Genomic DNA, 69,890 nt, shown 5'->3' with positions numbered 1-69,890 from the left:
TGTGCCCAGGGCAGAGCTGTGGGAAGGAGCTCTTTGCTCACAGCAATCCTGCCTCCAGGCTGCTGCTGCAGCCCTGCCTCTGCTCAGGGACTGGTCCAAATCACTGCAGTGCAGTTCACCTCTTGGGGAGCTGGGAAGGGATGGCAGGAGCTGTTTGTGCCTTTGGATGACCTTTGACGTGCCCAGAGCTGTGGTGCATCTTGCAGATTACAGAGTGCATGGTCGGGGCCAGATGGTGGCATTAGCAGGGACCGACTCTGCTGACGCCCCAGGGTTTGCCCTTTGGAGGTCTTTTGGCTGTGTGAGGATGTGGAAAGTTGACCTGAATTAACATTAAAAAAAAAACCAGACCGTTTAAATTGGTCAAACCCTGCTGTGGAATTGGATTTCAAATAGTGTTGCTTTGCTATCAGGTACTTCAGATTAATTATATCTGAAAGTAAGGACCACTAACTCAGAATCGAAGCAACTTAATGCAGATTAACCAATTAACTTTAAATCCACACCCCGAAGTTAACTCCAGTCGATTTCCCTGCGTCCCTGTGCAGGCAGGTCCAGGGCCCCAGTGCTCTCCAGAGTGGTTCTTCTCTCCAAAGCAGAAGCAGCTTTTAAGTAAAGGAATTTGATGGCCCAAAATTGCCTCATCATTCCTCTTTCCCTCCTTGGAAACAGCCTCTCTCTCTGCTGAGGAGCAGACATTGTAACGTTACAATTAATGCCACCTTTGTAACTAAGAACTGCCTGGAAGACACTCTGCTCCACTTCTAACTGGAAAATCTGGTGGAAGGACCTGGAAAAGCTCTCAGTCTCTGTTACCTCAGTGACAGATTTCTCTGGCAGTCCCCACACTGCTGCTAAAACAGTGTTTTTATGTTTAAATCACAACTGATAACTTACACTTTTTGCAAGAGAAGGAGTTCACACTTAGCTGAGTGTTGCCTTCCAGCCTTCTGGCAAAGTAAAGCCAGTAACACATTCAAAAGTTAAATTACATGCAAGCACATGTATGATGATCTAGAGCTGGAGAATTGGATGCTGCCTCCTCTCTCCTGCTAAGAAAAGGTGCTCAAAGGCCTTCTGCAAGAAAACCTATGGGGGGAAATGAAAGGTGCTCTGCAAAAGTTGTTCACAGACTGCAAGTTCACCCGGCCCCACCAGCAGGACTTGCTGGTGCTCAGCGAAAACAAGAAAACCAAGGCATCAGGTAAAGGAAAGGGGCTGCCTGGTATTAATCTCTCTACTTGGGTTGCCAAAACATCATGAAAGTGTTGCACAATCCGTTGTGGGCTGCTGGAAGTACTGGTGGCATTCTGGTGTAATTAGTTCATCTGTTATTGAACTTGCGTATAGTTTGATGGAAAACCCAAGAAACACGAACGCGCTTTCTGGGGGCTGGATGTTGTTTCAGTTGTCAGCGGTGTGACTGGTGTTGCCCACTTTTTTGGGCAATATTTTCTAAGGCTGAGGGGAGAAAAAAACCCATCTAGCCTATGTAGAAGACAAATAAAATCAGTCACTATAGCAGCTGCAGTGAATGTTAATCACACTCGGTTTAGTTCTCCCCTGCCAGCTGCCTACCTGGGGGGTTGTCCTGGCCACAGACCTGACAGAAACTCTGCAGGGTAACTCCAGAATGAGTGCTGGCTGTCCCCACAGGGGCAGTAATCCCAAATTTCCTTGGGATTGAGCTCCCAGCAGCTCCAGCAGGTGTTCCTCCTTCTCCTGTAGGACTTGTGCTTGTTCTGCTTCTAATCTGGGACCTTGGCCTTTTACAGCTAAGCTGGTATTTATATTCAATTCAAGGTGAGGCAGAGGGGCACTGAGAACTGATTTGCTTTAAATTAAGTTTCAGACTGTGGGCCTGAAGCTCTCTTTTCTCTCTTAGTGAGAAAACTCCCATTGCCTGAAGAGACTTTTCCTCAGGCACCGTTTCCTCCTGGAACGGGGCCACCACAATCCAGACAGAAAAGGAAAGAGCTCTTGAAAGCTTTTTCTCTGCTCAGTACAAGGGGGTCTGTGCCTCTGGAGGTGACATCTGATGACATCTCACATCTTGATGTGTCCCAAGGGGCACTGCAAGGCTCCCTCCTGCCTGTGAGCGTGATGCTTGTGCCCTGATCATCCTTTGTTCCTCCTGCCCCATGCTAAGGGAGAGCTCTAAAGGAAATGGGGATGCTTGGAACTGCTTAATGTTAATTTCATTACTGGTATCAGTTTTGTTTGACTCTAAGCCCAGTTCTTGTGTTTGTATCTGAAAACTCAGCAAAGTCTCTCTTGGGGTATCCCAGGGATTCTCTGGGGATTGGGTCTGCATGCAGTGAAATGCATTCATTCAAAGCCAAACAGCTTTTCCTTATCACAAAAAAAAAAAAAGGATGCAAAGTAGTGCTAGGGGTGAATTTTGGTCATTTAGCTAATTTTTTATATATTGAAGGTGCTGAAAAATAGGTAAGGGAAGGCTTGACTGCTTGCTGAACACCCTGTGGTACTGCTGGTTACACAGCCACAGTGCTTTGTTTAAAGAAGAATCCAGGTAAATGGTTATGACATGATCATCTCTTTCAATGGCAGCAAACCTACCCGCTGACGTGAAATTACAAGCTGCTCATAAATCTCAGAAATTACAGACCTGTACACTCATTGAAAAAAGGGCAGCTGTACCTCCTTTTCAAGTAAAAGTGTAAATTGAAATCTGGGGGTTTTGGTGCTGTTTTGCTCGTGCTGGTGTGTGTGTATGGCCTTTTCTGTGTGTTTGCAATAAAATTGGTGTCACCTAGATGGTATTATCCAGCAAATTGGCCAGAGTACCCCAGAGGAGCTGCTGGGCAGCACAGGTCAGGTGCAGCTGCTGTCTCTTTGGTGCCAAATGTGGGAATTGTGTGAGGGCTGTGGTAGTGAGCTGCTCAGGAGATGAGGCTGGTGAGGTACCACAGGAGAATATTTTTATTTACAGCTGCAACATCCTGCATGTTTCCAAGCAGGGCAGTTACAAGCTGCTCTCAGGTGGTGTTTGCAGCAGGTTACAGGGTTCATGGAGCAGAAACCAACGATTTCTGTTGAAAACACACATTTGTATCACAAACCATGAACTATTTAAAGCCTCCAAGACACCTACCAATGCCAGATTTGTATGCTCTAAGAACAAATCCTTGCATGTACAAAAACCACCAGTCACAGAGCTGCGATGCTGTTATTAATGTAGGAATTCATACTGGAATTTAACAATCCACCTAGAGACAATACCGAGGGAAAAGAAGAACTGAAAATTTCCTGGCATGCTTTCTAATCTGAAAATAGCAAGCTACTCTTTAAAAATATGTGCTTGGGAATAAATAATTTATTAGTATTGCTTAGCAGTAAGTGCATCTATTGCTTTGATTTCATCCACTAATACAACCTCAGTAAAAAACCTCAATTCATGGCTTCTGCTTCTGTATTTTAAAACATTTGGTGTTATTTAGGTTATTAGTACAATTGTGATTAAGGGATAATAAAAGAAATAGGTTGTGACTACAAGGAAGCTTTTGTTCATATTGCAAAGAAACAATAAATCCACATCCCGGGAGAAAAAGACAGCTTTGATCATCTGAAAAATCAAAAATATCCTTTTGGAACAAGTACCCTGGTAATGATATGCACGGAGTGTTCACTCACCCAGACCCCTGTGTTGGCTAATTCTGGTAATTACAGCACTGTGGTACCAGTTTTTGACAGCTGTGCTGGCAGGGCTGTGGATTTGCCTCTGTGTGAAACTCCTCTGAAAGAAGGCATTCCCATGGAGTTTGGGATTTGAAGAGTAATTCTCCGCAGAATGGTGCTATTTCATGTTTTCCTTCCAATTTAGGATGAAAATATTGTCAAAATACTGCGATTGTGCTCACAATTGACGAGGGAGAAGGTTGTTCCCTCTTTGTTTCTTTGTTTGTTTGTTTATAATTCTTCCTCCAGCTGCACTTCTGAAGCTTTCCAATGCTTTTGGGTTTGTAGGAGGCACACCTGTCCCTTCCCTCCCAAAGATCCCCAGGAGGAAGGTCCTGTGGAAGGTCCCCAGCCTCCCTGCTGGGGCCACGGGCACGCTTCTGGTGAAACCAACCTGTCCCCACTGCTGCCCAGGGCTGCTCTGCACTGCTCACAGCCTTCCCTGGCTGGCTGGCCCCACAGACGCCCTCAGACCCGCCCTTCACAAAGGGCTGGAGTCGCTCTGGTTTGTTCCTAATGCTCACAGACTGGCATTTTCCAGAGATTTCCAGAGACAGGGGCTTGACCCAGCTGAGTGCTGTGCATTCACAGTTGCTTCTTCATTGAGTGCTGGGGGGAAGTTATCTTTTGGTGCAGTAACTCTGTAAGGTGATAATTAAAAAGAAAAGTCCCCAAAAGACTTATTCTCCTAAGCTTCAGCTGCAATTTCTAAAGTTTGAAACATAACCAATGCATGCACTTGAAATTTTAGTAGAGCTCTGTAACTGCATAGTTCATCAGGATCTATCCAGGTTTGTGTTGAAAAGCCACGTGAGACTTTTTGGAGGAGCAGAATCCAGAGCAGGGAGAGAGAGCCCATCTGCAGCTGCCCACGCCCTGCTGGAGAGCCCTTTGCCTCCTCTCCTCACATGCAAGTTGTTTCTTGGAGCCCTCCTACAGCACCACGCTCTGGATCCCTCTTTGAGGCTTGGTTGGGCTTTGGCAGAAGCTCTTCAGAACCTGGGTGGTGTTGTTGCTTTTTTAGCCTGGGCAAGGAACTCTGGGGGGATTTGTTGCACCTCAGGAGCGCCACAAAGCACCTGTAAAACTGTCACACAAAGAGAACAGCAAGTTAGCAGGAGTTTAATTCAGCTCAGGTTTTGTAAGACAAGCTTTATCTCATGATTTGGTATCAATTAAGTTCCTGGGATAGCTCTGGAACAACATGGGTGTGATCATATTTTGTATTTGAGGTTGAAATGTTTTGTCGAATAAAATATGCCACTGTGCCAAGAGATCTTGACCTCAACAGAGTAGCACAGAGGGGAGAGAGCCATGAGCAAAATTCTGGGACAGGTTGCAGGCCTCTAACAGTCGTCCTGTGCTTTTATTGATTACAAATATTACTGATTTCGTGGCAATGCAGAGAATAGAAGGGACTAAACGTTCTCCAGCCTGTAGGACCTGTCACTGAGCTGAGCTGAGGCAGACACTGCTGGGGGGTTTGGGGGAGCTGCCAGTCACTGCTGCCGGCCGGCACTCGCGCTGCGGACACATCCCACTGCTCAGAGTGTGGTATGGATTGAACCAGCTGAATTGCCAACGAAACTGATGCTGGCTGCTTTCATTTGGGTTTGACCAGGGGCAAGATGAAAGCTTGGTTTCAGCTCTCAGAGGGGTTGGTTCAATATCCATAACTGCAGGGATTTTTTCAGGTGCATGGCAAAACATTCTGTGTATCTGAGAGCAGAGGGAAAGTGCTAAGCATGAAGGTAAGGGAACTGCCTGTAGCTGAAAAAATAGGTATTGTAGGTGGTGTGGATGGTGTGCATGGCCTCCCTAAAGCTGCAGGGTCAAAGGCTGGTAAGTGATCTCTGCACTCAAGAGTCCAAAACAACATTACTGGTAATTCCTCGTACAACACAGCTGCTAGCAACGAGCTCTGACAGCTCTTGTTATCAACAGCCAAGTGAAAAATCACGCTGGTTTTTCATCAGCAGCCTTGCTTGCTGGGGAAAATGGCTTTTTTAAAGTTTTACACAATTTTTGCATCAGCTGAGGTTCCTTTTTCTCAATGAGAAACTGCATTTTCTCAGGATTAAAAACTTTGTAATAATCATAAATTTTTCATCAGCCTCTCACCACTGAGCATTGAAATATGAAGCAGCTTCAGAACCCGTGGGGAGTACTGTCTATTTCCTGGGTTTTGCTTTGCCCCCTCCCCTCATGCTCAAGCTCACATGGCTCTTCCCAGGCACCTTTCTGCAGCTGTTTAATCCCCAGGGAATTTCTGTTACACTGGGAGTCTCCTCAGTCTGTTTAACCTTCACCTGGTCCTTGCCTGGATGCCTTTTCTGCCTGTGAATGTTATTTTATCTGGCCTGTTCTCAGATTTTATCCAGCCTGATTAGAGATTTCTGAGCATTTACCAGACTGGTGGGGGGAGCCTGGACATAGACTTGTGTTAGGAATAGCCCAGAATTGGAGGGCAGTGTCAGCTGTGTGAGCTGTCAAGGCTTCTCCTGCAGATTTCCACAGCCTCAGGAACGCTGTTGGTGTTGAATGTGGTTTTCTGGGGGACCAACACCTCCTGCTTTCCCATGCCTGGCACTTCTGGGTGGCTGCAGCTGTGGCTGCAGCATCCTCTGCTCTGAGGTTCTCTCCTGGGTGCAGAGAAACCCAGACTAGTGACTTCTTGTTCTGCACTGAGTATAGAACCCTGAGCACTGATTGCTGCTCAAATACTAACTGAGCAATGGAAACCAAGTGGAATTGAAGAAAAATCCCAAACCAAAAACACCACAAAAAACCCTCCACAAGCAAAATGAAATGTGTATGGAGCACTAGTAGTAAAAGTTTATGGTGAACCTCAGGAATCTGACATGGATAAACCCAGTTTAATTTGTGTCTAGCTGCTGTTTGTGTCAGCAAGCTATTTAGCAAAAGGATTAATTTAGAATTGTCTGTAGAAGACTCCTCTGCACAGTCTGTGCTGTTTTGGAGTGCTCTTTCCAGCCATGCACATGTTCAGATCAGCTGGGATTTCTGAACTGCCTCTCTGGATGTAGCCAGGGCTGGATGTGTTTGGAGTGAGTCAGAGTTACCCTGTGTGTGCCTGGGGCTTGTCCCTGGTGGGGATGGCAACAGCTCCCCAGCCTTGCAGGAGGTTTCATCAGAGAGTTTATTCAAAAGCTAAATAAGAGAGGAGAAGGGAAAGAAGGGCTCCTATCCCAGGGAGGATGCCAGGGAATCCTGCAGAGAAGGGACTGCACCCCTGAGCTGTTTGTGGCAGTGAGTGCAGCTGATGGATGCTGAGGAGATGATGGATGGTGTCATGGAAACTTTCACTCCCTGGCAATTTCTCATGTCCCAATAAAAACACCCACAGCTAATTTAAGCCAGACTGAAATCAATCTTTTACCATCATCATTTGTTTCCATGAGAGAATGAGCAATTTACTATCTGTGCTTCCTAACAGCTTCCAAAAATCATTTCAAGTGGAGGATTTGCTGGACTCAGAAGCAAATGCTCAAATCACCTGCTCAAATCCCAGCAATGCAAAGATCAGAGAAATGTGCTTGAGCACACGGGCTGCTGGGGCTGGACCTGGCTGAGGGACTGGAGGAGCTCTGGTGCTCTGTTTGTAGATCTCTGCTCATCCTCACTTTTATTGTCAGTCCCTGTGCCAGGGGCTACCCCAGCTCCTGCCTGCTGTGTGCTTCCCCTGCTCCAGCTCCTCTGGCACTGCTTTCTGGCAGATCCTCACTGCTCATGGCACCCAGCAGCTCTCAGGAGGGGAGAGCAGGACCAAAGAGTGACTGAAGGATTTGAGCGGGGCTAAAAGAGTAAATCAGAGAGCTGGTGGTGTGAGGAGGAGGAGCTGCTGTGGGCAATGTCTGTGCTGGGGCTCGGCATGGGGCAGCAAGAGCTCACATCCTCACAACACTTCAAGTATCTGAGTCACCTCAGACAATTTCTGGTGCTTGCACTCTTGCCAGAACACGGATTTCTTCTCTTTTTGTCAAATTGTGCAATGGAGAGGAAGGACCTATCATTTGCTATTTGCACATCTGGGCAGCTGGTTGTCCAACAGCCAAAAGTGCAGATTTGTCAAATAAATGGGCTCCTCTGAGCCCTTTTTCAGAGCTTCCCTCTCATGGATTTGAGTGATGTCACTGATGCTCTCTTTATCTCCCCTGGCTATTCTTTCACTCCTTGCATACATGGAATCCAGATGAAGGAAGGAGAGCACTTCACTGACCTGTTTGTTCAGAAACACGTAGATGATGGGGTTGTAGACAGTGCTGCTCTTGGCAAGGATGGCTGGGATGATGCTGGCTGCAGGGGTGATGAGGCCAGGCTGCCCAAAGGTGGCCAGGAGTGCCACAGCTGCATAGGGCAGCCAGCAGAGGAGGAAGCACACCACCATCACCACCACCATGAGCAGGATGCGCTGCTCCCGGCTCCGGCCCGGCCCCCTGTGCATGCTGCTCACCTGGGAGGACAGAGGCACAGGGAGGCATCAGCACTGCTGCACTGGGGACAGCGAGGGTGCCTGGTGTGTTGGTGTGGTTATTTCATGAGAAGGACAGCACTGCTGGCATACATTCCTTGAGCTTTATTAGCAGCATCAGCCCCATGACAGGGTTGAGACAACGGGAAGATGGCAAAGCTCAGGTACAGCCAGCAGCAGCCAAAGATTTCTTTGTTACAGAGCATCTTAAAAACTTTTTAGCCAATAGCACATCGCTAAAGCTTACAGGCATTTGTTTTAGCCAATTACTAAAAGCACACATACACCTGCTTCATAGAATGCTGGATTGTTTGCTTTCTATTAACAATACACAATACTCCAGTATTAAACTTAAAACCTTCTGCTATCTTGCTAAGCACATTTTTCTGCAGTCTTAAGGTCTGTCTTAGATAAGCCTAAGACTCAAGCTGTTGTTTCATGTCCTTGCTTGCTGTGCTATTGTAACTTTTATACTTTCAGACTTAGCAGCTGCACCTGATTCTAAGTTTCTCTGCTCTTTCTGTTTCTAAGGTTTGCTTTCCCAGCTTTCTGAAAATCTTCTTACCTTTACTATTTCCCACACCTGGGAGCTCCTGGGGTGGCTGCACTAGGGGCAGGGCTGGCAGTGTCACCTGAACCGTTCTGGCCGGAGAGGAGCTGGGCAGGGCTGGTGTGCTGTGTGGAGTGTCCCTGACAGCTGGGCCAGTGGTGCCTTTTGGGGCTACCTAAAAACAGAGGCCAGACAGAATTAAGGGAATCAAAAGCAGTTCTATTTATTGAAGAGCCTTCAGGGCAGACAAAGGCCCCCAGGGGCTGCACCCAAAAATGGACCACGGGTCACAGGTTTTCACACTTTTATAAGTTTGGGCCATTTGCACACTGGGGGTTAATCTTCCAATTCCAGCTTCAGGTCATGAAGTCATTGACCCCAGGTTTGCTCCCCCCAACTCACTTTTGTTCCCATCTCTGGGGCCTGAGGCAGTGAGGTGTCCTTGACTGCCAGGTCTGGAGAGGAATTGCTGTGTCTGCCCAAAATGGGAAAGCAGCAGCTCACACTGTGTGTGGAGTTTGAAGACTAAAGAATTACAGGATTACAAAAATATGAAATATATACAAGCTAAAATCCCAAGGCATCAGCAGGACCAGCAAAAGTGCTCTGCATCTACAACAGCCTCCTCCAGCTTGCTGCAAAGCCCAGTTTTTAACGGGAGTACCCTGGGCAGGAGGCAAGGAGGGGGAATGTGCCCTGGTGTGACCAGAGGGCAGCAGCTCCCAGAGCTCCCAGGGCCACTGCCCCAGTCCTGCCAGGAGAGATCACACAGCAATGTGCCTGTACCCAGAGGCACGGGGGCGATGGATGGCAGCGGGCTGAGAGAACTGCCTTCCCTGAGTCCATGCCAAAGGCAGCACTTGAATGAAAGTGATTTACAACAGCCTCCTCCTCTGGACTCCGGGCTCACGCACTCTCGAAAGTAAATCACACTGCATAGAAACACTGCTGCCCGTGCCTCAGCCTGGTTTGCTAGGTCTCAGTGTGTTTTGAAAACCAGACCTTTCCGTGACTGCTGTGTAATGCCTGTGCTGAGAAGTGCTGCAGTAAGCACGAGGAACTAATTATTACAAGCAGTTTTATGGGGAATCCGTGGGGATGTATCTGAGTGTTGGAAGTCACCTTGAGACTAATTAAAAACCTAACCAAAACTGTTCAAAATCTAGAACATATCTGTAATTGCCTGCTGAGGGAACTCAAATACCAAGTACTTTATAAATATCTTGTTAATGTGCAAATGAAATCTTTTATGACACTCGTCTGTGATTTAAAAGGAAAAAAGTGGTATTTGCCACTAGGCAAATAAAGTTGTTAATCAAAATATTTCCATTAGTGAGAAGTGAATATTTCACTCAGAGCCACCCACAGACATCAGTAGCTCAGATTTATTCACAGCCATCTCAGACAGAAAGTTCACATTTATCTTCTTCCATTGTATCTCATGGAGCTGATAAGAATTTTGTACAGCACGTTCCCTGGGTGTGCATTTTTTGAGAGTCTGCCATGCCTTGGTATAAAACTTCACTCGGGCTGTGTGATGAAGTCCAAACAGCTGCACTGGGGTGGAAGCAAGGCTGGAGACAAGAGAGGGGCTGAATTTTGCATCATGTGTATTGTAAATGCAGATGAACCCAGTGGGAAGAAATGCTGATGTGTGACTCCAGTTCAGAAGGCTGAATGATTTCTTTATTAGAACTATGCTATAATACATTAATATTCTATTTAAAGGAGATACTAAAGCTACAAACCTACTTGTTCTCACGACCATATCTAACTCACAACTCCTGGCCCTCTCTGAGAGTGCAGCCACAGGTGGGTTGGATTGGCCACCAGCTCAAACAATCCTCACCAGAATCCAACCAGGCAATCACCCCAGGTAAACAATTCTCCAAACACATTCCACCTGGGAAAAACAAGGAGCAGCAATAGAAATTGTTTTCTCTTTCTTTCCTCTGTGCTCCTCCATGAAAAAAATCCTGAGAGAGAGAAGAATGTGCCTGCCCCACATGTGCACTTGTTTTTGAGGCTCCTGACAAGAGGCACTGAAAGGCATCAGCACCAGCTGCCAGGGCTGTGTATCCCCACACAAATCCCAGTTCCTTTGTGCCTTCCTGAGGTCCTCCTGTCCACCCTCCATGCCAGGAAACACCTGGGGAGGTGGTGGGTGATGCTTGCATGTGGAGCACCTCAAGGAAAACCAAAAGCTCCCTTTGGTTCTGTTGATTTCCTTCAATTCCAGAAAAGGAAACCCAACAACCTCTGAGGCCAGAGAGGACAAATGTTTTACTGATGTCTTCTAGCTGGAAGTCAGGCTGGTGTGAGGCTGGGCGTGGGAGGAGGGCCCTGAGCAGGGCTGGGGTCCCAGGGAGCTGTGCAATGCTTGCCCTCCACACCTGCAAACCCTGCAGCACGGGGAGGAGCAGCTGCTTTTGGCCACTGCTTCAACTCAGAGCCACTGGGGACTTGTGCTGCTGCATGTTCCACCTGGGCAGTGCTCCCTGCTCAGGTAAACTCCACCAAGGTATCACTCTCTTGACTTCTGAAGTGTTTTATGCTTTCCTAAAAAAAAGAGAAGAGCTTGCAGTTTTCAGACTGCTGATGCCAGGGAATGGCTTCACGGGTAGGCAAGGAAAGGTTTCAATTTCCTTGCCAGCAGCAAGAAATTATTCTTTTCATCCTACAAGGCCAGAAATTTTGAATATCCTCCCACTTCTGTAACTCTCCTTGAAGCATTTTTTGCTTTCAACTACAAGGCTCCTCTGGTCAGTCAAGAAAAACTGAGATATTTATATTTGGCACCCATGCAGAAAACTTCTGCAAAACTAAATCACACCCATCAGCCTTGAAATGTTGCTGCACCCCATCAGCAGATGGTGACTTGGCTACACCGAGTAACTGTGGGCAGTGCCTGGCAGCAGATCACCCTCTGGAGGTGGGCACAGCAAAGAGCTGTGTAAAAATGATGTTGGTGAATGGTGCTGTGGGCTTTAGTTTAATTTTGTCTTTATTGTTATCACTGCATTAAATAAAGGGATGGGACTATTTTGGGGCTAAGAACGATTTATTGCTCAGATAAACATCAGGCTCAGAGGCTGTGAGATTTTAGGGGAGCAGGCATTCAGCCACAGCTCAAAGTGGTCACAAGTTCTTCATTACAAGGGAGTATAGAACTTTCTGGTCCAATGGACCACAGGGTTCATTTTGCTTTTGTAACCTATCACCTTTACTTAATTTTGCTGCACTGCAGGTACTTTTACCCAGTGGGCTCCTGTCTCACAAATACACAAATGCTTCTGTTATAACTTCTGAACTCTTAGCTACTCTATCCAATTACACCCCTACACTAGAAACCCTTCACCATTTATCAATGCAGTTTCTCACTTTCTTGAGGCAAATTCTTACTTACCACTGTAGAAACATAAGTTTATGCTTTTTCTGCTTAATGTCTGTGTACTTTACTTTTACATCAATCCAAGCTTCCCCCAAGGCTGCAAAGCAAACCCTCCGGTGTCCGGGGAAGATTCTATGTTTCCATTTCCCACAGTCTTGATAACTCCCAGGAAAGCTAAGAGCACAAGTGTGGCCCATGCTTGCCTTTGTTGCTGGCCATGGAGGCTGGAAGGTCAGTCCAGGCTGCTCCTGGCTCAGGGTGAGCAGCAGCAGGAGTTTGGCACAGGGGTACCCTGGCCGTGCACTGACCTGCTGTGCACTGTCCTCTGCCTCTGGCTCGGTCAAAAGTCTAAACTTCAATCTGCTGTGCAAGAAATTTGGTTTTGAAATCTCACTGTTTCTGTAGGTTTTGGTACAGAAAACAGCCATGAAAAATGTGCTTTTATAGCCCTCATATTTTCTTCACTGGAAATTGAGTCTCTGTTTCTTCCAAAATGATCTTTTCAGTTTCCTAAAATTTATTTTGCCTCTGTATCACACCTTCTATATGCTGAATGTGTGTGCCAGTGTACTGAGTCAGCAGGACTGGGGAGCTGGAAGCCCTGGCCCCATGTTGCTCTTACAATGTTCTTTTCTCTCGCTTCCCATGGCTGTTGATTTTTTACTGGCTAAGTTTCTTTGTGTTTTCTCCTGCAGAGAAGCACCTCAAGGTGGTAATTCAGCCAGCAGAAGTGATTAATTTGCCTTTTTAAAAATCTCACTGACCATAATTGGGATTGCACCCAGCCATCCTCCCAGTGCAGGAGCAGAAATGCTCACAAATAGTGTTGGCGTGGTGTGGCGTGGGGTGGGGTGTCACAGACAGAAGGCTGTGGCTGAGTGACTAATGCAACAAACAATAAGGACAGGTTTAAACAGAGGTCACTGTGGACACAGCAAATCCCTGGTTGGTGTTGCTGACACTGTGCAGAAAGAACAGAGTCATCACTTCACCAGGAAAGCAAAATCTGTGTTTTCAGCACCGGGTATGGAAATTGCCCAGCCACCTCCAGGCCTGCAGAGCACAGCTCTGCCCCCTGTGAAGAACTCCTGGCTCTCCAGGGTCATCTGAGAATCCCAGCTGAGTGCCTGACTGTGTTTTCTCTTGCCTTTTTGTGAAACCACCACACTCTTTAGAGCTTGGAGAATTGACAGCAACACTCATGGGACTAAGAGGATGGTCCTTGAGAAATGTCAGAATAAGGGAGGTAAAGGGGAAAAAACCTCAACCAAAGTGGGCATGTGCTGTCCTGAAGATGCCAGCTGAGCCCTGTGGGCAAAGCAGAGACACAAGGGGCAGCACAGGCACCCCTGGGCTGTGGCAGCAGCTGAGCACCTTCAGGCATCACTGCCAGCTCGTCAGAAGGAGCCCAAGAGCTGTGAAAACAAATACACTCTGCCCTGGAGAAGTCATGGCTGGGGTTGCTTGAACATGTACTGAGGAACCAGACCGTAACCCACTGGAGATGGAATTAAACTGCACAGCCTGGGCATTGAAGGTCAGTCTGATTTCTTCTGAAGAGGATGTGAGAATTCCTGGTGGTCTCTGCCCATCAGCACGTGCCCTGCTCCTAAGAATTGATAAATGTAGGTAGCTAAATTGGACGCTTCAGGGGAAACCCTCCACCCTTTGGGGTTAGGATTAGATGGTCTTTAAGGTCCCTTCAAACCCAACACAACCCATTCACTGATTCTATGATTATGGAGAATTTCCTTGAAGTTCTGAAGCAGTAGGCAGCCATTCAGTGCTGGTTTAACAATATCTCATTATCTGTCCTAATGCTAATTAAAAAAATTTTTGCTTGGAGAAGAAATAAATGGCTGACACTCCCATGCAGAAATGTTGCAAGATCAAGTTAGATTTTTTTTCTAAGGAAATTTTTTCTGTCATTGCTAACATTCAAACCTTTGAATTATGCTTAAAAGCCTCTAAGTACAATCAGAAAAGCCAGCAACTCGTTACCTGCACTCCCAGAGAAGCGCTGGCTTTCTCAAAGCCCCATCCATTCAGTGCCTTGCCAGGAAAATGAGAAGTGTGCCAGCTGTGTTCCATGTCTGTTCTAATGCTTGTCTGTGAGAGGAGAGCTCTGCTCCTGACAGACCTGGGGCTTTTACCCCACAAAATAGTGCTGGAGCAGCCTTGAGCCCAGCAGAGCGCTCAAGGACAGCACAGGGACAGATGGGGAAGAGCAAAGCTGGAGACCCAAGATGACATGAGGCAAAAAGCAGCTGCACTGCTGGTTTGTCACTGGGGAACTTCTGCCTCCCAGATCTCCAGAGTGCTGATTACCTGCACTAGGTCTGGTAAATTGACATATCATGAAGCTAAGCTTCATCATTGATGACAAAACCCTGAATTCCTTGGTCTGAGTGAAAGACAAACCTATTGTAGTGCCCTTTGTGCAGCACCAGCTAAGCCCTGTCCCTGCTGGTTGGGGCCCAGGCCTTTCCTCTATGAAAGAGGACAGTTAGAAGCTCCTCTGATTTAATTTTATATATATATATATATATATTTGTGTGTGTGTGTATATACATATATGTATGTATGTGTATATATACGTGTGTGTATATATATATATATACTATGTATATATTTCTGCATGCTTTGGGGCAAATGGGGGAATGTGAGGTGGGGGTGTGTTTTGTAAAAGATGTGAAATGGAAAGGGTTTATCAGTCCTCTGAAAGTCACAGAAAATGCAGCACCTTTTTCTGCAGGGGCAGCGGAGCTTCCTGCTCTGCCTTGGCTGAGGCTGGGGAGCTGTGCCAGCCCCAGCTGCACACCCAACAAAGCTGAGCTGGCAGGGGAGAGTGGGGGTGGAAACTGATTTAAAACAGTGGGAATTAGTGTCAAGGGCAACCCCCCACAATTATTGTCAGGGCTGTGGAGAGCCTTGCACCTTCCTTCCACAACCACAGCATTCTTGACTCTTGCTTTCTTGCCCAGGACTAAGTGTATTTTTATGGATAATGGAACACCTTATGCACAGGAAGGAATAAAACATCTGTAAGAAACTGCCTATTCAGCAGCTATCCAGCTGCTGAATATTTTCAACCAGAATTCCATCCTTCTTTTGCAGAGAGGTGTTGGGCTGGGGGAGCTGAGCCTGGAGTTTGGCTGCGCTCAGGAGGTGCTCTGCCTCCCCTTTTGCTGTGCCTCCCCTTTTGCTCTGCCTCCCCTTTTGCTGTGCCTCCCCTTTTGCTCTGCCTCCCCTTTTGCTCTGCCTCCCCTTTTGCTCTGCTTCCCCTTTTGCTCTGCCTCCCCTTTTGCTCTGCTTCCCCTTTTGCTCTGCCTCCCCTTTTGCTGTGCCTCCCCTTTTGCTGTGCCTCCCCTTTTGCTCTGCCTCCCCTTTTGCTCTGCCTCCCCTTTTGCTGTGCCTCCCCTTTTGCTCTGCCTCCCCTTTTGCTCTGCTTCCCCTTTTGCTCTGCTTTCCCTGCTGGAGGTTTCTGGGCTCCCCTGCCCTGCCCCGTGCCCAAGCAGAGATTCAAGAGCAGATGTTTGTGACTGCACAGCTGAGGTGGCCCCCTCTCTTCTGTGGAAAGGCAGAGGAATCCTCAGCCACATCAGGACATTCGTATCACTCAGGCTTGACAACAATCCACATAAATTACTGACTTTTCTAGTCACACATTTCCTTTGCCCCTGCCTTTTTCCTGTGCTGTTTTACCTTTGTCTCCCTCAGTTACTGACACACACTTTGGGCTGCCCTAGCATCTCCTTGCTTTTGGAAGGCTGTGGAGACTTCCACCTCCCTTGGCTGTGCTAGGGAAAGGGAACCAGATGACAAATGTGTCCATTCATGGTGTACAAAATGTGCTCCAAATCCCACTGATGCTTCTGCCTCAGCTTCAAACCTAAATGCAGAGTGTGTTCATGTGCCTTAATGAGCTGGGTTTGCACCAAAACATCCCAGCTTTGCCTGCTCATACCAAGAAGACACCCACCAGTGTGGTGGGTCCAAACAAAACTTCTGACCCTGGGGCTGTGCTCCTGGTGCTGCCCAGCACTGAGAGCTGGGGGAAGATTTGCCTCTGCAAATCATCTTTTCTTTTCCTGTAAATGAAGGCTGTGGAAAATCTCCTGTGGTAAGTGAATTAACAAGATTGGTGCTGTGGAAATTTGGCCAAAAGCACTTAAAGCTGGCTCTAAGCAAAGGAAGGTGGTTTCAGGCTGGCAGGGGATCACGCAGCCCAGGCAGGGACCATCCACTACGGATGGCTCTCTGGCAGCTGCTGTTCCCAGTATTAACACACACCTCTGCCAGAGCTTGTAGGGAGGAGAGAGGAGACAGAGAAGAAATCCTTTTCCATCTGCTGTGCTGATGTCTTTCACCTCTGCAGCAGTAACTTTTCTCATTTCTAAGAGGGCTTGGAAGGTGCTAGAGGAGTCAGTGAGGGCCTTGTGGCATGCAAGGGAGGAGCTCTCTGGCTCAGACATCCTTTGAAGTGCTCGCAGCATCCTCTCAGACCCACCTCTGTCCACTCAAGGGTGAACCACATGATTTAAGATCAAAATTTAAATCTCAATTCAGTCCCTCACTTCCTGTTACAGACATAGAGGGCTGTAAGGAGAGGTCTTGTAGTCACTAAATGGGGTTAATGTTTAATTTCAAATGTCGGAATGTTAAAATAATTCATCCTGGTTGTTTTTTGCAAAGGCTGGAGCACTGAGTGCAGGCACAATGCAGCACTGCTGGGGGTAGCTGGGTTCTAGGTGTGGCCTCATTCTTCTCAGTCCCTGTGTCTGAGGTTGGAAAAGGCAAGATGTGGCTGGGGCTGTGTGTTCTGTCACCATCTGTCAGAGCTGGGGCAGTTCTCTGCTGCTCATGGGGCAGTTTTCTCTTGATCTCTCCCACAGCCAATCCTCCCTCCAGGAGATCTCTGCTGTTCATGGCCACTGAGTGTCCCTGCATGGCTGAGAAAATTCCATCATCCCATGGGGAGATGCTCTGCCCAGGGGAGGAGCCAAGCATTCCTACCTGGATACAATCTGACCTTGGGAACCCCACAGCAGCCTTTGCCCACTGCATTCCCAGAGGAGCAGCTTTCTTCCCCACTGCATTCCCAGAGGAGCAGCTTTCTTCCCCACTGCATTCCCAGAGGAGCAGCTTTCTTCCCCACTGCATTCCCAGAGGAGCAGCTTTCTTCCCCACTGCATTCCCAGAGGAGCAGCTTTCTTCCCCACTGCATTCCCAGAGGAAGCCCAGGCCCATCTCCACCAGCCCTGGAGCTTCAGAGGAAAACTCCAGCCTTGTCCAGGATCCCAGCTCCAGCAGAGCCACAGCTGGCACTGCAGGAGGGCTGAGCCACCATGGGATGGGATGGGATGGGACTGCTGCCACACCCTGACACACAGGCTGCCAGGGCCTGCTCTCACTCTGGCAGTGGAGTTTTGTATTACTGCATTTTTATTTTTATATTTTCTTTTTTTTTTTTCCTTAATAAAGAACTGTTATTCCTATTCCCATACCTTTGCCTGAGAGCCTCTTAATTTCAAAATTATAATAATTCAGAAGGAGGGGGTTTGCATTTTCCATTTCAGGGGAGGCTCCTGCCTTCCTTAGCAGACACCTGTCCTTTCAAACCAAGACACCCTGAGTTCTCTGTAACACAGCCAGGGTGCTCCCACGCTTGGGGGCTCCCTGAGCAGGGATGTCCTTTGGAATTCGGAATCTGCACAGCCCATCTGTCAGTGAGAATGGTTATTACAACATCTCAGCACCACTGATGTTCACACTGGCTGGGTTGCCCTCCTTGCGCACCTTGCACTGATTCTTTAATCAGTAGTGACTGTGGTGAGAGTGTGCTCTTCCCACTGAGAGTGGAGTTCTCAGTTATTGTTATCTGGGACACACAGCAGAGGGAGAGCCATGGGAGGAGGGCAGTGGAGCTCAGCCTGCAGGGCATGGCTGCTCCCTGCTGTCCCTACCAGGCTCTGCTTCCCTCATTGCCTGTGCTCGGACACTTCTGAGGTTTGGAAGCAGCTGCAGAAAAAATTTGCACTACAGGAGAAAAAAAAAAATCACAGCTGCCTTGTTTTCAACTAGAAAAATCCTTAATGTGCTCATCAGGTCGGTGAGTGCTGTTGGACAAATCATGCTCTGGCACACCCAGCACGAGGTTATCTCCCCTGCAGCTCTCTGGACAGGCAGTGCTCCTCTTTAAGCAAATCCTCCAGGGAATCCCAGTATCCCAAAGGAGGGGAAGTGTTGCCCGTTGTTCCAGAGCCAGCACCTGGGCTCTGGCCCTCCTTGCACATGTGCTTTGTATTCACGTGATGCCTTGGGATTTCAGGATTTGTACATTCTTCATGTCTGTAATCCTGCAGTTCTTTAATGTGTAACTCTGAACTCCACACACAGTGTGAGCTGCTGCTTTCCCATTTTGGGCACACACAGCAATTCCTCTCTAGGCCTGGCAGTCAAGGACACCTCACTGCCTCAGGCCCCAGAGATGGAAACAAAATTGAGCTGGGGGAGCAAATTTGGGGTCAATAACTTCCTTATCTGAAGCTGGAATTGGAAGATTAACCCCCAGTATGCAAATGGACCAAACTTATAAAAGTGTGAAACCCCTTGATCCATCATCCTTTTTTGGGTGTAGCCCCTGGGGGGCTTCATCTGCCTGAAATGAACCTGAAGGCTCTTCAACTGCTTTTTAGTCCTTTAGTTTTGTCTGGCCTCTGTTTTTAGGTAGTCCCCACAAGGCATCACACGTAGGTATCAGATCTTCCACTGCCCACGGGAGAAAGAGTCCTTCCTGCAGCTCCGAGCAGGGGAGGCTGCAGCACACACCAGATAACCACGAGCATCCTGAATGGGCAGAGCTCCTGCTGCTGTCCAAGAGGGGAAATACAGAAACATCCCCAGCTGCATTTTCACTGGCACTGAACTCAACTGAAGCCAGGAAAGACAATTCCTTGCTTTTCCTGTGTGTGGGTGGATTGACCCAAGGTGATTTCTGTGAAAAATGCACATTTTATGATTGGCTTTTTACATATATTAAATTGAATACTCTATGTATTACGTTATATTGATTAGAAGTGCTGTATTAACATTTTAATAGTATGGTATATGTAGTTTTGTAGTTAAAATAGAGCCTATGTATGTGGGGGTTTTTTACTGGCTCAAACAAGAGATGAGATAATGAAGAAACTCTTCACACAGAGATGGCAGTGATGGGGGCCCATAAAGAATTACTGCCTCCTCATCGGAAAAGACAAACATTCTTCCACCTTCTCTCTGTCTTTATGGAACCACCAGGATTAAGGGGAAGAAGTTGACAAAAAACAGAAAAGTTCTTAATTTGCAAGGAATTTATGCATCATGTATGAGATGTATGAATATGCAACAGGCTACTGCTTTTAAAGATTATTCCTTTGTTCACAAGGCATGCTTATTGGGCTTAAGTGCCCGAGAGCATCCGGACGTCCGTAATTCTTTGCTTTTCATTGTCTTGTAATTGTCCTAACTCTAAATTTTCATTACTCTAATTGCATTACTATTTTTATAACTACTTTATTATTATGAAACTTTTAAAATTTTAAAAACCAAGTGATTGGCGTTTTTCACAATTTCCCTCTTCAGTCTTCTGGGCTCAGCTGTCTCAAGACTGATTTTCTCTTCCCTGGTGTCTGAGGTGCTCCAGTGCTTAAGCTGTCATGATTCCTGCCTTTGGGAATGTGTCTGTCTCACATGCCCAGTTCAGCCTCAGTTTATGGTGGCTATCCAGGCTGTCCAGATTAATGCTGGAGGAGCAGGGTAATCACCCTTCCCCTTCCTGCCGGTGGAGGGGGATTGCTGGAACACAGAGCTGTTCTCCCCCAGTTTCTCCTGCCCGTGCTGGACAAAGCTGTTTCCTGCACTGGAAACTGCAGCACTTGCTAATTGATGTAATGAAATTAACATGGAACACATCAAAGGCCTCCTTGCTGCACTATTTTTTCTTTTCCATAACACATGAGGACCAAGGGGGCAGGGGGCTGGTGGAAACCATGCCAAGGTGTTGGCTTTTCCTTCCTTGCCTGTCATTACTGCTCAAGGTAGATTTACCCTGATATGACTCAACCCAGGGCAGGAGTCTGTGCAGAAAAGCAGAATATTGAGCCTTGCACTGATCAGGTTCATTTGTCAAGGAGATAATAGAAAGTAGGTTGTCTGTGAATTAAAGGGAAAAAAACCCCAACCACACTGTAATACAGTGACACAAAAGCTGGGACCCATTGTATTTGCACTGTGACAAGTCATGTGAGAGGACTCAGCCAGGCTTGTCAATGACTCCAGCTAATGACTTTCTAACCCCTGTGCTCACAAAACGATTTCTCTGTTTCCAGCAAGCATTTTAAATTGCACGTGCTGACTACAGCTGTTCCAAAACCTGGGAGCAGAATGGCTGTCTCCTGCAGGATTGATGAATTTTGCCTGTGTGCTTGCTGCTTTCAGTGAGCTGGCTATTTCCAGCTGGAATCTGGCACGCTGATCATGTTTGACCAGGTGATTTGCCCAGACAGGTACTGGGATGCACAGGACAGATGATGCACTTTGGGGCTGGTTAGCATAAGAGATTTGATACCAGGATGCCTTGGCAAGAGCAAACAGAACTTTGAGGATGAAATCAAGATTGTGAGAAGATTCAATCACATGGGTTTACTGGAAAAAGAAAATTACATCAGACTTCTGCAAGCAAGAGATGTTTAAAATGAATAAGTTAGTTGATGTTATTTTTAACCCAATCATTGTAGTAAAACATTACTAGCCTCCCTAAAATACTATATAAGCAGTTGTACTTCATAATAAATTCGGATTTTTTGACTATCACACCGAGTCCCTCTCTCTTCATTGCCAACAGACAGGTTTTTACTGGGCATCTTTGCACACCACACCCGGGGCTGTGCAAAGTGCTGATACACAGGAAGGGCCAGGGAGAGCCCTTCATTCCTCAGGACATCCCCGAGCTCGGGGTGAACCCAGTGCTGGCTACCAAGTCCTGGTACTAGAAGAAATTCTAAGCTACTGTTTCTTGGCAGCCCATTGATTGTTTGCATAGCCAAGGCTGTCTTTGAGGGTCCACACACACTGTTTCTGCTGGCTGGAGGGCTTTTGCAGAAGTTACAGACACGACCAAGCTTCTCAAAGCAGCCAGGAGGCTTTGGATGAGGATGAATCCAGACTCCCTGCACTGCCAGCTGCAGGTCCCAGAGGGTTTGCCCTGCTCCAAGCAGCACTGGAACAGGTTACCCCGACAGCTTCTGCCCTGCTCTGGCTGCCAGGCCCTCCAGGGGCACGGGGCTCTGCAGAGCAAGAGGCACATTTGCTGTTCTGCTCCTCACAGCTTGCTCAGCCTGGCCTCCCAGGCTCTGCTTCACTTCTGTCATTTCCAAACCTTCATAAATTCTGTCATTCTCCCAAAGTGATCTGAGCTGAGGCATTACAGCTTCTCTGCTGTGGCACGGAGCACGGGTGCTGTGAGCTGCTCTGGAGCTGCACACTCAGCTGTAGGAGCAGTAACAGGCTCTGCTGACAAAACCAAGGCCATCCTAAAGCATCCCTGCTCTCTGCAGATTGCTCCCTGCAGCAAACCCCAGCTGGCAGATTTCTGCCTTTCAAGAATGGGACTGGACATGGGGGGCACAGCCAGCTCCTGCCATCCCTGGGGCACTGTGGCAAAGCCAAGGAAGCAGAGATGAAGCCCCTCGCCCAGCTGTCTGCCAGGACACACCTGCATCCTGCCCTTGCTTCCCCAGGAAAGCTGCAGCCTTCTTTTTGCTTCCTCTGGGGCCCTGCACAGTCCTTCACAGGAGAGCTGTGAGACTTCTATCAAAGCAGAAAGACTTCTCAGAAATAAGATAATTAAGACTAGAGGTCAATGGCATTGGAAACCTAGAAAGCCCTCATTTTCTAATGGTTCTTTTCAGAATTCAGATTTATTGTTGGCAGTGTGCTGCAATACATCCCAGCTCCTGTAGAATTCATTTTAAATGGCTCAGAGCAAACCCTTCCCTCTGGCCATTCCCTGCCAGCCTCAAACAAGACACGGGAGAAAAGCAGATCTGCTCTTGGTGAAAATTCTCTTCAAATTTAAGGAAACTGACCTTGAAGCAATACAGTGGGAGCGGGAGCCTGGACCGATTTCCCAGGGTTTCAGCATCCCTGCAAATCTCCCGTGATGACATTCAGGCCAGAAATCAGAGCATGAAAATACAAATGTCAAGCGAAAGGATACAATTGTTCGTGCCTGGCTGAAAGCAAACACCCTGATCTCCCAGCACACTTGTACTCCTGTAAGTGGTGCAGATAATCTCACTTACAGGCAGATATGCATGGCAGGAGCTGAAAGCACCATTAAAGGCTTACACAGTGTTGCCTATAATTTAGGATCCACTAAAAGCACAAACGTCTGTTGTTCAGTTCCTTGAATGTTAAGCTGGCATGTGAAGCTTATTTTTGTTCATTGTTTTTCTCTCTCTCTCTTCCACACACCAGGGATTTTGCTGCTCCTGCACCTTGCTGCCCCTGGGGGATCCTGGGCAGCAGCACAAGCAGCTGGGAGCAGCCTGGGTCAGGAACAGGCATGGCACTGGGCATGGGAGGCAGCAGAGAGGCTCTGGGGCTTCTGCCTCTGCACCTCCCCCTCCTCTGGCTTCCCAAACGAGCCCAGGTGCATCCACAGGACCATCCAGTTCTGACTTTCCCTCTTTGTGGAAAATCCCCCTTCCTGAAAGGATCATTTCGATCCAGACAGAACAAATTTTGTATTATTTCCCCTTGTTTGGGGGTTTCTGCAGGACCAGGGAGCACAGGAAAGACAGCTCCTGACCTTTAGAGTGGTCACCCATCTGACAGGGAGGGTGACAGCCGCTGCCACCACACTGTCCCTCTTCCATGCCACTGTGGTCCCTGGTGGAGCAGTTCCCTTCACTGCAGAGATCCCACTGCAGTCACCGAGGGCTCTGCTGAGCTCTGCTGCTGCCTGAACTGCTGCTGTCACTCACCCTGCTCCATGTCCACAGCTGTCCTGAAGACACACAACTCTCCTGAGCCCAAATGCAACATTTCCTGTGATGGCTGCATCAGTGGGAAGAGTATTTAGTGTAAAAACTTCCACCCTGCAGTGCTGCTGCACAGGTGCAGCTGCAGCAGAAGCAAAGGTTGGCACTGGAGAGGGCAGAGGCAGCAGAGCTTGTCCCGGCTCTGGGGATCACTCTGACACATCAGACAGCACAACCTCGACAGGAAAGCAGGTTTGCTTGCTGTTTCTTGTCCTTGGAGGAACTTTGGAGAGGAAGAGCCTCTCTTGCAGGCAGGACCTGCTCCAGTCCCAGCTGCTGTGAATACCTTGCAACAAGCGGCACCTCTAAAAGTATTTTTAGCCTTAAGAGATAGAAAAAGGCTGAAGTCCTGTGAAAACCAGCCCTTGCCTGTGCTCAGGAGACTGGTCCATGGTGGTGCAGGAGAAGCAGCTGTTCCCAGCACAGGGTGACCAGAGAGGACTGAGCTGGCTTTCGTGGGGAATGAAAGGTATTTATAAAAAGACAATGGGCTGGGGGTGTATGAGGATTATTTTAAACATCTCCACTGATTTCATTTGCTCCTGCTCAAAGTCCCTGAGCAATAATAAGCTTAAATCAAATGTTTACATCTGCAAATGTGTCTCACGGGGTGATCTTTATCTAATTCCCTCTTATCTTTCAGGCGCTCGCTGTACGAGGTGAGCCCAAGCCAGGTCTGGGAACACTGATGGAGCTGGAGCCCAGCCTGGGGTGGCTCCAGGGTGCAGGGGCCAAGTGTGGAGGTGTTCAGGGGGTAAATGATCCCTTTGTGCTGGGACAGTCCTTGCCTGTCCACAGACTGGTCCCCAAGGGGGGCTGCCATGCTCTCCAGTCTCTCCCAGCATCTCCGTGCCACGAGCAGCCAGTGCTGGTCCATCACTCGTGGCTAAAGGCAGATGTTCTTCACAAAGGAGGAAAAACCTCTGCACTGGCATTTCCAGCTGTTTGACAGTGCTGTCCTGATGGTGTTTGGTACCAAATGTTCCACTGGGGTAGCAATGTTTAAAGCTACTATTTCTTATCTCAGCAAAAAAAAAGTTCATGGTCTGTTGGAACCCTGGATGCTGAGAATTTGAGACTTTCTGTGCTGACAGGCACTGACCCCCAAGAGACCACTGCACTTGACCTGAGGCTGTGGAGAAAACGTCCAAAATGGAATGATAGCACTGGGATTGTGGGTGTGGAGTTTGAATAGGAGTGTGTGATATCACACAGTGGAAAACTTACACTTTAAGGGTTTAGAATACAGTAATATCTATAAAGCAAGATGGAGGTTTCAGGGTGGAGGCTGGGCCTTCTTCTTCACCTTCTTCTCCATGGGTTTGGGTGGTTTTGTGCGATCGGATAAAAAAGTCCCCATTGCGGGCACGGGTGGTTGGTTACTGGGTTAAAAGTAAAAATAATTGAGGTGTCATTTCTTAATTGGACAGTTTATCCTTAAAAGGCCGTGTAGAGAGAGAGATGGGGCTCCATTTTTAGTTTGTTAGAGTGAAGTGCTGTAGAACTCGGGGTCTGTGAGACTGTGACATAGATAAGAACTAATACACATCTCAGTCCCAACAAGAAATTCCGTCTCACACATTTAATCCTGACCCTGGCAGAAAAAAAGCAAAGAATCGAGGATGGTCATTTATGGACTGGCTTTGCTTTGTGTCCAGGGTTATCTGCCTCATGTCATGGGTCTGTCTTACAGTTTGTATTTGTCTAGTTACATCTTCCTGCTTCGCCTGATCCCACCAGCAGCTTGGTTATATGTGACCATTTTCTTAGCAGCCTTTTTCTGCAGGGTTCCCTTTCCTGCTTTCAGAAGAGAAGCACTGATCTTCGGAAATCACCGCTCCCACACTCTCCACTGACCATGCTGCACCTGCTGATAATGCTCACCTCTCTCCACAGCATTCCTGCAGATTTAAATCCTAGGACTAATCACATCAAGGTAGGTAAATCTTTCCTAGTTTTAATTAGGGGTAATTGGAAGTATCTAGAGTGCTCTGGCAAACTTCCCTCATTTGTGATACTGTCATAGGGACCTCTGATGCCTTAGGATTTTAGCTTTTCTATTGTTCAGGTCCTGTGCTGCATTAGTGCCTAACTCCAAACTCCATACAGAGTGTTCCTTACTGTCTTCACACTGTGGTCAGACAAAACAATCCCTCTGGGCCTGAGATCCAAGGACACCCCACAGCCTCAGGCACCAAAAAGGACAAACAAAAGTGAATTGGGGGGAGCAAACTGGGGGTAAATGACTTCATTAGCTGAAGCTGTAATTGGAGCATTAACCCCTGACATGTGAATGGACCAAACTCACAAGTGTCTGAAAAACTGGTGCCCATTGTCCAGCTTGGGTGCAGCCTCTGGGAGGCTTCTGACTGCCCAGGGTGCCTTCAATAAATACCCGCTTTATTCTCTGAATCTTGCCTAGCCTCTGCTCTAGGTAGCCCCTCCAAGGCATCACCTCCAGCTGTACACACCTGAGTATGACTTTAAAGCCCTGGTAGGCTGGAGCCTGTCACCAGGACAGCCACGGGAGAGGCATTTCCAGGGGTGGCAGAACATCTGACAGCAGAGGAGCTCTAAAGGTGGAAAATGGGGATCATCAGCTTCTGCCTGGTTTGGGGTCACAGCCAAAAGGCAGCTGAGGAATCACCTTACCTGTCTGACAGCCCAGAGCAGCTTCCCATAGGAATAGACAATGATGGCAAAAGGGATTACGAGGCAAAAGATGAAAAGACAGATGATGTAGGATGCGTTGTTGGCATCCTTGGAATGCCAGTTCACAGAGCAGGTTATCCCTGGTCCTTCTGGCCCATAGCTGCTCCAGCCAAGAAGCGGGGGAACAGTCCAGAGCAGGGAGTATGTCCAGGAGAGGATGATGGCTGTCCATGCTTTCCTGTAGTTGGTGGTGTCAGGCTCTGCTGTCCTCGTCATGGTGCAGCAGCGCTCGTACGAGAGCACAGCCAGGGAGATGAGTGAGATGATGCCTGCGTCAAACCAGACCCTTGTATCAGCAAAAAATGAATGGGTGAAGGCTTTGCTCTGCCTCCCAAAAAAATACTTCAAGCCATGGGTGAGATTGATGGCACTGGCTTTGGAAACAAGGTGGGCAAAGACTGGGACTGGAGGTTTCCCCCTATGAGCAAGAGGTGCTGAGAGCCTGACCCCACTCACCAAGAGCTGGGGGTGTTTAAACAGTGTGCAGCCAAAGCCAGGCAGCCAGAAATGCTGATCAATAATTAAGCACAACTGTCTGAATGGATATGTGTGTGTGTGTGTGTGTGTGTGTGTGTGTGTGTGTGTGACCTGCAGCAAAATCCTGGCTTCTCCATCAGGTTTGCTTCTGTCTGCACCTGTAAAATTCGAGATTAATATCTAGATTTGACCAAAGTGTGGAGCTGATCTGGTGCTCTTCTGCCAGCTCTGAAGTGCAGCCTTCTGAGGCCTTCTTGGGGAAGTGCAGCCCCACAGGGTTTTCATAAGGATTTCATGCTGTGCATAATGAAGACCTGTAGGTTAAACCCACGTTCTGAAGCCCCTGTGCCAGCAAGTGCCCCCCTCAGGGGGGCAGGCAGCTTGTGAGCCTTTACAGAGACAGTGATGGGTCTCCTGCAATTGAGGTACTGCCAATGGGACAATAAAACCACCAGCAGCAAGTCAAAGGCTTCTTTTGCATGCAGAAATGCTGGACGGAGGTAATTTCTGAAGCTGATATTAGAGTTTGCAATTTCCCTCCATACACACCTCCCGGGCTGCACTGGGGAAGGTACAAGGGGATGTTGCTGGCAGGTACAAGGTACAAGGGGATGGCAGGTACAAGGGGACGTTGCTGGATGCTGACACACTCCTGCTGAACTTTCCTTGCCAAGTAAAGGTTTTACATGCACAAATTTGGCTTTTTACCCTGTATAACTTCATGAGGGAAAGAGACGGCAGCAAAGAGCTGCTGCAAATATCTCTTTAGAGTGTGCATAAGCAGTGTCAGTGTCTCCTAAGTGGCTGTGTGAAGCCTCGATGCCAGGCTAAGCTGTGTTCCTGGGGAGGTTCAGGTTTGTTCTGATGGGCAGAGGGATGCTCTGCTGGTAAAGCCTCTGCTCCATGTGAATGCTGGCTAGGGGAGAGCACCACCGATGTGTGCCAGTGTCTGCAGAGGAACAGCAGGCTGGGAGAGATTGTCAGCACTGGGTAGCCTGAACACACGAGCTATCGTTATGTATAACATGACGTACATTGTACCTGCCATCCCCACAGCCCCTGCACTGCGCGGGGCTCTTTCTCCCTCTGGGTGCCCGGCTGGCAGCTGAGGACAGGGCTGGCTAAAGGTGGAGGTGCACAGGGCTGCTCTGTTCTGCCGGCCTGTCCTGCCCAGTGGCATCTGGGGGCAGGGCTGGAAGCCACCAGATTTCCAAGCAGCCGCAGCCGTGGGGGCTCAGGGCTGCCCGCGCTGAGATGCGGCACTCAGGGACAGGGTTTAGTGGTGGGCCTGGCAGTGCTGCGGCAGAAATTGAACTCGGTGAGCTTAAAGGTCTTTTCTAACCCAAACGAGGCTGATTCCATCCCCGTTTTCATCCTTTAAAGTTTGTAGAGCTCTTCCTCAGCCGCTGGAAACACCCTGTGGAGCCTGAATGAGGACTCACACTTAACGCTGCCTGGGCTTTTTCCAGCAAAACAACCGCTGAAGCCGGGAAAGTTTCCCCCCCGCCCTGAGCTCCTGGCGTGTCGGGTGTCCCCTCCCCAGGCACAGGCCGAGCTCCATCGCACCCGCCGCTCTCCCGGACACCCAGCCACGGCACCTGCGGGCTGGCCCTGGCCTCTCACGTCCCCCCGGAGCTGCTGGGGCTGTTCTGTGTCCTGCCCGGAGCTGCTGGGGCTGTTCTGTCCCCTGCCCGGAGCTGCCAAGGCTGTCCCGTTCCCTGCCCGGCGCTGTCCCGTTCCCTGCCCGGAGCTGCCAAGGCTGTCCCGTTCCCTGCCCGGCGCTGTCCCGTCCCCTGCCCGGCGCTGTCCCGTCCCCTGCCCAGCGCTGTCCCGTCCCCTCCCGGCGCTGTCCCGTCCCCTGCCCGGCGCTGTCCCGCTCCCTGCCCGGCGCTGTCCCGTCCCCTGCCCGGCGCTGTCCCGTCCCCTGCCCGGCGCTGTCCCGTCCCCTCCCGGCGCTGTCCCGTTCCCTGCCCGGAGCTGCCAAGGCTGTCCCGTTCCCTGCCCGGCGCTGTCCCGTCCCCTGCCCGGAGCTGTCCCGTTCCCTGCCCGGCGCTGTCCCGTCCCCTGCCCGGCGCTGTCCCGTCCCCTGCCCGGCGCTGTCCCGTTCCCTGCCCGGCGCTGTCCCGTCCCCTGCCCGGCGCTGTCCCGTCCCCTGCCCGGCGCTGTCCCGTCCCCTCCTGGCGGGCACAGCCGCCGCTCGGCGGGCGCAGCCCCGCAGCCCCGCGCTCCCACTCACCGCAGAGGGCGGTGGCGAAGCCGTGCCAGGCGCAGGCGGCCCCCGGAGCGGCGGCGGCCCCCGCGGCCAGCCCGAGCGGGGTGCCCAGGGCGCAGCCCAGCAGGTCGCTGAGCGCGATGTTGAGCAGCAGCAGGTTGATGGGGGAGCGCAGCGCCGGGAAGCGCCAGAAGAGCAGCAGCACCAGCAGGTTGCTGCAGAAGCCCAGGCTGCCCACGGCGCCCAGGCACACGGCGGCCGCCAGCCGCCCCGCGGGGCCCAGGCACCGCTCGGCCTCGCCCCGGCCGTCCCCGCAGGCGGCAGCGGCGCCGGCCGCCGGCATCCCCGCGCTGGCTCCGCGCTCCGCCCCGCGCCCGCCGCCGCTCCGCTGCCCCCGCCCGGGCTGGCACCGCCGCGCCCGAGCGCAGGTGAGCGGCGGCGCCGAGCCCGGCACCCCCCGGAGCGTCCCGGAGCCCCCCCGGGCTCGGGCCGGGCTGCGGGAGCTCGCTGTGCAGCCAGCGCCGCAGCGGCAGAGCCGAGGGGAGCGCCGAGCCCGGGCCAGAGCCCAGCGCGGGCTGCGTGCAGGCACCGCCTGAGCCATGTGCCAGTCTCGGCTCGGCCCGCAGAGCTTTCAGAGCAAAGCTGAGAAGAGCACGGGCTCTTCCTAGAGTGCAGGAAAGGTGAAGCTTGAGCTGCCAACCAGCTACGGAGCAAAGTATTCCTTATCAGTTGAAGTTTCTTAAAATCTAAGTTCTGGTCATATCCCACCCTTCAGTAAGGAGAGCCCTCTCAGATATTTTAATGTATTGATGTGCTGACCTAAGAGAGAAAAAAACACCCCCACGGTTCTACTCACAAGGGAATTTTTCTCTGTGTTTGCAAACAAAAAGTGAATTTGTCCAATTTTCTTCAGCTTGGTTGCTATGAGCAATTAGTCTTGAATAGGGAGAGTGTGGAGCCTGGTATTCTCTCTCCTTTTTTTTTTTTTTTTTCTCTTTTTATCAGTTGTCCATTATGGGGAGAAGGCAGTTCAGAGTATTTCTGCTTGTAATGACCTTCAAGTTGTATTTTTTTTTAACAAAACTCCTGCACTTTGGGAAAACTGGCTGCTGCCTGCCTTCCCTCTGGGCTGCTAAGGGGTTGGACAGGGTCCAGCATGATGCTGTTATTTATCAGCATTTCTGAAGACTAAGAATGTAACTGGGCATGTAGCTCAAGAGGCCAGTCACCCGAAACTCTGCACTTTACATAAAAAATAGGGATGGAGAAACAGCCCCTTCACCAGCCTTGTTGCCCTCCTCTGGACGTGCCCTTTAATGTCTTTCATGGAGTGAGGGGCCCAGAACTGGACACAGGATTTGAGGTGCATCCATCCAGGTACTTTTTAATGCAGCGAAGAATGTGCCTGTCCAAGCTGTGGGCTGCCAGTTTTCCCAGGAGAATGCTGTGGGATGTTTCAGACCATTTACCGAAAATGTGTCAAGAAGTCGTTTTGATAATGCAAAATTGGTTTGATCATCTGGAAAATCGTATCACCTACTATTTGTTGTGGCACAAGGACTTGCCAACTCATTTGGGGGAAAGGTGCTACGGTGCAGCACGTCTGTCTCCTTGTTCATTTGGGAACTTGGCTGGAATTGCACAGCTGCTGGTGAAACTGGTTTCTCTGTGGATATTCTCAGTTCAGCCAGAGAGAAAAAGAGAAGGTTTTCTATCCAGACGAGAGCCTGAGAAGCAGTTGGGAAAGAATGTAAATAATTCTTTAATTTATTTTGTTCACATTGTTCATAGATATGTTCTGCCACCGTGCGTCATTCACTGCACACCAACGGTGTGAGTGTTTTTACTCGAAGACCAATGCAATCAGTCCGCACGATGTTCCCTATAAATAGAGCGGTGCATTTGAAATAAATCAGAGTTCATTCTCTTGCCTTCGACTTGGAGTCTTCTCGTTACCGTCCTGCTCTACAGCGACATTTCTCCTCTGAAAGAAAGGATAGGAATTGCCTAAACCCAAACGCGGAATCCGAAGCGATTCAGTTGCGTTTCCCTCGATTTTAGCAACGGCCACGAGATGGTCCGGGGCCGCTCCGTGTAGGGTGGGACTTGGTTTCCTGGGGAAAAGGGTTTTCCGAGCTGCCTGGAGCGATGGCTCGGCTGAGCGCTTGCAAATGAGCCGCGGGCACACGATGCCCGTGAGCCTTGCCTCAAGCCCCGTGTGGGACAGCCGGACCCAGGGTGACCCGCACGCCGAGCGGCCTTGGCACTGCCCGAGCAGCTCGGTGCCGGGGCTCCGGGAGAAGGTGATCTCCAGATCCATCAACGCCGCGTCCAAGGGCTCTGTTTCGGCCGGGCGGATTCCCTGCCGGCCTGGGAGCTGCCCGTGCTGCCGGGCGCGGGCAGCAGCCGGGGCTGTCCTGGGGGTGGCCGCAGCGCTGGGGCCCGGACACGCGGGGACAGGGCAGGGCTTGGCGGGGCAGCAGCACGGGCGATCCCAGGCCTTTGTGGCGGAGCCCAGGGCAGGACGCCGGCCGCACGGGAGGCGGCGTTCCCGGCGGTGGCGGCGCTAAAAGCGCTGTCCGCAGCGGCGCCCGGTGCCGGCAGCTCTGCTGCTGTGCCGCTCGGCTGGCTATCGAGTGTCAGCGTCCAGCCAGCATCCCAACTCATTTCCCGCACAGATGTTTCGATAATGGCTGGAAAGGGGCGGGAAAGAGACACAGATAATTGCCTCTGGCTCGCACCACTCTATGGGTTGTGCTGTCCTATAAATCCCTGGTCCCGATGTGGAAATCCCACCAGCCACAGCCACCAATGGCACTGAAGTCAACACCGTTATGGCAAATTATCTTTTCTCTCTTACTAATGATAAGAGAAGTAATAATCCTCCTACATGACTAATTACAGCCACAGAAGTTGTGGTAATGAAAAGAACTCCCTTTGCCAGCATTTCAAAAGTTACAATTTACATGAACTAAGAGGCTTATGTGAATAATGATCTTTATTTTGTACATGGCTCTTTCTGGTCCCATCTATTCTGATCTCAGTAAATCAGGGTGTAATTAATCACAGAGGATTAAATGTTGCAGGACAAAGACTGGAAAATTCAGTAGAAGCAATACTCTGGTTGGTTTTGACTTAAAATAAGCTTGGGTTACCTGACCCGAAGGACATGACAGCTCTGCTTCCCACTGCCAGCTCCTCTTGCTGCTCTCAGAAATCAGTGTAATTCTTCCTTCAAGTTTTGTTTTTTTTTTTTAATTATTAAAGATTCTTTTTTCTTTTAAGAAAATAGAGACTTTTATAATATTTTTTTATAAATAGAGACCTATATTATAAAGGTCTTTATAGAGACCTTTATAATAGAGACGTATATTTTAAAGAAAATAGAGACCTTTATAAGAGACCTTTATAAGTCATCATGTCCTTGTAGGGCTGTAAGCCCCAGAGTGTCTCAGAGATGTACTGGCCCTGAACTGCAGGCTTGTGTCTCCCAGCCTGGATCACGCTGCTGACACAGGGCTTCAGATCGCTCTGTTGTTCTTGTGGTGTTTATTAGTGCAGACCCGTGGTCTGTGCTCCTTTCCAGCCTTTCAGCCTCCCCAAAAGATGGGGTGTGGTGGAACTGGTGAGCACAGCACTGTGGTCCTTGTGGAGCCAGGAGACCTGAGTGGCAACATGATCCTCCATGCCAGGGGAGAGGTCTGGGGAGGAATGTGTGTCTCAGGGAACCTGGAAATTAAACATAATGGACGTCAAGCTGTAAAAAAGTATTTTGATTTAGCACTGGGGGAAATAGACACCAAAAAGGCAAAGAAAAAGCAAAATAAGTTTATTGCTTGGGATGTTGAAGTCAGTAATGTCTGTGTGAAAGACAGCCTGGTACAGAAACAGGGTGTTCCCTGTGCGAAAATCTCCAGAGCAATAAGGGAAGGGCTTTGGCTAGTTGGAGTTGTCACTGGCCTCTTCCCTCTCCCCGTGACCCAGGCAGGTGGGTGCATGGCAGGTAAAGCTCCTGGAGCGGAGCTCAAAGGCTACAGAGATGTTAAGAAGCAGAGTCTCTGCTCACAGCAGAAAAGAAAAGCTAGAAAAACAAACAAACAAACAAACAAAAAAAAAAGAGAAAATTATATTTCACTCTTTTAAACTTTGAGACAACAACAATTCTGGACAGATGTGTCAGTGACCAATTTCTTAGGATACATTTCTCACAGCAGGGCATCCTCGGGATCCCTTTCCTATCACAGCAAGACAGAGGAGCTGTGAGGCATAAAAATATAAGTACTGTGTGCCCTATGCTGAATCACAAAAGAGGCTGTCAAAGAAGAAGGTAGATAATAAGCTGTGGAAACAAGGAAAAAGCTTAATGACTTTTTCTCATCTCTTTTTTCAAGGCCTATTAAGGCTCCTGGGATGTGCTAAAAGCCAGAGAGGTCCCTGTGCTCTGCACATTAACAGACATTCCCAGAATTGGTTTTTTTCTCCAGAACTGTTCAAGGGCAAATACAGCCATCAGACGCTGCCCTGCTGCCACAGCTGTGGGTGCCCTGAGAGAGCACAGCTGGCTCCTGGCAGGATAGTGCTTGTGCACTGCCTGTGGAGTGACCCCTAAAACACCTCCCAGCTGCCAGCTACACAAGGCCAGTTAGTAGGTTATCAGACCCCCACCCACCTCTCTGCACTCCTGGCTGCAAAACCCAGGTGAACAAGCTGAGCCTGGTGTCAGCTGCCCCTGTCCCCTTGAAGGGTGCACAAGTGCCACAGCAAAGGCCATGAGGTAGGGGATGAGCAACCAGGGTGTCCTGGGGCACTCAGCTGCACACAGCCAGACCCCGAGAATAATCCTGGACCTACTGTTTAAGTTTGTTTTGTCCAGCTGCAAGTATTTAAAATGTCCTCCAGCAGCTCTGTGTAAATGATATCCCAGTCCCAGGTCCCTGCTGCGCCGTGGGTCCTGCTGTCACCAGAGCAGCCTGAATTTGAGATGTCACCCTCACTGCTCTTAAATAACCAGCTCAGATGGTCAGAATAGAAGCCTGAATTATGCCACAGCTTGGTGTTATTCACACCTGATTCTTGTGGTATTGAGGGGCCATCTGCCAGGCAGACCTTAGCATCACAAATGTTTTTTTCCTCTCTTTGGCTGCATTAAAAATAATGTGAGCATCAGTTTTCCCAGCCAAATTTAACACTGCTGTCAGGAAAGCACTTTAACTGAAGGTACCAAAGCTGAGGCTCAGCAGGGCCCCAGCCCAGCAGACACAGCATTGCTCACAGGAGGGTGCCTGGGCTGTGTTTTGACTTATCTTGGTGATGCCGGTGTCTTCAGAAGTTGTTTCAGGCAGGAATTACTTTTACTATGTAGGTGGAGCACCTAAAAGCAGCCTGGACATGTTTAAGGCTTGAGGTGCTCCTGCACTGGAACAGGGGCCTGCCTCCCTCGCAGGGATGGGATCTTTCCCTGGATGGAGGCTTGAGGCTGTGAGAGCTGCAAGTGCTCAAATGTCAAGAGGAAATATCACTGTCATGAAGATCTGCCCACACAACGTGGGGCTAATCTGAATTTTGGAGTGCAAACTCTTCCACTTCCGAACTGTCTTATCTGGAAATGATGCTACAAAGTTTAAAAATGACCTTTAGACATCTAGTTCAGACAGCATTTTCCTCTGACTATACCCTTCTGGTCACCTAGGGTGTTATAGCATCCAGCAGGGTGATAAGCAAAAATAGTATTAAGTCCCGGCAGAGCCACTGCAAATTGGCTGTGAGCAAAATGGAGATTGATCTCTGTTTAGAGGAGAAGCAACACAGTGCTCTGCAATCAGGAAAGCAAATCAAGCAGAGATTTCCTGAGACAAAAAGCTTACAGTGAAATTGATGTAACGGAATGGAAGAGCAAGGGGGAACCATGACTGGTTTCATTAAACACGTAAGCAAGGTGAGCAAATAATTTCTTCCTTGCGCCCCGTTTCTTTCCCTGGGAGGACATGGTTTTGCTTGGATTTACTGGTCCTGGGTATTTCTATTTAACCATCTACATCTGTCTGGCTGATAAATTGTCACTGAGGGTTTATGTTAGTGTCAGAGGGACCAGAACACAGCTGTGGGCCAGCAGCTCACAGAGGTGGGGGTACCCGCGAGGGCAGGAAGGCTTGGGGCAGGGTGGGTGCTGGAGGTGCCAGGGCCAGCTCCCCATCCTGCTGTGCCCAGAGCCCCCCTTTATCCTCACCCCCGTTTATTCACTGCTCCAGCCCCTCAGCACAGGGGACAGGAAGGAAATTCCCCCTGTGTGCTGGTGGGGATTTCCCTGAACACACAGAAGGATGAGGTGGGCAGGAGTGTGCTCACAGCCACACAGGATCAGCATCCTCCTTCCTGTGGCACGGAAGGGTTAATGGAACGGGGGTTAGGCATCCCAGCTCTGCAACAAACCAATAGACAGCTCTGTCACCTTGTAGCAAACTGGGAAATTGCTTTCAAACTTCATGGAAGTGAGTCATGGAAGGTTACTTCCTGTGCCTGCAAGTTTTTTAAACCTGTGTCTCCAGGAGGCAAAAAATAAACATCACATCTCATTTGTGTCCTGTGCCTTCTGGTAATACCAGCAGAAGAGGCTGATTTTCCCCTGACCTTTTACTTCAGGGAGGAAAGGAGAACTACCAGATGAGAGGTTTCTTCTGTGTGTGGGACACACCGTACTGTGCTCAAGGCCATGGTGAGTAGAGTCACTGACATCTCAGTTGAAATGCCAAAAATATACTGATGCAGTGAAAGAAATAATGCACATTTTAGGCGCTGTTGGGATGAAGCAATAGCCTGAAGTCACATTAGCAACTTAGAGCAGCGCACATGTCCCCAGAGACTCCTGCCCAGCGTGACCCAAGGGATCACAGCCTGCTCTCATTGCGTTAGGGGGTGACTTTGGGCAGTGCATTTCAGGCAGCACCAGCAGCAGATTCGTGTTGTAGATGTGTTTACTACAGATTCGCTCAGGAGTCCAGGTGGGGCTTTCTCAGGGCCTGCTCTGTGTGCAGCAGTGGTGGCATGCACAGCAGATGGAGACTCCCAGCAAGTAACCCCAAAATGTTTTCTCTCAGGTGGGGAGCACTGGTCTGCTGGGAGACTGGCTTGCAGTAAATGAAAAGATAGAAACTTCCACAGACACAGGAAGGTTTGATCTGCAGCTTTGGAAGAAGCTTGGATTGATGGAAAAATAAAGTAAACAGACATTAAGTAGAAAAATAATAAATTCATGTTTCTGTAGCTGAAAGTAAGAATACGTCTTAAGAAAGTGAGAAACTGCATTGATAAGATGGTGAAGGGTTTATAGTGTGGTAATGTAGTTGTATAGAGTAAGTTAAGAGGTTAGATGTTATAATAGAAGCATTTGTGTATATGTGAGATAGGAGCCCATGGGATAACTATCCACAGTGCAGTAGAAGTGAGTAAAGGTGATAGGTTAGAAAAGCAAAATTACTGTCTCTGGGACTAGAAAGTCCTGTATTGTCTTGTAACAAAGAACTTGTGACTGCTTTGAGCTATGGCCAACTGCTTGCTCCTCTAAAATCTCACAGCTTCTGAGGCTGATGTTTATCTGAGCAACAAATCGTTCTTAGCCTGACGATGGTCCCATTCCTTCATTAAAAAGCAGTGAAAATGATAGCGGCTCAGTGCTTTAACCCGTCCCAGGGCTCTGGAAGCAGCTGGAAAGTTGGTCCCATCACTGTGCTTCAGTGTTCTGCTGGACAAGCAGGTCAGGAGATACCTGTGCTGCCTCTTGAGGACAAACCTCTCACAGGAGGTCTTTTCTTCTCCAAAACAACTGATACTGCGATAAATGAGTATTTTAAAGCACTGAAAGTATTTCAACCGTTGAAGCTAGGGAGAGGTAAAGGGCAGGGACCCAGATAAGGGTAAAGGGGCTTCTGTCACTACTGCAGCCACAAAGCTTGGGCAGGTTTAGGTGTCCCTGACTAGCACAAGGGAAGCCTTGCCCTAAACAGGCACGAGAAGGTGCAGGGCTGTTGTTTATGTGCAGGCTCAGGGGCCGTATCAGTGACTCCTGGAATCTGCACTGTGGTCAGATATTTGCACAGAGGGGCTGTGGGGAAATTTGCTGCCTTGCCGAGTCACAGGCTGTGGTAATAAAGGCTGTCCCACAGGAGAAAAGTACTGGAGCAGAGCAGACACAGAGCCAGCCACCAAACGAACCTGACAGTGAAATGGGATCCAGCACAGCTTTATGGAGTTCTCGTTTTTCCTTCCTCACGTGCTCCCTAATGAGCTCACTGTTCTGCACAGCCCCTGCTCACTTACTGCTGGGAAGGGGAGCAGCCACTGCCACCACATGGGGTCTTTTTGGGCCAATTTCCCACCCAAATTTTGGTATTTTGTTTTCCTAGATAACAGGGAGGTCTGGCAGTGGGAGGCCCATGGGAAGCCTGTGTTTGCTGGCAGAGCTGTCGGTGTTGTCCGGGTTCTGGGCAAAAGGGTGTGTCTGGCACAAGGCCAGGGGGGTGGAAGTGTCATGCCATGCCGATTTCTTACCTTTGATGAGTGGTTGGATAACACAGTGATTAAGTAATAGTGAAAATGCCTTGGTGTAAATCAGTGCCCTCCATGGATGCACAACTTCACACGTGGTTTAACTGTGAGACACTGAAAGCTAAGATTTCCAAGCTCAACATTAAATTCTAGTGTCAGAGGCTGGAGCTGACCTCACCAAACCACATTTTCCCTGCTTCCTATCTGTGCAAGTGAGAAATATGCACATCTCACAAACTTGTTCTTCAGCCAAGTCTTTGCTCTTCTGTTTTATTCTCTGAGCAGTGTGTCAGCACAGCCCTGCAAAGGGGAAAGGTTAAGGTAGATATTTTAATAGATATTTATAGATATGCTTATATGCCTCCCTAGCCTGAAAAGCAAAGCAAACATGACCAACTGACTGTTTTACTCCACAAGGCAGCCCTGCAAAGGTTACCACTCCATCCCATCACCGACACATTACATTTTCTACAACTGCACAGGCAGATCTGTGGCTCACACCACCCAGCAGGATCAGAGGGGTGTCACTGCCTTCAGCCCTGCCACTCCAATGGCACCATGTTATTATGCTGATGCTCTGTAGCTTGCACAGGAAGGCAAAACCCATTTGTCATCATTAGCTGGTTGCCCTCTGTCCCCAGTGTTTTGGTGCTATTGCCAGATCTTGTCAAAATCACTCTTCCTAAATTTCCATTTATTAAACTTATTATTAAACTGTATTTCTAAATTTGCTTTCAGTTTCAGGAAATGGAAACAAGTCTGATGTAACAGGGCATTTTTGGTACAGACTCATCATCACCTTTCCAAATGAGGTGAGACCGACTTGAATCTAATTTATCACCTCTCCTTTGCCAGGTTATTTCTAGTTCTTAAATGGTGGGGTAATTTTCCTTCTGAGAAGTGGATGTTTATGGAGCACTCTCCCTCCCTGTACCCTCTGATGGCTTTCCTGCCTCCAGCAGCGAAAGTTTCCCAGTTTAAAAACCTCTGAGCTAAGTTGCTCGTTCTCATCCACATTTTTGAAAAACCAAATGGAATGGGGCTTAGAAGGCAAGTGGAAAAATAAGCAGGAGGAAGAAGGGTGATGAATCCAGTGAGTTTTAGGACCACTTTTATTTCAGGAAAGCAGCATACACACATTTCAGCCTAGTCTGTGCTAGTAATGCCTAGGAGACTGAGAGCAAAGCAGGTCTATAGGCAAAGTCCAAAAGTATAAGCAAAAGCCTCTAATACTCATAAGTACTACATTGCAGGAGTGATGCTTCTCCAGGCTGAAAGTGCCTCTGTCCAAATGCAGAAATGGGGAGGATAACTACAGGCAAATTACAGACTTCTGGTGAAAGCCAAGGATAAATTGATTTGCTCTCCTGGGACTAGAAAAGGTCAGAGCATGGGTTACAATTACCAGACCTACTTCCACTCTCCTCTGTTGCTTTCCATTAGCAACCGCCTTTTTATTTTCTTTTTTCTTTTTTTTTTTTTTTTTTGAGTGTTTTGTGGTTGGGGAGAGTGATGAAAAAAACCTGATGGAGCTCTTGAAGATTTAGATGTCTTCACTCAAACACAGCGCACTCAGAAACAAAATGATTCTTAGAGAAGGAGAGAGAGCAAAAGGGAGGTTTTAATCTCAGGAAATCAGTGATGTGAGTCTTTAGCATCAACATCACAAGTCTGGATGGGCTGGAGTGCAGCCTGAAGAGCACTGAGGATTTGGTCCATTATGGCCTGGTCATACATAAAATAATTCAAAACCTGTGAGATGTATTTGTACTGCATTGTACAGGTGGGTATTGCTGCAGCCCACCCTGAATACTGAATAAAGCTTGGCTGGCTGTGCAAACACTGCCATCCTTAGCCCATCTTTGTTTTCCTCCTTCTTGGATATATGAATGTAAACTGTAAATAAATTAAGCTTTGAATTTGGAATATTAATGAAGGTGAAGACCTTCCAAACCCAAAGGATCCCATAACAAAGTGACCTTTCAAACTGATTATATAGGAAAGAGATGTTCATGACTGAGGGAGGGGAAGGGGAAAAAAACCCAAAACAAGTTTAACAGTGTTTTTGCCTTGCTGTCATGGGGAAGGTGGTACCTTTGAAGGTTGCCCAGGCTGGCTCGTGAAGGTTTGCAGCATCCCATGTAGGTGTTGTCCCTGTTTCACACCACAACCCACTTTGTTTAGTCCTGTTTAGTATACTGTATTTTAGCAAACACAAACAGATGTAATCTGTACCAGTTCAGCATCTTCTAGCACTGAGATTTGGTAGAAGAGAGGTAAAAAATGCCAGGTGCTCAGGCAGACCCAGCATGAGCAGCCTTGTCCTGTCTTCCATGGGGACTGAATCCTTCTGTCCAGGCTAGACTCTGCTCAGGCAGGTGCCACTGTCACAGCCTGACCTTCCCCCAGTGCTGCTTGGCTGCCACCATCCCAGAGGTCCTCTGCTCCATGTCTCTGTGTTCCCTGGCCCCTTCCAGTGGTGGAGCTCATCAATCTAGACAGTTTGGCCAGCCTGTATCCATCCCTGTCCCCCATCCATGGTCTTCTCTCCCCAGCCACCTCACCCTCCTGGTTTACACCCCTCTTTGGGGCTCTTTCCTAGACCACCACCTCCAAATCAGCTGGAACTCCACAGACTGAGTTCCATCTCATTCTGACACTGGCAGTTTTTAGTCCCCACCATCAACTGCAGCCCCTGCAGATCGTGGTGGCACAAAGTAATTTTCCAGTGCTGCTCATCTCCTCACCTTTTACAGTCAGGTCTACATATGAGCTGACACTCATGGTGTGCTTTTCCCTTCAACACTGCTGTGTCCCTCAAATGTCACACTTCAAGAAAGAGCATCCAGAGAGCTGCAGGACAGTCAGTCCCTGTGATTCCTTCAGCTGAGGAGGGATGACTCCATATCCCTGGGCAGGCTGGGGCTGATCCTCAGGAAAGGAGCCTGGCAGAGGAGAACCTGGGCTCCAGGAGGAAATGAAGCTGATGGTGAGCCAGCAGTGTGCCACAGCAGCAGAGAGAGGGAGCAGCAGCTGGGGTTGCTTGGGAATGAGCACTGCCAGCAGCTCAGGGGAGGTGAATCCTGCCCCTCTGCCCAGCACTGGTGAGACTGCACCCAGTACGATAAAGACCTGGACTTACTGGAGCAGGTCTAGGGAAAGGCCGCAAAGATGATTAAGGGACTGGAATATCTCTTGTATGAGGAGCGGCTGAAAGAGCTGGGTCTATTCAGCAGGGAGAAGTCTCTCAAGAATCTGACCCATGCGTATAAACACCCAGTGGCAGGGAGTAAACTTTTTTTATGTTTAAACAGACTTTCTTATATTTCAGTTTGTGCCTTTTGCCTCCTGTCCTTTCCCCGACACTGCTGAGAGGGCAAGAGGCAAAAGGCACAGACTGAAATATAGCAAAGTCCGTTAAAATATATAAAAAAGTTTAGTCTCAGAATGATCAAGCACTAGAACAGGTTGCCCAGAGAATGTGTGGAGATATCCTTCAAACTATTCAAGACCAAACTGGACATGGCCTCAGACAATGGCTCTGAGCAAAAGGTTGGTGGAAACCTCCTTTTGGTGGAAGGAGGTTCCTTCTAGCATCAGTGGTTGTGAACAAGGCCATCACCATGGGCTCTAACTCAAAAATAACTCACAGCATCAGCCACTCTGGGGAATGCAGCTGCAGCTACCACAGGCAAACAGCTCCCACCACCTTTGCTTTGTGGCTCTCTTCACACAGGTCTTTCCCGTCCCTGCACGTCTGCAGTGACCCTCCTGTCCCTCTTCCTGTGACCCAAAGAGCCACTGCAGCATTTCATGTCACCCAGCTTCCCTGTGCCCCTCCTCCACAGCACCTGACAAATGCCAGATGCTATCTGAGGGTCTTATCAGCCTGTGGTTCAGAGATACCTGACGTGGCTCCTGCCTTGCACACTGGCTGTTCCTCCTGTGACGGGCACACCCAGGACTTTGGATGCCTGTTTGCCTCCTGAGGGCTGTGATCAGCACGCACATCTCTGCGGTTATGGGATGGCTGCGAGCTGCACAAGCCTTGTGGTGGGGCAGAGTGGCCTTATCTACAGGATCCTGTGCCTGGCGCTCCGCCCTGCACAGCCCCGTTCGACAGCTGTGCTGCAGCGCTTCCTTTGCCTGCTGCCGGGCATCCTGCCACCCTTCACTCACCTCGGCCGTGCCCGAGAGCCCGAGCTCCAGCCAGCTTCTTCCTTTCTCTCACAGCTCCCCCAGCCAGGACAGCGCCCATTGTGCTGATCGAAGAGCAGCCAACCACCAGTGCATCCCTGCAACACAGCAGTGCAACTGCTGGCCAGGTGCCACGGCTGAGTGTGCAAGTGAAGCAGTTCCCACTAGCAGCTGATTCCTGACACCAATTAACGGCCCATTACTGAGCCCTTTGGGGCTTACATCTCTGCCTGCCCCCTCCGCTTCTGTCAATGCAGAGTTGGACAAGTGAGGCTCTTTGCCACCCACCTGAGATGCTGAGGCCTTGGTTTAGGTGCCAGCTGAAGCTCCCTGGTGGTGTGGCTGTACCTGTGCTCAAACAGGGCTGCAGGCCAGAGCCCTAATGCTGGCCCCATCGTGATCCTGCCTGCTCCATCCATGCCCCAGGCACCAATCCCAGCCCAAGGCACCATTTGAGGAGGGCTGGGGAGGCTTTCCTACACTACATGCCAAGCTGCTCCCTGTGCCCACCTCCAGGTGCAGAGCTGTGCAAGCACGACTCAGTTCAACACTCAGGTGTACCTCTGGCTGCATGGGGCCATCCAGACCAGGTATTGCACCGTCCTGGCTTTACTTAGCTTAGACTGCAGCGCTAGTGGGCATTTCAATTCCTCACTTGCTGAACATCTCTGTTAGCCATATAACGCACCCTTTCAGAAACTGCAGAGCAGGGAAGCACCAGAACTCAATGTAGTGCCACCACTGATTTGGCCAGAAGGTTGGCATTCGAAACCTAACTGATGTGAAATCTGCTCTTACGCAGGAGGAGGAGGTGCTATGGAAGCCCTCAAGTACCAGGGAGCTGCTGGTGCCAGGCACCTGCCATGCACAGGCAGCCTGTGCCCAGCCCCGCTCGCCCTGCCCGGGCTGTGTGGCTGCACAGAGCCCACGTGCCCTGCCTCGGGTGGCACCTGCTGCTGACTTTGTCACGTTAAATCTGCAGGTAACATCACTTTGTTTCCTCCTCTCTTGCTGGCTGAGAACTGCTGAGCAGGGTCCTGCTGTGCCTGGGGGGAGGCAGAGGAGGCTTTGAGCATGGTTTCTGCTGGGCAGCGAGGGCCCTGCGAGGCAGGAGTCCCTGGGGTAGGTTGTGATCTCTGAGCCTTTCAGTTTCTGTTCTTACCCCAAGGTATTCTCTGGGTACTTTACCTGGAATATCACAGCAGCTGAGAACTGGAAGTTAATTCATCCCAATATGGGAAATGAGTGATTCTAAGAGATTTTTTTTTTTTTTGGTCTAAGAGAACCCTTTCCAGCATCTATCAAAGCAGATCATGGTTAGGGTGACCACATTACAATTTTCAAGGGATGCAGGGATAGATGAGCCTGAAAGAACACAATTTTCAAAAAAGGAGAGAACGAACTGCTGTGTCTTAGATCCTTGCATTTGAGAGAGGTGTGAACAACAGCAGCAAGGCTGGAGCAGGCAGTTTGCAGATTTCTTTATGCTATTTAGAAACAAAGAGGAAAAGCTCCTCACTTCAGCACCATGGCAGGGCCCTCACCTGGATCTCCTCTGTCATGGGGACAGTTTGCTGCTCACTCTTTCTAGCCATTCTTCCCCCCAGCCCAGCTCCTGCCCAGGGCAGGCCAGCAGTGCTGTGGGTACATTAAAATCTCTGTGAGGTACTGCCCTGCCCAGGTCTGTTCTCACACCTGTGCTGCATCTTCACTGAGTACTTGCTGAGAGCCACCCATTGCATTTATAGGACTGTTGGTGACAGTCAGGGCTGTTGCCATGGAGGTGGCATGTCTGAGGGCAGCTAATGCACAAGATGCTGTGCTGTACCTGACTTCACCCCCATTTTCCTTCTTGCTCTCCCTCTGCTCAGTTCCAGGTTCCTTCCCTTATGCACCAGGGCTCCCACGCTGTCCTTAACCACTTCATCCATCATATTCACCCTTTATTTCACCCACCACATTCACCCTTCAGCCCTTGGTGTCTGCCCACTTTGGAGCTCTCCCCAGAAGGAAGGAGGAGGATTTTCCATGCAAGACTCCCCATTCAGTACAGCTGCTTTCCCGCTGGAAAAACATTGGATGCAGCCACCACAGTGCTGCTGCAACATCCCCTGTGCCTTCAGCTTCTGCCCTGCATCTTTTCCTCCAGCCTCTCTGTTCAGGTTCTGGCAGAAGCCTCCTCCTTCTTGAGCTGCTGGAGGAAACAAGCCCAGCCTGGGCCTTCCTCCCCAGATGGTCACCAGCTTCTGTGCTGGGGGACAGCTGCTGACCAGCTCTCCCCAGCCTATGCTGGGGACAGCAGGACACCCTACACAGTACTGGTGACCTTCTTTGTTGAGCCCCAGCCTATTGCTGGTCTTCCAGCAGCAGCAAGATGCTGTTTCACAGCTCTCTCCATCCTTTTGTCACAGCTCTAAGTTGCTGCCTAGCCCCTCTGATGCTGCAGGCATTTCATCTACCCCACATGAAGCATTTCCAGCAGCCACAGGATATGCTAGCTGGTCAATCTGCATCTCTTTAAAGATTATTTTTTGCTCATTCATACCCTGTCAGTGCTTTTTGACCTCTTTTAAACCCTCTACTCATTTTCTCCATCCTCCTCCCAGCCTCTGGACTGCCTTGTGGCTTGGAGCACTTGTGAGCTCTGCTGCTGGGAACTGCACTGGGCCAGGTCTCCAGCTCCAGAGGCAGTGCTGGCCAGAGCCCTTTGATGCTGCAGAGCCCAGCACTGTGGTTTGCCTGTGCTGCACCTCTGCAGATGCTGCTGCAGGCACTGCAGACCAGCACTGCTGCAGGCACTGCAGACCAGCACTGCTGCTGCAGGCACTGCAGACCAGCACTGCTGCAGGCACTGCAGACCAGCACTGCTGCTGCAGGCACTGCAGACCAGCACTGCTGCAGGCACTGCAGACCAGCACTGCTGCTGCAGGCACTGCAGACCAGCACTGCTGCAGGCACTGCAGACCAGCATTTCTGCTGCAGGCACTGCAGACCAGCACTGCTGCAGGCACTGCAGACCAGCACTGCTGCTGCAGGCACTGCAGACCAGCACTGCTGCAGGCACTGCAGACCAGCACTGCTGCTGCAGGCACTGCAGACTGGCACTGCTGCTGCAGGCACTGCAGACCAGCATTTCTGCTGCAGGCACTGCATCCCACAGCAGTGAAAAGAAACCTGTGCACCAGTGCAGCTGTCAGGCCTCTGCCTTGTGCCATAACCAGTGACCATAACCAGTGACAGTTCCCTGCTGCTACTGGCCATAGTGCAGAGAGGTTTTCCTCAGGGGACAAGTGTCCCCTTCCCTGCAGGGTACAGGCAGTGAGCAGCAAGCCTCTGTTGGGAAAGCCAGGCCTGAGCATACAAGAACTGTGCCACAATCACATTAGTCTCTGCTACTGCCCAAGACACTTACACATCTCTCCAGAAAAGGAGTTATTTGTGTATTTTTCAGTCACTCCAGAACTGAATTCTGATTTGCAGGCAGTGCCCTCACCCACTGGCCACAAGGTCTGCATTGCTGGTGGAGGCACATAACTGCTTAACCAGGCAGAGGTGGTGTCCCTTCCCAGGTCCCTGAAAGCTACGAGATTTCACCAGATCCTTCTCCACTTCACTCTGTAAAAAACTTATTTTACATCGAAAGGGTGTTTTTTTGTTTGTTTGTTTGTTTTTTTTCTGAAATGAACTTAGATGCAAGCAGAAGTGACAGATACTGAGAATCACCGGTTCAGAGAATTTTTCCACATGCTTGTCACATGGAACCACTTTGCACAGGAAGGGGTCTGCTGAAAGATGATTTTTATCAGCCCACAAAGTCACACTCTTCACACAACTAATATTCTTGCAAAGCATCTTGCAGCCAGTGTGACAGAGGCTCAACAGCTACTACTCACAAAATGGATTTCTGAGGGTGGCTGGCTGCCTGCCTGGAGCAGGAGCCATCAAATTCAGCCCTTAACAGCAATGTCCTTGTTCTGCAGTGGTGCTCCCTCTTCCAGATGTGGCCTTCTGCTTTGCATCTGCAGATTCATACTCTCTTCTGGAACAAATGGGCTTAAAATCAGGTTAATCCTTCCATCTCCCATTCCCCTCCTGGCAAAGTGGAGAGCAGCATACCTCACTCTCTCCCTTAGGGTTTCCTTGGGAGAGCAGGAATGAAGAAGCTCCAGGTTCACAAGGCGGTGCAAAGGCTCAGAAACCTTCCCAATTAGAGCCAGAGTAAGAGGATTTCTATCAAGTGACATCTGCTATGCACTTCCAGCCCTTCCCCTCGATCTGAATCCAAAACCAGTAGAACTGACAGAAGAGCTTTTGCTCATGGGTTGTGCTGGGCTTCAGTTTTACTGTAATCCCTCCCTAGCTCAAACACCAAGCTAAGGGTAATTTTACATCATCTGCACAGCATGGCTTAAGGAATTGGTGTTCACATTGTCACAGGATGTGCCCACTACCTATGGGGGCTCTGCTGAGTGCCATGTTGCCTCCTGCCCTCACACACTTCGAGGTCTCCCTATTCAATAAAGGCTGTCTGCCATGTCCTCCTGGAAATGTACCCTGAGACACCCATAAACTGAGTGAACGTAAATAAAGCTTGACAAGGGATGCCAAAGGATTACACAGGCTGACTGAGTAAGACAGCTCTGTAAAGCTCAAATTCACATTTTTAACAAAGGACATATATACTTATATGTGTTTTTTGTACAGCTACTAAATGGTCATACCATGTCTTTTCCTATTTCAGGTCTCAGAACATTGTACAACATTTGTAACTCAGAACAATGAATGTGTCCAACAACTGCAGCACCGCAAGTCTAGAACTGCATCCCCATGTTCACCTCATTGAATTGTCTCTGTATAGCCTCATTTTCTTTTTTGGAGCACTATTTAATGTCCTTGCCTTCTGGGTGTTCTCCTGCAAGATGAAGAAGTGGACAGAAACCAGGGTGTATGTAATGAATTTAGTCTTTGCAGATTTCTCTGTCATCTGCACCTTGCCTTCCATGGTTTATTTGCTCTGGAATAAGTCAGCCCGAGGGGGGCTCTGCCAGTTTACAGAGACAATGTATTTTATCAACATGTTAGTGAGCATCTACATCATTTCGTTCATCTCCATTGATCGATACATTGCCATAAAGCACCCTTTGAAAGCCAGGACCTTCAGGTCCCCATCAAAGGCTGCCCTGCTCTGTGGGCTCCTGTGGGTCTTGGTGATAGTCAGTGCCACCATCCAGCTCTGGCACAAACACGCAGCTCTCTGCTTCCAGACCTACACCCCCACGCCTGCTGCTCTCAGCCTGCTGGCCATTTTCTTCGTTTTCACTCTCCCATTAGCAATCTTGACCTTCTGCTCCACAGAAGTCATCAGGAACCTCAAGAAACATCTGAACACGAATTCACCAGAGGAGAAATCGATGCAGAAAGCCGTACACATTATTTATGCAAATCTGATTGTATTTCTGATATGTTTTCTGCCAGCCTATCTCGGGCTACTTGCCAGGTTCATCATGGAGAGCGTTGGATCTACCTGTTTCCTGCTCTGTGTCATGAAGAACCTCTCCTCCGTGATGAGGTGCATTGCCACGTCCAACTGCTGTCTCGATTGTGTCTGCTACTACTTTGCCACTAGGGAGTTCCAGGAAGCCTTTCTACATCCCAAAGCTAGCACTCAAAAACCAGAGGCAACTCACCCCTTGCAGATACAGACACGCTAAAGGAAAAAGGGGAACAAAACCCAACATCTGCAACATAAAGAGGAAATACAGCTTCAGGGCTATTGGAATAAGTTTTGCTCTTTTTCTCTAGCAAGTTCTTTGTTAGGTTTAGAAATTTATGCTCTATGTTTCCATTAAAGAAATAGGTCACGGAGATGTGTAAAAGTGTGTGTTTAATCAGTTGTTGTTAGCATGCCTCCATTCCACCCTCCAGCATCTACTTGATACTGTTACAGGAAGATGGGTGAGCCATGTACCTCTTTAAGTTCCTTCTGCAGCTAAAATCTACTGATCCTTCTTGCCAGCATGTACAAGGTATATATCATATTATACCTCGTGTATTTCAAATTGTTTCCATTATTAAACAAATCCAGTTTATATTCATCCCATTCCTTTGGCAGCCTGGGTTGGGTGGTTGTTCAGATGGTTCTGGCATATTATTAAGCACATGTCCCTACAAAACAGCCTAGGATGTCCTGACCTCCTTCCCCTTCAACTCATCAGGTCAGACAGGTGTGAAGGAACACTTTTGGGATGAAAACAACACTTGTCCAATGCCATAAAGGCACAAAGTCCAGATTTCAGAGCTGAGTCCTCCTGCCAGCTCCCCTCCAGCTGCCCTGCTGAGCCCTGGCCCAGACACAGCTCCTCAGAACACCCCTGCAGGGCTGCTCCTCCCACACACTGCAAGCCATTTCACTGCTGCCCTGGCATTTGCCACCCTCGCACTGCCCTGCCCTGTGTTGTGGCACCAGGCCAACCCCCAGGGCCACCACAGCTCGGGCTCAGAGTACCCCCAGCTGAACGCAGCTGGGCTTCCACAGCCTGCCCACACTGACACCCCTAAAATTTCCATCACCGAAGTGTGTTTTTCCATGAAGTCAGCAGCCTAGAAAAGTCGGGGGAGAGAGGAAGTGGATAAATGCTATCTAGAACTGGGCTTTTTTTCTTTCTGAATGCTAAAAACCCCCCAAAACAGCACTGAGCTCTGCCCTAGCAATACTCAGTGTTCTGCCAGACAGTGTGGGGGAGTCTTTCCTGCCCATAAGCACATCTTCCCCTGTGACCTATGCCTGTCCTCAGTGAGCCCACAGCTGGTTCCCCATCTGCTGCTGTCACCTTTGAGAACATGAGCTCCTGTGCTGGTTTTGCAGGGCCTGGCTTTTGGTAGCAGGGGGTCCACAGAGGTGGTTCCTGTGAGAAGCTGCTGGAAGCTCCCGCTGTGTCTGGCAGAAGCAATCCCGGATGGCTCTGAGGATGGACATGCTGCTGGCCAAGGCTGGGACAATGAGAGAGGCTGGTAACGCCTCTGTGGTAACAGATTTAAGAAGAAAATCAAAATAAAGGGGGACACAGCTTTTTCTAGCCAGAGAAGAGGAGGTGAGAACATGTGAGGGAAACAACATGGAGACACCAAGATCACTGGAGAAAGAGGGGCAGGAGGTGCTCCAGGGGCCAGAGCTGAGATTCCTCTGCAGCCATGGTGAGAGCACGGTGAGACAGCTGTGCTCCTGCAGCCCCTGGGGATCCACGGGGGATGCAGAGATCCACCCACAGCCCATGGGGATCCATGGGGGATGCAGAGATCCACCCACAGCCCCTGGGGATCCATGGGGGATGCAGAGATCCACCCACAGCCCATGGGGATCCATGGGGGATGCAGAGATCCACCCACAGCCCCTGGGGATCCATGGGGGATGCAGAGATCCACCCACAGCCCATGGGGATCCATGGGGGATGCAGAGATCCACCCACAGCCCCTGGGGATCCATGGGGGATGCAGAGATCCACCCACAGCCCCTGGGGATCCATGGGGGATGCAGAGATCCACCCACAGCCCCTGGGGAACCAGAAATCACGGGGGATGCAGAGATCCACTCACAGCCCATGGGGAACCAGAAATCACGGGGAATGCAGAGATCCACCCACAGCCCATGGGGAAGGTGCCCATGCCGGAGCGGGTGGATGCCTGGAGGAGGCTGTGATCCAGTGGAAGACCCAGTGGAGAGGGGGCCCTGCTTCCAGGCTGGAGCAGCCAGTCCTTGGAGGACTGCACCCCATGGATGTGCACTCACACTGCAGCAGTTTTGGGAAGACTGTCTCCCCTGGGAGGGACTCACATAGCAGGAATTTTGGGAGAACTGCTGCTCATGAGAGTGGATCCAACTCTGGAGAAGTTCAGGGAGAACTGTCTCCTGTGGGAGGGACCCCATTGCCTCCCAGGGGAAGGACTCCTTTTCCAGAGCAGTGGAAGAAAATCTCAGTGATGAACTGACCAAAATTCCCATGTCCTGTCTCCCTGCACCGTTGGTGGGAAGGAGGGAGAGGTTGGAAGAAGAAAAGGTGTTTTGAGGGCTTCTTATTATCCTCCTCTAATTTTGTTAGTAATAAACTCACTTTGTATCTCTAAGATGAGCCTGTTTTGCCCTAGGAGTGTTTTCTCGCAATCCTTATCTCAACTTAGGAGCCCTTTGTTAAATTTTCCTCTCCTCTGCCCAGCTGTGGCAGGGGAGGGTGAGCGAGCAGCTCTTGTGGGTGCCTGGCATTTGGCCAGTGCCAAACCATGACAGCTCCAAAGACAAGAATTAACGGGACAAATCCTGAGGGAGTCAGTCTGGCTCACAGAGATGGGATTGCAACTGCTGTAGCCAGTGGGAGGCAAAAACCATCCAGATGCTGTGAAACAGCACCGGGCAGCCCCTAAAGGTCCCAGCAGCTCAGTGCCACGCTGGTGGCAGTGACTGTCATTACCTGGCTTCCCAGCGGCGCTGATGGGCAGAGTTACACTCCTGGCTGCTGTGCAGAGGGTGAGCCAGCCCATAACATCTGCCACCGTGCAGGGCACAGCAGCACCCCGGCTCCCTGGGCTCGCTGTCCCCGGGGGCACAGGCAGCGACTGTCCCCTCGGAAAGGTCCCTGTCCCCGCCCGGGGCACCCTCTGCCACCGCAGCAGAGGCTGCCCAGCCTCCCTGGGGAGCCTTCTGCTGCCAGAAGGGCACTTCGCAGCCATTATGGGTTTTATCTCAGAAGCTGTTTTCCCACCGCTGGAAAGATGAAATTTTAATTGCCGGGTTGTGAGGCGAGGAGGGGGAGCGCCCTGTGGGCGGAAAGGCTGACGGCGGAGCTTGGGGCTGCCGGCCGCGGGACAACAGAGGGCACCAGAGACTCCAGCCGGAGGGAATCGGGCATAAATGAAGCACCGGGGCTCGCACGAGTTCACTGCGGGGCTCAGCACTGCCGGGCTGTGACAGCCCGGGGACGGCACTGGCACCACGGCCCGCACGGATCCCCTGCCCTGCCCCGCGGCCTCACAGGAGCAGGTAAAGGCTCTTCCCTGTCCCGCAGCGCTGCTCGGCCCCTCGGCGTGTGCTTCTCGCCTCCGGCTTGCCAGCAGCCAGCGCCGCTGCCCGCGTTTCCTCCTGCTTCCACAGCTGCTCTGCCTCTGTTCTGCAGCTGCATCCCGCTCAGGGGGCTCTGCCCCTGGCTGCAGTTTCCCATCAGTGCTCCCTCAAGCGTGGGGACAGCTGGCCCCGGGCACACGGCCTTGGAGCTGCCACCGGCTCTGTGCTTGCGTGGGGCTTCGGTGGGGCTGGCTTGTCCAGCCCAGAGGGCTCAGCTGTTCCTCAGGCCACTGACACGCAGGCAGAGTGGCTTTTTCACTGCAAGGTGACCACAACAGGCTGCCAGGGACCAGCTGCAGCATAGGCTGAAACCACAGAGTGGCCAAAACCTATGAGCGGAAAGCCCAAGAGCGCCAGGACACCAGCTGTATGTTAGTGCCTCCATGAATTCCACCCTAAAAATGACTGTACGCCTTGGGGTTCAGTACTGCCATGCCAGTTCTGGTGCTAGGGCAGGTGTGCTTTCCTTTGGGGTTGCCAGGTCTGTCTCCCAGTCTTGGACACTAGAAACAGTTCACTTAATGCAGTCATCTATTTTCACTATAATCTGCATATTGATGTTTAGAAGCTGGTGACTTATAAGGCAATGTACTGGTAAGAGATTGTAGGAATTTGGGCACTTTCCATGCCTGGCTCATTTCAAACACTTCCCATATGAGCTGCACACAAAGTCCGATTCATCCTCTTTGCTGGTGGCAAATGCCCTGACAATATTTAAAGGAAGAGCAGTAAATAATCTAAGTTCTCAGATTCATGTTTTCTGCCCTAACAAAAATTTTTGTTTCGTACCTTTGAAGGCTGAGATCAGATACACGTGCTCATTTGCTCACTTTCCCTTCTTTCTCTGGAGGCCTGTTGTCTGCTAGGGCTGCCGGTACCCCTGCTGAGCTGTTCCTCCCCAGCAGAGGAATGGATTTGTGTTTGGGGGCACAAATCCTGCCCACAGCAGGCACCCACCCACCCAGCAGCCTACAGCAGCGTTCCCACTGCCCCTAGGAGCAAAGCCGCTGGGCTGGAAGGGCTCAAGCCCTGAGGATGTTCTCAGGTTTGGCAAGACCCAGAGCAAACCCATGGGTGGTTTCAGCAGCAAAGCCAGGGCCGTGGATGGAGGGCAAACGGGGAATGCTGCCCAGGGCAAATGGGGAGTGCTGCCCAGCTCTGGTGTGGGCTGTCCTAAAGCCAGTGGCTCTGACAACCACAGCAGAGGCAAAGGTAACAAAAAATGTCATTCTGCTTTGCTATGACCCAAGCTGTTCGTACCAGGACCGGAGTGATGGTGAGGCAGGCTTAACCCTGCACCAGCAGCAAGAGAGGGCTGTCTTGTGGTTTTGTTCTGCCTTTTGTGGTAGCTGGCTGTGAGTGACGGTGTAACTTTGATGGCCGAGGGACTGATGGCGCTGGTGAGCCACAGAACTCCTCCAGAGGCTGCCCGCACGGGCAGTGCCGGGACACGAGGAGCTGCAGGGCCGTGGGAGGGGGGTACAGCCGCAGGACACTGCCACTGAGCTCAGTCTCACGCCTGCACTCTTTCCTTGCAGAGACAGCCCAACATGGAGAACTGCACTGCGAGAGTTGCATATGGTAGCATTGTGGTGCTCCAGCTGGTTGTGTACATCCCAGTGCTCGCTCTGGGGATCCCACTCAACGCAATTGCCTTCTGGGTCTTCTGCTGCAAAATCAAGAGGTGGACTGAGACCAAGGTGTACATGATCAACCTCATCGTGGCAGACACTTCCCTGCTCTTCACCCTGCCTTTCCTGCTATATTTTACCAAGTACGAACATCCCGTAGACCAGCTGTGTTTAGCCATACAAAACATCTATTTTACAAACATGCCTATGAGCGTCTTTATCATCACCCTGATTGCGATTGATCGCTACATTGCAATCAAGTTCCCTCTGAAAGCAAAGATTCTTCGATCCCCACTGAAATCAGCTTCTATCTGTGGTTTTCTTTGGATAGCAATGATAATTTATTCCAGCTTGTATCGCATACTTCACAGTAGCGATAGGGAAAGTTGCTGCTTTCGGAAACAATCTCTTCTACCTAGGTATTCCTCTTTATTCTACACTATCTGGGGGTATTTTATTCCCTTAGGGATTGTGATTTTTTGCTCAGTACAAGTCATCAGATGTCTAAAAAAGAAGATGGCCACAAGCCCTCATGAGACAAAATTATTCCAGAAGGCCGTGCAGATAGTTTCTGTGAATTTGTGTGTGTTTGCCATCTGTTTCTCACCTTTCCACATCTCCCTGCTCTTGCGGTTTGCAGTGGAAGTTGTTGGAGCTCATTCTCTGATACCGGGAGTTGTAACCTATATTAAGGTCTCAGCATGCTTAGCAAATTGTAACTGCTGTCTGGATGCATTCTGCTATTATTTTGCAGCCAAGGAATTTCCAGAGTTTTCTTCTATGTTCCCCAAGTGTATATTTATGAGGTCCAAGATGAACCAAGGCGAGGAGTCACAGCCACCCACGGATCAAGTGATACTATGAACAAGGTGCACGGCAGGTGTTGAGTGCCACACTGCTGCTCAAGTTTTGAGGCACAGGCAATGGAACCACGTACAGTGTTTGCAAACATTGTAGGCATAGGCATATGTACAAAAAGGGGCAAACCCCTCCAAAGGGTCTGATGTTAACTTGAATTTTGTGCTGCTGTCCTCAGTGACTTGACTACAGCTCTGACTACTGTCTTGTGTTGTTGCATCGCAGCTCCAGCTGCCTCCTGGTGACAGCTTGTCTTGGTTGGCTTCACGGTCCTTCACTTTCAGTGTCTTCTGACTTGTAAACCTCTAAAAAATTTCCTCCAGGGACTGCAAGCTCATTTTCCGCTGATGTCAACTTAGAGGCAATTAACTTCCTTAGTGACATATAGTTCCCTTCGAGTCTGTCACCACGCTGTGACACTGGTTCAGACCACAATCTGAAACCACTGACTAGACCTTGGTGAAATAAACACTGTTCCCAGCACGGAAAGTGTCCCATATCCAGACATTAGATCCACCTGCTTTGTGTCAATTCTTGGGCAGACAACATGGTGGAAGCTACAGTGAGCAACGGTGCCATAAAAACAGATTAAACTACTCAGGTCATTGAGCTGATAACTCATGTCCCAGTTTTCTTCACTGGTGTATTTTCTAATGCTCTGGCACTACTGATACTTCACTGCAAGCAGAGCAAGTAGCCTGTGTGTGTATGTGACCAGTTTAACCATTGCACACTGTTTAGCCCTCGTTCTGCTTTCTAAATTCTCTTTTCAAAGACAGGAAAAGATGTGGGAGACAAATAGTGCCTGATCTTATCAACTATCTACTGCTTAAGGAGATGTGTGAGCGTCGCCCATCAATAAATATGCTGCAATTAACTTCCCTCAGAAAGCAAGAGGCTTCTTGACAGACATCTCTTACAATCTAGGGAAGTGGTGTTCAGCAGGGAAAAACACTGCTACTTCATGAACAGCACAGAGGGCCTTCAAAAACATTTTTGGACCTAGGATTCCCTTCTGAGACCTTGCATCTCATTGGTTATAACGAATGCTTGTTCCAAAAAGATTATTATGATTTTTTTCTATTTTTTTGAAAAAAGAGATGAAGATTCATGTCAACCTGTTAACCTACTGTTAATCCAGAAAGCAAACAGTTTGCTTATTTTTGCAGATTCAGTCATGCTCATGTTTTCTCCCAGTTAACATGGAGAACTTGTTCAGTTTCCAGTGGGCTCCAAATAGGTCATCTACTCTGAAATACAGAAGAGCAATGCTTTTTATACATGTGACCTCACATATAAGTGTTCCTTTTTCTCTTTGTAAAGAGGAAATTAGTTGACTTCACAATCTCTGTCACCCACCATGAAGATTTTTTTTGCTGTTTCCAGTGGATGTGATGAAAACAAAAAAAAAAAAAATTCATACTTTTGCAAGTGAAAATAAAGATGTGTCATAGTAATATATCTATAAATAAATATTCATTTATTACCATTATACATCATAGTCCTCTACCCTTAATGCCAAACCTATACTGGAGACTGGGGAAAAGACTTTGCTACCGAGATATAAGATCTGCCTTACAGCAGGGTATTTAACAGTGAAACCCAAAGATGAACAAGGAACTTGCTGATTATCTGAAGATATATGTTCTACCTTGGACAAAATTATTATCTGGATTATTTGTCAAGTTTGGGATGGGTTTCTGGCATCTTGCTTCAGTCTGAACAAAGCCTCAGCTCCCTGAGTACTCCCAGTAAATGGAACAGATGAGTTTTCAGACTCTGGGCCACAACAAACTGTTGGCCACCATCCAGCACTGCAATAGCAATCCAGGAGGGTGGTGAAACCCTTAACCCCAAATCTTTTTCACTTCCTAGCACAAAAGTCTGGGAAATGGTAGTGGCCCAAACAGCAAGACTGAACCACTGCATTTTACCAACGTTTCTGCAGGATATAACTTTCCTGTCCCTTAAAAGGAAAAAATGCTAATAATGGTTTCTATTCAGCTTGAAAAAAAAAAAAAAAAAAACCAAAAAAACAACCAACAAGGAAAAGCTTACAAAATAATTTGGAATCTTGCTTTTATGTGAGTGAGTGACTGGCCGTTGGATTTAGCATTTTTGCCCCTCCTATGTATGGAAGGCAGGGGCTGGCATTAGACAGTATTTTGCTGTTGTGTGGCATTTGGGCAGGCCTGAAACCCGAGTTCTTACCAGAGGTTTGAGCTCCAGGGAGCTGAAGGACACATACTGGGGAGCTGTGGGCTGGGTGCTGCTTTCAGGTGCTGGAGGCATCTCTGGTTTTGTTTCCTTGGCACAGCACAGCTGTTCCAGGGGCGAGCACTGCCCGGCAGCCTCCAGGGAGCTCAACAAGCCCTGAAGCAGCATCAGGATCTTGGGAAGCACAGGATTTTCTGTGCACACATACATGTGCACACATACTCAGCTGGTCCCTGGTGCTGCTGATGCCTTAGAACTTCAGCTTTTGTGTTTTTCATCAGTTTGTAATCCTGCAGTTGTTTAGTGCGTAACTCTGAACTCCACACACAGTGTGAGCTGCTGCTTTCCCATTTGGGGCAGACACAGCAATTCCTCTCCAGGCCTGGCAGTCAAGGACACCTCACTGCCTCAGGCCCCAGAGATGGAAACAAAAGTGAGTTGGGGGGAGCAAACCTGGGGTCAATGACTTCATGACCTGAAGCTGGAATTGGAAGATTAACCCCCAGTATGCAAATGGACCAAACTTATAAAAGTGTGAAAACCTGTGACCCGTGGTCCATTTTGGGTGTAGCCCCTGGGGGACTTCATCTGCCCTAAATGTTCCTGAAGGCCCTTCAATAAATAGAACTGCTTTTGATTCCCTTAATTCTGTCTGGCCTCTGTTTTTAGGTACCCTCAAAAGGCATCACTGCAGGAGTGTGAAGAGAGTTGCAGCACAGGAGCCCTGACTGTTTTCTGTCGCAGTCAATTCCGTGCAGTGCTGGGGAAGGGGAAAGGGGAAACAGCCCCAACAGCCAGGGCTGGTCACTGTGTGGGATTGCTGCACTTAGCCTCAAACTGCCATTTGATGTGCTAAAAATGAGACTGACATGTTTTGCTCTCAACCCAACAGTTCTCTTTTGGTCAAGATCGGCTGTTGCACCATCCCTTCTGGCCGTGAGAAAGGCAGGAAAGAACCGCCGCAGGGCAGAGGCACTGCAGCGCAGCCCAGAGCCCTGTGTCCCTCTCCGTGTGTGGAGATGGTACCAGCACCCCTCCCATCCTGCCTGAGGCTCTGCCCGACTCCGACATTCCAGGAGCTGCAGCCAGCAGGACACAGGAATGCAGGGGAGATGGAGATTTTCCCTGCCAGGGAAAGGAGGCAGGAGCCCATCAACCTGTCTGTCAGCCGGCCATACCAGTGGTTCTTTACCTTACAGGAATATTTTGCCCCACTGGCTATTGTCATTAAGAAAATCACTTTTCCAGGCACAATGTGGTGGATGCTGGTGTCAGTGCAAGGTCCTTTGGGGCTCGCTGCAGGCACCAGTGCAGCCTGTACAGGCACCAGTGCTCTGCAGTGCTGCTGGGCCCTGGAATACCCTGCCCAAGAGCTGCCAGCAGGGAAGTGAGAACGCAGCACAAGTGTCACCCCCACTGCACCACACGGGGACAGCACTCACAGGACTGAGACACAGGAACTGCAGAGGCAGGGGAAACACCAACAGTAGTCCTTGGCAGGGCTGAAAAAACCTGTGACTCGGTGGAAGGAGGGGACCATGAGCAGCTGCAGACGAGGGTGGCTGATGGGGAGATGAGGTGGAGAGAAGGATGGGGATCCTGATGCTGTGGTGACCAGGAATCAGGCACAGACCCAAGAGCCTCAGCAGGAGCCATGTAAGTTCTCTGCAGACAGCACTTTATCCTAGCTTTGACTACTGGTAGCTGGTGTTGAGTTGGCTTTGACACATGCTGGTGTACGTCCTGCTCACAGCCAGGTGCTTTGTGCCTTGTGACATGGCTTCTCCCTCTCTTGAGACCTCACTGGGCTGATGAGACCCTCATCTGGCAACCACAGCACCAAGCTGTGGATGGGAAGCATCGCACTGGAGAGGTTCTATGAGCTGAGCCCCTCCAGGCATGACTTTGACTGCTCATGGTTTATACCACTAGTGATTGCCTGGACACAGACAAGAGGAGGCTGTGAACAACACTTGAGGACGATGCAAAGTTTTCTATACAGTGATGAAACTAGCACAGCCCAGAATCTGGATGATTTTGAAGACTTAAGTACCAACAAGGACCATAACATAAAAAGGTTGTTGGGGATTGATGAGCTGGGCACACTAATATGTCAGTAACTGCTTGTAAGCATCCACCAAGGAGCAGCCCCAAGAAAGGCAAAAGCAGGCCCTGTAAATTTAGAAGTTTGTAATATATTGTGACTGTACACTAGCATGGAATTATTTTCAAAGAGTGTGAATGTGATATCTCTGATGTGCAGACAATGCAGAAATACTCCGGAAGCTGCTCTAAGGTGACCTGAAAAGTGGAAAGGGGAAATATGTTTGCCCAAGACAGCAATTCAAGGTGCTAATATCAGGACCTTTAAGCTCATTGATCAACTGTCTGAGTGTTTCTGGTAAATAGGCTGTTGTGGGGAGCACAAGAGCAGTCCCTGGGACACAGGCACCTGCAACCACTGAGCAGTCACAAAGCCAGCAGGTCACAGGGTCACGGTGACACGTTTTCTCAGAATTGCTGTCTGAGAAGAGCTATAGAAGACACGAGAACTACTATGATTCAGAGTGAAATGCTTTGTAATAATCACGAAACTGCCTGCAAACCACTGCCCTCACCTTTCCAGCAGCTGCAAGACTGTTAGGGCTGTTCTGTCCCACAGCTCAGGCAGTGTGACAACAGAAGCCACTCCTGCTCCAATCCCAGGGGTGGCACTCTGGAAGGCAGAGAGAAGACCTCAGGACCTTCCAGGGCAATTGGTCCCCTCCAAGCACAGTCTGTAGGACGAGGAGGGTCAACAGGCATTGCCCAGTGAGACATCAGGCAATGGAAGGTAAAAGTAAAGGAAAAACCCAAAGAGATCCACCTCCAGAGGAACTGCTGCAGGGATGCAGGGCAGACAAGCCTTTCACCTCCCTGCAGGACTATTGCAGGCTCCTCAGTCAGCAGGAGGTGGTACAAGCCACACCAATGGTGATGACAGAGGAAGCTCTGCCCTTTGTTCAGGAGGAGTGCGGGTGCTTTATCGGCCAGCGTTGCTGCTCTCACAGCCACCAGAAATTGTGATCAGAGGACACCTCACTGGTCATGTGCAAGGAGCACCGCTCGTCGTGCCTGCACAGCACTCCACAGCTGCACTGGAGGAACTTACTCTCTGCAAGGACAGCAAGAGAACAGGTAATTTCTCCTGGCTATTTACTGGCACAGTTACTTGCATTCTGCAAGGCATTGCCTTTCCCCGGCCATGGTGGGACACCAGAATAGGGATGGAGAAAGAAAGGGCTGGAGCCAATATATTTTCAAATGTTCATTTTGATGCTGACCACATCTGACACATTTTGGGATGCTTAAGGGCTGTCTCAGCCTTTGCTAGATCTTTTCTAGGTCTCCCTGTTATGATCTTCCCTTCTATCTTATGGGCTCGTAAGGCATTTCTCATGTCCAGAGGACAGAGCTACTGCAGATATCTGCTGTACCACATTCTCTCACCTCTTCAGAGGTCTCCTGGCATGATTACTCTGCTGCATGATTTTCAAAGCTAACCAAGACCCACAGATGCACATAAATGCTGCAGCATTGCCTTATGGTTTGCTCGTTGGGGATGCTTTTGAGACCCATGAACCTTCCCCCATGGAGCCACGTTTCCCTTGCAGGGAAAACCCAAAGACAAGTCAGACATCCTGGGTCTCTTCTGTCCAGTTGCACCTGGAACATGCTTCTGCATTAACTCCTCCAAAGCTGGAGGGCAAACAGCAATATTGCCCTTAGATCCAAGGTGATCAAACCACCCGCTATACCAAACATAGCTCACCTCTCCCACATCACATTCCTGCCATGGCATAAGTGAGTTTCTTTTGTTTTGGAATTGTGGCAGATTGCTATAAGACTTCTGAGATAAAGAACGGCTTTGACAATCCTTGAAAGGCAGTGAGCAGACCCAGTACTCAGATTCTCAGTGCAGCCCTCTGAATAGAGAGTTTGATGGCAGCTGAAACCAGTGAGAGATACACTAATAAGAGATACACTAATAATTGCTCATATCACTAATGAGAAGTGATGCAGAGACTTCTCAGGACCGAGGGAAAGGACAGCTGTCCTTCTGCTGCGCATCTGGGACATTTTAAGCTGTGAGGTCACTGGCTGGCTTCCACTGAGCCCTGCTATAAGGGAAGGGATGAGAGCTGGGTTTAGGGATCCCCTTCCCACTATCAAATGTTTACAATGGCTCACATAACTCCTTGCTGCAGGATTGCTGCTGCTGCCTGATCCAAGTCTGAGTCAAAATAAGGGCCTAAGCCCTTTTCCCTGCCACTCTCCAGGAGCTGTCTTCCCTGCACAGGACCCAGGGAGAATCTAAGTGTTTCTGCCCTTCACAACTGATCAGGCTTGTGTCCCTGTCCCTCTTCCTCCCACTAGGTGCCCTACAGCAAGTTTTCATGGCTGGAATTAATCACTGATTCAGTCCAGAACCTCCCTTGTAAAAGGCTTAATTTGCTTTTGCAGGAACTGTTCGTTTTGCTACTCCCAAGATGAACCACAGCAGCTGCAATATCACAGCCTATGAAATATTTTCACTTTTCCAGCTGTGTGTTTACATCCCAGTTTTGGTTTTGGGCATTGTGCTGAATGTGTTGGCGCTGTGGGTGTTCTGTTGCAAACTTGGCAAATGGACAGAAACCAGAGTATACATGGTCAACTTGGCTGTGGCTGACTGCTTGCTGCTCTTCACCTTGCCATTCAAAACTCTGTCCCAGTTCCAGCACCTGAAGGTGGATGGGTGGTGCCTGGTTCTGGAAGGTGGCTATTTCACAAACCGCTTTATGAGCATTGGTATCATCACCCTCATCGCTGCTGATCGGTACCTTGCAATCAAGTACCCTTTGAGATCCAAGGCACTGAGGTCGCCGCTGAAGGCAGCTTTTGTCTCTGGATTCCTTTGGATAGTCATCATCTGTGAGACTTCCCTCATTAAAAGCTTTGAGGACCGAAGAGAGGATGATTTTTGCTTTGAAAAATCTTCTGTGACACCCTCGGTGATCACACTGTGTGCCATTATTACAGGGTTTTTCATACCACTGCTCATCTTGAGTTACTGCTCCATACAAATCATTGCAGAACTCAGGAGAAAGAAGAATGACGACTGTTGCAATGAAATGCTGACCAGGAAAGCAGTCTACATTGTGTCTGCAAACATGGCTGTGTTCATCATCTGCTTTTTACCTCTTTACCTCGGGCATCTCCTCCGCTTCGTCCTGGACTCCATCAGCTCCGACTGCTCGGCAATACAGAGCATCAACAACTTTGTTCACTTTGCCTCCATCCTCGCCAACACAAACTGCTGCCTGGATGCCATTTGTTACTACTTTGTCAACAAGGAATTTAAGGAAGCATCTTCCAAGCTAGCAAAGTCCAAATCTGAGGGCAGTGAAGAAGCTGAAATTCAGCTCCCACATGTAACACGTTAACACAAAACACATACAGCATGCATTTTATATTTGTTCTGTTCAACTGGGACTCACTAGCAGGGTTTCACCTGCTTTTTGTAAGAGTGGGATGGAGGGACATTCTACTAAAGGGAAACATTCAGATACGTGATTCAGCTCTGAATCAGACAACCACAGCAGTCCAGGTCCTGATCTAATGATCTAGATTACCGATGACAATTTTCTGCCTTAATGCATATTTGCATAAAATAATAGATTTCTCCTGCCAAAAATCCCCTGTCTTTCATTTTCCCATGAAACCCAAAAGAAGCACAGGCACTGGTAAAGAATTGGGTTTTGTCTCTCATCCCCACCTTGGATCAGTGTTTGTGCAGCTGTGACAAAAAAATAGGCTATTCCAAATATCAATGAATTTTTAAAAAATCAGAGTGAAACCATGCAGAAAAAGAAAGGATGGTGTTTCTATAAGTTGCAGTCTTACTGGTTTTTAGTTGCTAATAATGCACAATCCCAAACAGGCATATTTAGCTTGCTTTAAAGAACTTTACAGCAGTGTAACGACTACAAAATGGTCATCATTACAAGCCAAGGTCAGAAGAAATTGCAATTGCTTGTACTGGGGAAAAACTTTACATCAAAAATGTTTGAGTCAAATGGCATTAAAATTAAATAAAAGAGTTGGTGCAGGGCAGTGGGAACAAGGACACTGTACTAGGATTCTGTTCAACCTTACAATGTAAAGGATTGTCTAAAGTGATAGCCAAGCTTACCAAAGAAATCAACCTAAATAAAGTTGTGTCTCTAGCATGGAATTCAGTTTCTTAATGAGGTAAAAGGAAGAGGTGGGAGATGGGGTGCTAGAGGACCTGCTGTGCTGCCTGTCCAGGAGGGACAGCTCCCTGTTGTCCAGGCCAGGGGCAGTGGGTGTGAGCTCCAACTGGGACTGGGATTTTCTAAGGCAGAGCAGAGTGTCCCACCCTGTGATAATTTTACCACAAATACCTAAAAAGTAGATGAAAACACTCAGCAGCTTCAGACCGCACACCCTGAGCTGGGCTGTATCATGCACACACATCCACTCACAACTCCACTCACACCTCCCAACCCCAGGCTGGGCTGCTGGATTTGTTTTGGTTTAGGCAATTTTGGGACAAAACTTCCAAGGGGGTTTTTCTAGAAAGCAGATTTAAGTGGCTCTTTTCCCAGTTGGTTCGGGGAAAGATTTCTTTGGAGAAAAGAAGAAAAAAACCCTGTTTATTTAACAAGCAAAGCATTCACAAGTATATTAAAAAGGATAATATTAAACAATAAAATTTCGTGTCGTTTTGAAGAGATGGCAAATTCAGAAAGTTTTTTTGGTGGGGTGTAGCTTGGCTCATTCAGTCTCTTATCAGTCCCTTCTGTGCTGGCAATGCAGCATCGCAGCCCCAGTGGGCCACAGGCGTGAGCCCCCCGTGTTCTTCTGGGTTTGCAGTCCAGAGCAGGGCCAATGAGTTCCAAGAAAAACAAAAGTCACAGTCTGGAGAATTTCTCTGCTTCAGTTAGCTAAAAAAAACTAACTAAAAAGCAAAGGACAGTTCTTTCTTGCTGTCTGCTCTGAAGACAGCACAGTCTGTGAGAAGGAATGCAGAGCAGCAAGTGCAGTTTCTGCAAACAAATTGTGCACTTTTTTTATTCCCCTTCGCTTTTGGAACCAGTCTGAAAGGTGCAGAACTTAATATCCAGCCTAAAGAGAACAGATGACTGGGGATACAAGCATCATGAAGCCACCCTAGGACAGCTGCTGCCCACCTGCACATGCTGGGCCCAACCCTGCTGCCACAAAAACATCCTTACAGTTCCCACAGCCAGCCCTGCCTTTGTGTCCCCTCCTAGTCAAGGCAATGCCAAAGGGAGGAACTCCCTGCTGCAGACAGTGGCTGAGCAGAGCCCTCCATCCACCTGGACAGTGGTTGTTCAGTGCACAGGACAGCAGCAAAACCCTGCCTGCTTCCCAGGGGATGCAGGCTTCTCAGCATGCTTCCAGAGATTCAGATAGAAATGGGGATATCTGCTCTGTTATCACCAAAATCTGAAAGCAGAATCTTTCCTTTGCTCACTACACAATGGGGAGTGAAATGAGGAGAGGCTCTGGCTGCAAAGACCTCCTAAGGAGGTTGGTTCATCTCCCCTTTTCTACACTTGCATTTTCTTTGAACAGATCAAAGAGGCAAAGGGTGCTGTACATGCAGAGATGGATTATCTGCTGCTGGCTCAGCCCAAGGGTCACACCCCGCTTCCCCAGCCCTGCTGCTGCTGGTGGATCTCCTGCATCACTGAATAACATCTGCACCTCTGTGATCTGATGGATTGTTCCCCAGTAGAGCTCAACAGATCTTTAACATTGTCCCCCCAGTAGAGGATTTGTGGGGTGAGAGCACGGTGATTTGAGCGATCACCTGATTGCCAGTGTGTTTTTTCTATACCTCTGGTCTCACCAGCATGGATGCGAGCTCCTCAGAGGCGAAAGCTCTGCACAAACCAAACTGCTGTTTAAGATGGGCAAGAAAAAACCACTTCTACTCCACCAACCGCTGACAGAAAGGGTGGGGGACATGCAAAGCAGCCTGTAAACAAAGCACTTCCCAGCACGCTCCGCTCACCCACCTAACTTCTAGTAACGCCTCTTCCTCTGGCAGCCCAGAGACACACACCATGAGTGCCTACCTGAGGCAGCCAAGCTTCCTCCCCACAGAAACCTCACAGCAGAGCCTCCGAAATTTCTGTTCTTCACCATTCAGGCAGGGCAGGCAGGGATTCAGGAGTGCTGGGGCTGAAATATGCGGCACAAGGTACAAGAAGCCTCCTCAAGTTCCCCAGCTAGAAAACTGGTTGTTACTGTTCTCTTTATTCGCTGTCTTTTGCTCTTCCCATCTGGAGCTTTCAGGCTGATTTAGTAGAAAGAGTGTCTTCAAAATTCATGACCCACCTGGCCAAGCTCTCCCACCCATACAGAGAAGAGGTAAGAGAAGAATTAAGCAGTGAGGAGGCAGCAGTGATATACGGGTATTTCTGGTGGGCTCAGCAACCTCTGGGAGACAAGGGGGATCCGAGCACTTGCCAACAAGATACTGATTCTTCCACCACTGGCTGGAAAGGAGACCATAACTATCCAGGTAGTGCAGGCCTTGCCTGGCTTGCATTTATCTTGCTGCAAAAACCTCTCACCACATCCGCCAGCTTTCGAGTATGTGCAATTTAACCTTCATAGCATAGAATGCACTCTACCTTCCAGATTTCCCAGATTTCTCTGGAGCCAAGGCTGGACAACACCAACACTGTGCTTGCCAGGTGAAGAGGGCACAGGTGTGAGAAGGGCTGGAACCTCCACCTCTCAGACTCCCAACTCGCATGACTTCACCCTGCCCTCGTCAGGCCACGCCACCCCCCCAGCAGCTGCAGGACACAGGCAGCACAAACATCTTGCACTGGCAGCTCCTACATTATAATAATTCTATGATTTTATGAATTGGTGACCAAGCTGGATGCAGCCAGTGTTATACCTGTCAAAAACACCAAATGGATATGTCACACAACCAGGTGGAAGCAGAGCAGCTGCAGCACTGGAGGTGGCTGCACAGGGAGGACACACACACACAGAGTGCAGGTACACATCCCAAGCTCCCTCTGACTTTCATGTTGATGCTCACAAAGGTCTGGTAACATCTCACACCAAATTTCTTGCCTGGGGCTTTCCATTTGCTTTTGTTGTCTCATTTTAACAACGAACCCTGTGTTAGCCAGGGTGGCTGAGTGAAAAATGAGAGTTCAGCTGAATGTCAGGTGTGGGGGGAAAGTGTGAAAGCTGCTACCAAAAAGCCATGACATACTTCAGAAACATTTTTTATCTAAGACAGAAAAAGAGGGCACTGCTGGGGAAGTGAAAATTGGAGTGACTCATTGTCGTTAGCTTGAAGTAGAAGCAGTCTCTCAGTTCCTGAATGAAGCTCAGAGCCATCACTCCAAGGGGATGAGCTGTCCCGTGTGGGCAGTGCCTGCCCCAGCCAGGAACAGTGTCGTGCACTCCCCAACATGCTGAGAGGCTGCATGAAAGGCTGCAACATGCTGAAAGGCTGCAGCATCTGCAGCCCTGTCCATCAGAAACCCTGGCACAGTCTGCCAGCAGCTTTGCTTTGCTAACTTCAAAATCCCACTTCTGCCTGCTAACATTTTCCTCCCAAGGCAAGCACTCTCTAATTCTACCTTTCTGGCCCTTGGCTTTCCAGCCAGGCTCCCTGCTTTGGTTCAGTAAAAATCTGGCACAGATATTTCAGGCCTGACTCCCATCAGCCTCAAAATTGCAAGAGCAGTTCTGTGAGTCTTTAGCCCTTGGTGGGTATCACAGCCCACAGTTAAACCCTTGCTCAGTGTGGCTGTATAAAAACAGGCTCCAGAAGCACCACGTTTCCCCCAAAAGTCACCTTGCACTGCTGGGGACCAAAGGAGCAGCTGTTCTCAGTGCCACAGCAGAGGCTCTGCACCATGTCCCCAGCACACCATCCTGCACACCCCACACGGCTCTCACAGCTCCTCTGCATTGCTGCACCTATGTCATGACTCCCCTGCATTCACACCTCTGCCTGCCACAAAGGTTATTTATTACCTGTTTTTCCTGAGAAGAGCCCTCAGTGGCAGAAGGAAAGGAGCTGCCTGATCTGATCTGGTTCTGTGGCAGAGAGGCAGACACGGGCATTTTCTCAGCAGGCAGTGCGGGCAGAAAGCCAGGAGTGATCCTGGGGCAGGAAGGAAGAGATTCTTGTTTAATCTGTAATTTAACAGTAACATTTTTACTGCTGCTCACTTCCTTTCCTTGCTGAGTATTCTGCTGAATGGAAGATGCAGCTGGTGCCCCAATACCTTTCTACTCCCCCACTGACAACTGAGCAGCCCTGGAGATGTAAGTCCTTTATTTTACCACTCCGAGGCTGCTTCCTGCCACGTTCTGGGCACTGCCCATGCCAGGCTGGAGTGCCCTGGGGGCTGCTCCCTGTCCCCTCTGCCAGGCACAGGGGCCAGGGCAGGCTCTGTGCCTGGGAGGAGCACACCCACCAGTGCATCTTTGCTCTCTGCCACTGCAGTTACAGGGTTCCATCTCAAATCATGGTTATATTCACAGGGCTTTCATGATTTTAGAGGGGGAGTGGATTTGGCTTCGGTTTTGTTTTGAAAGAAACAGAACTTTGAAATATGTTAAAGGTGAAATAAACTGGGCAATAATAAAAGATAAGTGCCTTTAATAACATGCCTGGAATTTTTTCTTTTGCCACTTGGCTGGACTCAAATGGTGAATTTTGCCCCTTTGGGAAGAGCAGATGATATTTTCAGTAGGCAGAGAGCAGCAAGAGATGATCTCACCTCCTGACTCCTGGGGGGATGGATGGTCTGCAGCACTCCCAGCTCAAACACAACAAAACTGCCCCAGATACACACATTTGGGGTTTGGTGGGCATTTTCTTTTGTTTTTCAAGATTCTGCTGTTCTCACCTCTCACATCAGGGACCCCAGATCTACCCCAGTCACAGCAGGGAGTTTTCAGTAGAGGCAGAGCCTTTAGCAACTCCCTTGCTAGGCAAAGTCCAGTGTAGGAAATAGAAGCCCTGCAATGACCTCCCCTGTTTTCAGATGCTCAGCTCCTGGGCTGCCCAGAGAAAGACCACCCGGACACCCTCTGCCTTCCCCCAGTGAAAGGGGAGTGGGTCCCACCACCTGGCTGCCTGGGACAGGGATCCTAGCCTGTCAGCATTCCCTCCTTTTCAAAAAAATAAAATAAAGATTTTTTAAAAATTAAAAAAAATAGAGAGTGAAAAGACCTCCCACAAAGATGTGGGCACAGCAGAAAAAGCACTCTGTTTCAAAAAGGTAAATATTTCCCAGAGTTTACATTTAAAGACTCACCCCAGGTTTGGACTATGCTGCTGGTGACAATTTATCTACATGATCATTGCGAAGCAGACTGCAAGTGAAAACACTGAAACCCGTTATGATATCCAACCCATTTCTGGTTGCTTTGGGTTTTTTTTTTTTAATCAATGCACATGGGCTTTTGTTCACCAATAAATGCCAGGCTGACTTATTTTCACTGGTATATTTCAACACTTTCCTCTTCCTCATAAACACACATCCTCATAAACACGCATCCTCACTTCTCCCTTTACCTTCCCTTGAAGCATTTCCCTATTTAACATTTTAACATCTTTATTTTCCTGGTAAAAGTGATGCAAGGAGGGCTTGACCTTCTGCTTTCACCTGGTGGAGGTGAAGAGTGTGAGTCACATCTGGGCCAAGGTTTCCAGCTGCACAAAGGCACAGCACGTCAGATGGCACAGACAGAAGAAAGAAATCACAAAAGCTGATTTTTGTGCAGTTTAAACTCCCCCCCAGTGCTGGCAAAGGCCCTGACAGTGCAAAGGTCTCAGCTGGTGTCACAGGAGGGACACAGGGGACACGCAGCTCCAGGTGCAGCACCCACACCTTGTCCCTTGCTTTTGGCTCTGGTGGTACTGGCCTGCACGGGCTGTCCCCAGCACAGGCACTGGCCTGGCCTCTCTCCTTGCATGGCTCTTTCCTGGGTCTGCACTGGAGCCACCCCACAAACCTCTCCTCTGTGGAAGGATGCATGGGGAAGCTCTGGTAGACTTTCAGGCTCATCCCTGATGCAATAAATGCCCTCCCTTGGCTCCAGGTGTGCATTTACCTCCCCTTCCTCCTCCAGACTGTGCCATGGGAGCCACCCAACCAGTGCCACTTTTCATGCCCAGCCAGTCCCAGGATCCTGCTGCAACTGGAAACTGTCTTTTTGCCTCTTTTGGCTGTGAAAGAGGAGTGGGGGTAACAAGGTCCAGAGAAAAAGCAAGCTTTAGAAATTGCTGTTTCAGTGATGGCACTTTCTAGAGAACAAACTGTGCAGCAGTTTTATCTTTCAGAGGCTTTCCTTCCTCAGGTTGTTCTGTTTCATCAGAAGCCAGTGCTTGCCACAGTCACCCAACGTCACCACAACACTGCCAGCAAACTGTCCCACAGGGTCCAGCTGCTCAGCAAAGCCACCTTCCTCCCCTGCCCCAGCTGCAGAAACAGCAGCTTCCCCTCCCCTGGGAGCAGCTGGGCATGACCAGGGCGAGGCAGTGAGAGAGGAGGGAGGGAGGGATGTTCCCACTCAGGCAGGGCAAGTTTAGTTCAGTAGCCCTGGGATATTCCCCACCCAGCCCCGAGGTGCCCAGTGCAGCTCCCAGTGAGGCAGCACGTGCACCACGAGAATTTCCATAAATGCGAGCGAAAGAAAGAGAGAGAAAACAAAAAATAACCAAAAAAACCACCCCTCACCTAAGAAACAAGAGCCAAAACGGCACACAAAGCCAAAACCATCTCAGCAACAAGAAAACTGATCTATCTACTGGTTATAGAAAGGTGACTCATACAAATTCTTGGGTGTGCAGAGATATGACCACTAAACAGGGAAACAAGAGGTTCCTTGGAAAACTACTGCTATTTCCAGCAGCCATTTGGACTTGCCCTTTCCAAGTCTGGAGGAACTTTTTTCCCTTTTATTATCATCCTCCTCCGCCTCATCATCATCCTCTTTAAATAATCCCAGAAGCAGCTCAGCCTTTGCAGCACTCAGAGGCAGATTTTGGAGGTCAGAAGTGGTTGCTGCTCCCGAGCTATCTTGACCAGTGCTAAGCATCCTGCCCCAGCATGGATCAGTCACCCAGCCCAGGGCATTTTTGGTATGTTATCAACTGTAGCAAAATTGATCTGATAGAAAGCCAAAAAAACCCACTAAAAGCAAGGAATAAAACAAACAAAAGCTCAAAAAAACCTTTCTGCAAGAAGCACACATCTTTCATCTGTCCCTTTGGCACCGTCTCACACTCCTTTCCCTTTCCTTTTTTCAAGAGCAACCATTCCTAACCTAAGGCCAAGATGAGATAATCAGAATGGTCAGAATGTGTTTATTACAAACAGGACCAACAAATTCAGGAATCTTTCCAGGCTGCTCTGTGTACCTACAGCTCAGGAGGTGTGAGCATGCTGACAGCCTGACTCTGCCGAGGCAGAGGTGGAAACCCCAGCAGGAGGACATTTCTTTTCACTGGTGAGCTTGAGCTGTGCAAGCCCCTTTCCTCCTGCAGCAGGTTTTGCTGCCCTGCACCAGATGCTCCCCTGGTGCTGCAGATTGTGGCACTGCTGTGAGGCAGGGACATGGTGGAGGATAAGCAGCAGCAAACAGCATAAACACCTGGCAAACAGCAGCATTTTGGCCTGCAAGGTAAAAACAGACTTTCTCTTCTCAACAGGGTGCAGATAAGGGCAGGAGGTGCCAGAGCTCTTCCTCAGGCCTGTGTTCTCCCTCTTGGCATTAAAGATGTTCCTAAGCAATGCTGATACAGGTGGCTGGGGCCTTGGTTGCATGAAAACCCACTGTTTTCTCGAAAGCATTTACAGCTAATTCTGGTGCAGCCTCACCCACCTTCCCAGAGGGTTTCACAAGACCATTCATCCCCCTCTGCTCAAGCGGGCACTGAGAATTCAGAGTGTCTCGGTGCTCACTGAAGTCCCTTCACTGTCACAGCTTGACAAAACAGCCCTCAGCTGAAGAGAGGAAGAGCAGTGAGAGAGGGAGGTAAGTAGCTAATAAACCCCAGCCAGCAATCCTGCTCCTCACATGGAGTAGTGATTTCCAAAGTCTGTCCCTCCAACCAATCCCCGTGGGAGTGAAACACCCAGCAGATCAAAGTCCCCAGGGGCCAGGTCCCTCCTTCTGCACCAGCATCCCCCACTAACCTATTTTATTACCGACCTCCACAGACAAATTACCAACCACCAACCTGCAAAATGCAGGAGGAACCACCTTTCAACCTTCCTCATCTTTGGTTTGTCTGCCTTGTGCCAGAGTAGCCTGCCTCTGATCAACAAAGCCTAATCCACCAAATGGTTTGTTTCCAGCACATCTGGCTCAATAAATACACGAGCCAGAGCAAGTAAATATTTGAGCAAATAAACATAGATGTCAGTAAATTAAGGAAGTTCAATCAACCAGAAAGTTGTCACCAAAAAAAGAAAAAAAAAATTGAGGTTTCATTTTAAGACAACGGTTAAAGAACAAGCCTCCATGAGTGATCCTCTATCATTTCTAAATGCTGGTTTGAGGAGAAGTATAGTGTACACAAACCTCAGTCTCCAGTGGAGAAGTAAATAATGCATCAGTCAGAATAAAGAGAAAATAACTCCTTTTTC

The 69,890-nt window shown here is 49.3% G+C and overlaps 3 protein-coding genes and 1 long non-coding RNA gene across 4 annotated transcripts; 3 read left to right on the top strand and 1 right to left on the bottom strand.

Annotated features, from left to right (window-relative positions):
- Positions 1-4,504: 4,504 nt before the first annotated feature.
- LOC137479539 (opsin-3-like) lies at positions 4,505-28,960 on the bottom strand. Its single transcript, XM_068200053.1, has 4 exons — positions 28,642-28,960; positions 25,869-26,197; positions 7,940-8,173; positions 4,505-4,786 (listed from the first exon to the last, which is right to left on the bottom strand). The coding sequence occupies exons 1-4, from the start codon at positions 28,958-28,960 to the stop codon at positions 4,604-4,606; spliced, it is 1,065 nt and encodes a 354-aa protein (XP_068056154.1). The 3' UTR covers positions 4,505-4,603.
- Positions 28,961-42,258: 13,298 nt separating this feature from the next.
- On the top strand, positions 42,259-47,450 carry LOC137480253 (uncharacterized). Its single transcript, XR_011002763.1, has 2 exons — positions 42,259-42,337; positions 46,097-47,450. It is a non-coding gene; the product is annotated as an uncharacterized lncRNA (long non-coding RNA).
- A 4,532-nt stretch (positions 47,451-51,982) lies between these two features.
- Positions 51,983-53,358, top strand: LOC137480252 (G-protein coupled receptor 35-like). Its single transcript, XM_068201315.1, has one exon. The coding sequence runs from the start codon at positions 52,018-52,020 to the stop codon at positions 52,960-52,962; it is 945 nt and encodes a 314-aa protein (XP_068057416.1). The 5' UTR covers positions 51,983-52,017; the 3' UTR covers positions 52,963-53,358.
- A 4,073-nt stretch (positions 53,359-57,431) lies between these two features.
- Positions 57,432-61,429, top strand: LOC137480251 (G-protein coupled receptor 35-like). Its single transcript, XM_068201314.1, has 2 exons — positions 57,432-58,350; positions 59,677-61,429. The coding sequence occupies exons 1-2, from the start codon at positions 58,062-58,064 to the stop codon at positions 60,636-60,638; spliced, it is 1,251 nt and encodes a 416-aa protein (XP_068057415.1). The 5' UTR covers positions 57,432-58,061; the 3' UTR covers positions 60,639-61,429.
- The last annotated feature ends 8,461 nt before the right edge of the window (positions 61,430-69,890 follow it).

The sequence above is a fragment of the Anomalospiza imberbis genome, chromosome 10 (genome assembly GCF_031753505.1).
Source record: "Anomalospiza imberbis isolate Cuckoo-Finch-1a 21T00152 chromosome 10, ASM3175350v1, whole genome shotgun sequence".
Lineage (NCBI taxonomy): Eukaryota > Metazoa > Chordata > Aves > Passeriformes > Viduidae > Anomalospiza > Anomalospiza imberbis.
The sequence above is the reverse complement of the archived record's forward strand: the minus strand, read 5'-3'. Positions and strand labels throughout refer to the sequence as shown.

Excerpts from the sequence above, each read along its gene's own strand:
- LOC137479539 (XM_068200053.1), bottom strand. The coding sequence starts at position 28,960 with ATGCCGGCGGCCGGCGCCGCTGCCGCCTGCGGGGACGGCCGGGGCGAG. Across the intron at positions 26,198-28,641 it reads CTTCGCCACCGCCCTCTGCG|GCATCATCTCACTCATCTCC; the intron begins GTGAGTGGGAGC and ends GGTTTGACGCAG. Across the intron at positions 8,174-25,868 it reads TGCTCTGGGCTGTCAGACAG|GTGAGCAGCATGCACAGGGG; the intron begins GTAAGGTGATTC and ends CTGTCCTCCCAG.
- LOC137480252 (XM_068201315.1), top strand. The coding sequence starts at position 52,018 with ATGGAGAACTGCACTGCGAGAGTTGCATATGGTAGCATTGTGGTGCTC.
- LOC137480251 (XM_068201314.1), top strand. The coding sequence starts at position 58,062 with ATGCAGGGCAGACAAGCCTTTCACCTCCCTGCAGGACTATTGCAGGCT. Across the intron at positions 58,351-59,676 it reads CAAGGACAGCAAGAGAACAG|GAACTGTTCGTTTTGCTACT; the intron begins GTAATTTCTCCT and ends TTGCTTTTGCAG.